Raw genomic sequence first — 55,200 nt, forward strand, 5'->3', positions numbered from 1 at the left:
ATTAGGAGACCAACGGATAAACGGAATACATTTTGTGTTGTAAATTGTGAAAAAGGACATGAACTTTAGACTGTTGGAGAAAACACAAAAGATAACATATAACAACAGTGTGCTGCGTAAACAAAAATAAGGCGCGTCGTGTGCATATGCAAATCAATTAGAGTGTGCGATCGCTTAGCGTCGTTTCGAGTTGGGTAAAAAAGAGTACGCCGACCCAAGTGGTAATGTGTGTGCGAAAGATGGCGTCGAGTCGGTCAGCAACCTTAGTGAACCATCGCGCGTAGATAATTTGGGCGCGTAAGATTGGCGTCTCTTGTTGATTACCGGATTAGTGGACAATTGGAATAGTCAGTGCGTTGAGCGAACAAATCAAAAGAGCGTGAGTTAACAAACGTCCAAAACAAGTACGATCACGTTCAAGCGATCCTTCACTTCCGCCGTCCTAAACAAATAATTATTCATATTCCGAGATAAAACCGTTATCGCCGTCGACCCTCGGACCATCAACGATCCTTCGCTTACCTGTTCTTGTTGTTTTTCGTTCCTTCCACATCCTTCCTTCCCGACCCAAAAATATTTTGTAAAATCTTAGAAAATAAACCACTCTACGTCTAACCGCAAACTGAAACGGTCATAGTTTTCTGCTCCGCAAGATCACGTCCGAACGTCGTAACCCGATAGAAAATCTTTCCAAAAAAGTTAACTGGCGCCCGAAATGGGACCTTCAAGTCTAAAAGTGAGGTGATATAAAGTTATAAGAAACCTGCACGACGACAACGAGGAAGACGTCATCGTGACCAGCAATTCGTGGACAAGTCTCCGAACAGACGCCGAAGGGTCCTCAGTAGGCAGTGCCAAACCGGATCAACCCAGAACATCGAGCATCGGTCATCGGACGCAGCATGAGTTTCAACATTGGCGCAGCATTGTTGATCGTATCGTGAGTCACAAATTATTATTCATAAGTGGGGAAAATTAAAATGAAAGTTAAATTTGATAGAAATCAGTTAAATCAGTGTTTAGATCAGTGAAAAAAGTGAAAAGGGAACAAAAATTAATATTATTGTCATATGGTGGACGATAGGAAAGATAGAAGGTTTAATTGTTTCGAAAAAATAGAATGACTACTTCTGCACCTTCTAGTACTATGAGCTATGACGAGTTTGTTAGCATGTGGAAAATTCTCGACTATGTACGAGATCTCCCAACCTTTGAAAGAAGGCGAATGAATTAATGGCGTGGGTCATGGAAGTAGAAAAGGTTCTACATATGTACGCTAGAGTCCCACGAGATTGCACCTTTTTTCATATAATCGAAGGAACAATAAGGAAAAAAATTAAAGGCGAAGCAGCCGAAGTTATTAATAACAATGGAATAGCTGGTGATTGGTCATCCATTAAAAGCACTCTTTTGCTCTACTATAAAGACAAAAGAGAACTGAAACACATTGATCACGAACTTACTGGGATCAGTAAAAAAGCAACAGAGCCATTAAGCAGCTACTTCAGTCGTGTTAACGATTTGCAAAGTGCAATTATAACCCAAATACACCGACCCGAAGTACTCTATCAATGCTGAAGCACACGCTTCTTACTTTAGAGAGAAAGCGTTAGATTGCTTCATTAGAGGTCTAGAAGTCCTCTTTGCTTTTTATTAAAAAATAATAGTCCACCCAACTTAAATGCTGCTTTCAATTATTGCCTAGAATACTGCAATATGAACATGAGATCGGCACCATTTAAGGGTGAGACTCGTTCGAATCAAATACCTAGACCAAGAGATCTACACGTACCATCTCCCCAGCGGCACAGTTACCATAACAATAATGTGCATCAAACACCACCACTACCCCTAAGATATCGAAACTTCCAAGGAAACCATTATCAACAGAGGAATCATTTTCCTACAACTACCTATAATCAACCTGGTCCAAGTCAACCTCGATACAATCTTCCAGAACAGAATCTTAAACCGCAACAGAAAATTAACTATCCTCAACCGATGGAAGTCGATCCATCCCTACGATCGAATGCTATTAATTATGCCAATCGACCGGTATATGACCAAAAAGGAGCTCAATCTTCTCCTTGGCAGCAAAAGCAAACCTATTCAGTGGATGCTCCGCTTGAATATGTCCAAACGGCACCACCATTAAATGAAACAAATCTAACAAGTGTAACCCCTGCTGTCAGGAACGAACCAGAAACTAATTTTTTAGATTGGTCCGTACTGTGGTGAAACCATTTCTCTCCTACATCACATTGCGGACAACACAAGGAGAATTTCCCTTTTTAATAGACTGTGGATCAATATCAATATCAATTTAATTTCACCCAAATAAGCTTAGCCTACAAAAAATCTAAACCGTATGATTATTCTAGTGGTACCATTAAAGTGCTAATGGAAATTTTAAAGTAACCTCAGCAATTGACATAGCATTTTTTGAACCAAAATCAAGCCTGAAGTTTCAATTTGTTATGTATGATTTTCATCCATTCTTTCTTGGCATCATAGCACCAGTATGCTTAAACACTCGAGCTAACCTTTATTTCAAACAGATGTCTTACAAATAATAACGGATGAAGGTTATCCTTTCAAATACTTTGCGTTACCTATGAAATAAAAGGAAATCATTTACTTGATTTTCGTACCAATCATTTAATATGAACTAAACAGGAAAATGCTGACGGATGTGCTGTGTAGGAATAAGCACGTTTTTCATGACCAATTTAGCATTAACCTGCACTACAAATGTCGATATGTCAATAAACACACCGACAGTATTCCCGTCCATCAAAAGTGTATCCTTATCCTGCGGCAACACAAGCGAGGTACAAAACAAATAAAAACTCTTTTAGAAACGGTATAATTAGACATCCCGATCAGCTTGGACATCCCCAGTCTGGATAGTACCAAAAAAGGAGGATGCGTCAGGTCAGAAAAATTTAGAATGGTAATTGATTATATATATATATATATATAAATATATATATATATTTAGAATCTATTCGTCTACAGGGCCAGACCATTTGCACGTATATTATTTAAAATTACACAAGAGTATTATGCGCTGGTAAGCGAAGTAAGGTAACTTAGATATCTATACTGATGTTCATAATATCGGTTTTCTTATATTGGTACGGCTACGTTTGCTCCTTCTTCTGTATGTGTAAATCAATTCTTACTGGTTGCGTTGCGACGTACAAGCGAAAGCTCTCCACCGGACTATGGGGTCGCGTTTAACTAAAAGATTTAAAAATGCACATTCGTTTCGTAAATTCGTACTATGCGAGCAAAAAGGGGATGGAGGAGGAGGGGGGGGCGAACTAGAATATATCGCTATAAGTATGATTATTTTATAATTCATTTCTATCCCTAACTCTATCAAGGTTTTGCAGGTTGTGTGTGTCTGCTTGTTTCGGGCTAGTTTGGTAATAGGTAACATGCGACGTAACAGAGACCGAAAAGAAAGGAATCGAACACCCTCCGGGGCCCCGACTACCCGGCCAATGGATAAATCATCTGACCGATCCCGACCAGCAGCAAACGGTATCGCCTTCTATTAAGCAGCCGGGCACGGTTTGTAAGATAGTAAAGTATTTGTTTCAATTGCTACCATCCATGAGATAAGCTAGCTAAGATTACGCGAAGAGAGCGACAGGAACAGGAAGCTAGCTATGCGCCGTTACTTCTTAAGGGGCACCATCTGGAGACGTTTTCAATGCACCGAGCTTGGATGACTGCTTTCCCGCCTGGAGTGTGGTCCGCTTCATCGTGGAATACGACTCGGTGGTGTGTTAGTTTTCTCACCCTTCCGTAGTGGGATTTTCGACATCGGTTACCATCCGGCGGCTGCCACTCGGCACCGCTGGTGGTTGAGCTTCTGCTTGCTGCCGGGTGGCGTCACGTTGAAGCTTTTTCGTCGCCGAACGTTGAGCGTACGGTTTGTGGCGAGTGGTTTCGCAACGGACGATGGATGGACTGCCGATGGAAGGTTTTGCCGGTGTTCTGCTGGTAATAATGGAGCCACCCTTTGGCACTACTGGTTGCCGAACGCGGGAAACCTTCGTAACGGTTTCCACTACCGGTTTGGCGATTTTGGTCTGTTGCTCTTTCTTCACACTTTTCACATCTTGGCTTTTTATGGATTTAACCTAAAAATAAAAAAATAATAAATTAATTAATAAATACAACCAGATAAATACTTCCGCGTGCGTGTGTGTGGGTGTAGTTTCTATAGAGTGAGTCTTGATTATTAGAAGATTTTCCTGGTCTTCAACAATCTTTTTTGCCAAAAAAGCTGTGTCCTTACGATTCGAAAGAAATTATAGTATCGAAAAAAGCTAAAAGTAAGTATTACAGTAACATTAAGGAAAATAGGTTTAAAACACATGTAAGTCAAAGGTTTCTAAATTGAAAACAAACCAATTATAAGTGTGTAAAAATTACACAAATCCTGACTTTTAATCAGTTAGATAACCCTTCTAATTTCGCATAAGTTCCTGAAATCTTTCTAACCTATCTTTCAACTATAGACGAGCAGAGACAGCCTCAATTTAGAAGGATTTACGAAAGGAAAGCAAAAGATTTCAATCTGCAACTAAAGGTGAGACTGTTCTGTTTCTACCGGATAGCTAAAAACTAGATGGAAACTACCAGAGAGGATTTCCAAACGGAAAAGTCACCACTTACAGGGTAAACCTCTCGACGCAATGAGCACTTTTGGAATGCCGGCAAAGCTTACCAGGCTTGTAAGTATGACAATGGCCAACTTCACATTGCCAGGTGAAGGTGGATGGAAAACTCTCAGGGCTCTTTGCTACCACCAGGAGAGATTTGCTTGCGCCAGGGAGATGGGCTTGCCTGCCTTCACTCTATCTGGCGCTAGAGAGAGCAATCGGAGGTGGAAGCTTCGGGAACCATCTTGTATAAGTCAGTCCAGATCCACCGACAACCACATTGATATTGAGTTACGCGCAAGGGTACTGGGCTGCCAACCGGTCATACTACAGCCTGAAGAAACTTCTCCACTCTAAATACCTGTTGCGACGGATGAAGCTGGGACCGAGCATTTATAGTCCCAGTACTCACATACGACTCTGAGATATGGACTCTGTCCAAAACTGACGAAACCCTCTGAGCCGCGTTCGAGAGGAAGATGCTATACGAGCTGTACGATGATCTCACCATCGGGGAGCGGATCAGACTCGCCAGGCTGCGGTGGGCTGGTCATGCCATGAGAATGACATCTTGACGACCCAACCCGTAAAGTGCTTTTAGGATTTTTGCCCCAAGCCGAGTAAGTAAGTAAGTAGTAAATAACAAGCTAAAACTAGCATTTATACAATCGAAATTGATGGCAGAACCTGTGTAGGGATACTAGAACCTGGAAATTCTCCTTTTGCAGATATTCGAACAACATAATAAATCGAATCGTACTAGTAAAGCTCCATAGACTGATATACAGATATTACAGGGTGTTAGCGTTTATATAAAGTGTAACAATTCAGCCGGCGTTGGTAGCACTAGCATGCCATTTACCTTGGACTCATCCGCCTCTTTGTTGATGGAAGATTCACGCTGTAACTTTCGCGTCCTCGGTGAGCCGGGATTGGATACGACGCGCACAGGCTTGATTACCCGACTCGTCGCCACCGTCGTCCGTCGTCGTTGCCGTCGCCGTTGCCGTCACAACCGCGGTCATTGTCGTGGTTGTCGTATAGGCGCAAGCGAGATGCAATCGATTGAATTAAGCACTACCGGATGTGCTGCACAAATCAATCCCACCCGCGGATCACCGTGCAGACGATCGTTCAGCGCCAAGGCAACCGTTCCACCCGGCCCCGTTGTTACCTTTTCGCCTATCTTGAACTGTACGCCGGTAACGATCGAACTGCATTCCTCCGGGTTAGTACGCACGTGCCGTTCTTCCAACTGGGACACCAGCTCCTGCGTAAGCCGTTCGACCGACTGAAGCATTCGTTCGGGGTTTTTGTGTTTCGCGTACGTACCCCCATCGATAGTCTCGCTCACGGCCGGTTGCTCCATCATCAGCTCGTCAGACCTGATCAGTATCAGCCTAACGTCGTCATCTGTTGCCATCCGGTGTTGCTGGTAAACGCTTCCACGAAGTCTTCATCCGGTGTCGAGAGTCAACTTCCATTTCTGAAAATCAAACCCACGCACTATCGTCCGGTGCCGCCTATTCGTCGCATTTGTCAGATTCCACAGGTGAAACATGACTGCCTTGTCTACGCCACTTCCGTGCGTGAACCATGAGTTGATGCCTACGTGCGTCCAACGTCCGTTCAGTTTTCCATATATATTCGCACATGGCCGTAGTGTTCGCGTAATGTGATGCTACTCTTTGCTGAACAGCTCCAAATCAACCAAGCAGAAAGCGTCAGCTTGTAGTAATGTACCCAAGAAGAACACGTAACAACGCGCAACAATGTTCATATGCTGCAGATCAACATCTACAAACAATGATTGATGTATTTTTGTTAATTAACGAAACGCGAACAAATAAGAACTGATAGTTCGTTCGGAATCTTAGATTTAACTTCGAGCCCCGTTGGCATCCTTTGCGGGTGTTGGTGGGCGCCGTTTCTGCAGCCCCGATGGCCACGGCTCGGGAGATTTCGGCGACTTCTGTCTGCGACGGAAGCACGACCAGAAAGAACTATTGTCATCATCGGACGAATCCGAAGATTGGCCCGGTGGGGGAGGATGTTTTACCGGTCCATCATCGAACGATACTTGACGCCTTTGCTTGGATGTATTTGGCGGCCATTTGTCGGCCGGGGTGGTCCTCATCACTAACGCGTATCATCGATTTCGAGATCATGCCCAGAGTGCTACCTGAAATAGCAGGGCGTCTTGATTTCCATGATTGGTTGAGCATTCAAGACAGCTCATCATCAAGTGAATCGTTCACCAGCGTATCGTCTGCCGGAGCGTCGTCCATTTCCATGCCGTCATCCACTAAAGCAGGCACAACACCTTTCAAGAAAAAGCAGAAGAAGACGAGCGAGCTAGCATCGGTATTACCGGACCGCGCACACATTTCGCCATTCTAGCTACCAGCAGCCTGGTCCGGTTGAGCCGGTGCATTTCCCTCAGGCACGACGATTGCCCTGCAGCGTGGAGTTGTCCTCTAGCGGGGCGCACCGTGAAATAAAGGAACGAAAAAACCGAACGACATTATTGCATCCTTCATCACTTCACGTTCCACTTACCAGCAACCTCCAGTTTTTCGTCCGTTTCCACGGGCACCACGGGCACCACGACCGTTGCCTGCAGCGGGGGTGTATCCTCCCCCGTTGAACTGTCCTACAGGACGGCCGTGCGTTCCATTTGGGCCGGATTTTCTATGGATTTTATCGGCGTGGAGGTCCGTGCGTTCAGCTTCTCGAAAGGCTCGATTACGTAATATAGTTTTCAGTTCGGCGGGGCTCACCGTCTACGGCATACAATTTCCATGCCTACTAAGATTTTTCGAAATGTGACACTTCAAAAATCCGCACGGCAAACGGTTCCATTTGACAGCTCCCGTTGACATACCTTCAAACCGGTTCCGTTACAATGTAACTGCGCGACCAGGCAAAAAATATTCCGGCGCAAACGGAGTACACCTTGCCGCCATGAGTTCTTCTTTTACGTCGCCATTTTGTTTTCTTTTTCTTCCAGGGATAAATCCTTTTCCTTTGCAAAACGTTTCAAACATTTCAACACGGACTCCACTGGTTGTGTTACATGCACATTGTTGTCAAATGCTTGTGGGAAAACAATCCGTCCGGTGGGGGGTGTTGATTCCAAGCTTTCACGGTGCTTACTAGTGAATTTTTCGTAATTAGTGGAAGGAAATTAATATCCGGAAAAAAATGTTCCGGTAAATGTTAAACAGATAATTAGTAAGAGGGAGAAAATGCTGTAAATTTTCTGGACGCTTACCATCTCCAGGAGTCGAACCGTACCACCATACCCTACCACACACAAGATCCAATTGAGTAGGCTGATTCACAAGAAAGATTTTAACCCAGTTTTGGGGGGAAATAGGGCACGTATGCATATTTGTTGCATAGATTTGAAGCTATAGGGTTTAATATTTTTCTTAAACCGTACGACAAGGTCCATTAATAGATGTATATATATTGTATATATATACATCTATATATATATATATATATATATATATATATATATATATATATATATATATATATATATATATATATATATATATATATATAATGGGAATTGGAGTTGATTAAAATTTTGCGAACTAGCTACAGAACCGAATCTGGCATCTTAATGGTAGCGTATTTTGATGCTCTCTCACTCGCACACGTTCATTGTAATGTGTTTCGTAATGGTTGGTTAAAATCTTTCTTGTGTGTGGTAGGGTATGATGGTACGGTTCGACTCCTGGAGATGGTAAGCGTTCAGAAAATTTACAGCATTTTCTCCATCTTACAGGCCTACCAAACCACTTTTACGGACGTAGATTGATGGATCCTGCTCAACAAAACGCAGGCAGCTAGTTTAGCGCCAACGATTCTTTACAAATGCAGGCGACTATTAGCCCCAGTGTTTAAGGCGGCCTGTATGCAGCAGCATAGATACCATGTGAATCTAGCTGGTACAACTGTGAGGAACCACTGTTAACCGTCTGCAGTACTGGTGGTAAGCACGGACCCTTGCCCCCTTGCCCTAGACAAATCCCAACTTTTCCCTATTCAACATCGCTTCCGGGAAAATTGCCATGCTACTTGTGTGCTGTCGACAGTCAAAAGCTTCGTCATTGTTTGCGTACATTGTATGCGAGTCTCACACCTACGACCCACAGCTGTTAGGATTTAAATTGAGGTTGAATGCGTTGAATACCGGGCCGTTGTAATGACCAGTAATAGAGACCGTTCTCTGGAAGCAGTTTATCTGTTAGAAGTGTTAATCTCACGGAGTTCTGCCGAGGACTTGCCCTAGCCCGTGTTTACGTGCAGAATGTGGTGGAACATGGGAAGGAATCACCTACCGGAGAACCGTTACAACCGGTGATGCTGCGTGCGAAGAAATGTGGGCCTAAAAGAAGAAAAAGAAGAAGAAACTAATTATCTGTTTGACATTTACCGGAACATTTTTTTCCGGATATTAATTTCCTTCCACTAATTACGAAAAATTCACTAGTAAGCACCGTGAAAGCTTGAAATCAACACCCACCGGACGGATTGTTTTTCCCACAAGCATTTGACAACAATGTGCATGTAACACAACCAGTGGAGTCCGTGTTGAAATGTTTGAAACGTTTCGCAAAGGAAAAGGATTTATCCCTGGCAGAAAAAAGAAAACAAAATGGCGACGTAAAAGAAGAACTCATGGCGGCAAGGTGTACTCCGTTTGCGCCGGAATATTTTTTTACTGGTCGCGCTTTACATTGTAACGGAACCGGTTTGAAGGTATGTCAACGCGAGCTGTCAAATGGAACCGTTTGCCGTGCGGATTTTTGAAGTGTCACATTTCGAAAAATCTTAGTAGGCATGGAAATTGTATGCCGTAGACGGTGAGCCCCGCCGAACTGAAACTATATTACGTAATCGAGCCTTTCGAGAAGCTGAACGCACGGACCTCCACGCCGATAAAATCCATAGAAAATCCGGCCCAAATGGAACGCACGGCCGTCCTGTAGGACAGTTCAACGGGGGAGGATACACCCCCGCTGCAGGCAACGGTCGTGGTGCCCGTGGTGCCCGCGGAAACGGTTCGTTTCTTTCGTTCTTTTCGTTTACGGCACGCTCCGCTAGAGGACAACTCCACGCTGCAGGCAATCGTCGTGCCTGAGGGAAATGCACCGGCTCAACCGGACCAGGCTGCTGGTAGGTAGAATGGCGAAATGTGTGCGCGGTCCGGTAATACCGATGCTAGCTCGCTCGTCTTCTTCTGCTTTTTCTTGAAAGGTGCTGTGCCTGCTTTAGTGGATGACGGCATGGAAATGGACGACGCTCCGGCAGACGATACGCTGGTGAACGATTCACTTGATGATGAGCTGTCTTGGATGCTCAACCAATCATGGAAATCCAGGCTCCCTGTTATTTCGGGTAGCACTCTGGGCATGATCTCGAAATCGATGATAAGCGCTAGTGATGAGTGTAGGGAATAGGATAGACAGGGCAAAGACAAAGAGATAGAGAGAGAGAAAGTGTGTGTGTGAGAGAGAGAGAGCGATTATGAGATTGAAAGCTGGGGTAGAAAAATACAGCAGTCGAGTTGGATTACTCTACGGAAGAACATATCATTCTGTGCCCTTTATTTTGTTTTAGTAAATAAAAAAAGTGGTTTGAAAGAAAGCGGGCTACCCCGGTCACTACAATGGCGCAGATGGACGAATCTACGTAAGTTGGGTATAAGGGTTTAGTTGATTACATTGGATTTTTCCGAAATAAGAACCGACGTGCGTGCTTTTGGCAGAACAGACTGTGAATGTGTTGGTGATCTATGTTACATTGACGACGGAGTTACGCACACCTTATAAGGTTTGATACAAAGGATAATTTTTCTGACGTTCCTTTAGGGGGTCGATGAAAAGAAGACTTTTCTTTAAGCACATTCTTTCAGAGGATCGATGCAAGAAAAAAAAAAGAAACAAACGCACATTTCAGTTGGAATCGATGCAAACAGATATAAAAAAAAGGAAAAACAAGAAAGAGTCAACGCACGTGCCGTAGGGCGCCGATGCAAAGTCAAATTAAATTAAAGCACATCCCTGCATGGGATCGATGTGAAGTAGCAGTACGTAAAAGCACATTACGACAGGAATCGATGCAACAACAACAACAAAAAAACTATTAAAGCACATCCCACTAGCGGATCGATGCAAAACTTAAGATTAACGCATATTCCGACAGGAATCGATGTACGAAATGGAATTAAGGCACATCCTTTTAGAGGATCGATGCAAAGGTACTCATTTACGCACATTCCAGTAGGATTCGATGCATAAAAAAATTAATTAAAAAAAATTAAGTTAAAAAAAAATTAAAAGTTATAACACATAAATAATAAGCACATCCTAACAGAGGATCGATGCAATATAAAATATTACAGCACATGTACTGGAGTATCTACGGAAGCAACGATAAAATTGTATAAATGACATTAGCGAACACGTTTGATCGTTTCTGAAGGAAGTTCACGGTTGACAATGTGAGTGATGTCTTACGACGCTGTGAGCTAGTTTCACGCACACAATAATCTTCTGTATGACGTACGTGACATCGAGCAAACATGAATTAACGTGTTAACTGGCCAAACGGCTTCGATACTGTGAAAAAGCTTAGGTAGTTTCTTCGCCGCGGTACCTAAATTTTCACCATTAGTCGCTAAACCAATTGATACTCCATAAAAAAGCAATAAGAGGCTGCAGAGATGCCAAAAAAACGGTTGCGTTCGGAGTGGACCGAGGAGGATAACAACGATCAACGTGCGCCCAAACCTTGCATTGAGGGAGCTTCAGCATTTGCTTCGCTTCCATTTTCGGCTTTACAAGTTGGTGAATGCAAAGCCTTGCAAGGAGAGGAGGAAATCGATAAAAATTCCTTCAATAGATGGCGTGAAATACTAGAATCCTGTTTGGCATTGGCAGGAATAAAGGAAGAGTCGACGAAGGCAAACATTTTTAAAATGAAGGCGGGTCCGAAATTGCTGGACGTTTTGGACAACACATCCAAGAAAGGTGGCCCGGATGCGCTTTCCCAACCATATTCCAGTGCGATGCATCGCCTTGAGGAATATTTTGGGTCGAGGGACTATCTTATGTTCCAACGGCAGAAGCTTCGATCGTTACCGCAAAATAAGGATGAATCAGACCTAAAATATGTGCGGCGTGTCTCAACAATTGCCAAGATGTGGTCGAGACTGTTGCAGACATTTTACAAAACCATGCCAGGAATTACAAGACCCGCGAAATATGCAGAAAAGCTGCCCGTAAAGGTGACTCTTTACAAGAGCTAGTGGACAGTGTTCGTACAATCGAAATCGAGCAACCAGCCGAGGAAATATACAACAAGAAGCACAACGTCGAAGAAACTTCAATTGTATTGGCGGTGTTGCGAACGCGACAAAATAAAATTGAGCTAAAATGACTGGCATGCAAAAGTTAGAGGTACAATTTTAAATACCTAAATATCTTTCGTTTAGGATAAATTCTCACCGGAAAATATTATCTTAGGAAAACAACCTTAAGTCACAGAGAGGCCTCATACCGTGAGAAAGACGAAATTATGGTAACATATCAGGGTATGTCATAAAATATCTCGAAAAAGGGACAATATCCAGACATATGAAAACTATAAATAAACTCAAGCCATGTAATAAAAACGAAAGTGAAGAACATGGGCCGAAAAGGGTTGCATGCACACAACGCATAAATTGTCATTGCGCGATTAGTTTCACGAAAAAAGACCAACGCGAAGATCAAGGCACGGTCGTAGGGCAGTGAAGGAAGGACCAACTTGACGAATAGAGTAAACGACGCGCAGGCAATAGGCAATAGGAAATAAACATACGCACTTGAACCACAGATGCGCGATGCATTACCCGCGGTCATAAAACGATAGGGTAACAATTGCCAGATATTGTAACATTACAGACCTCCTACACTAGCCGACGTCAGGCAGGGATCAAACGCATCGGCATACCGAGTTAGGATAAAGGAGATCGATGTAATGCTGTTTCATGTTCTTTTTCCCATAGAATTTTAGTATATAAGACAGGATTTTTGAGAATAAAAAGCGACTTGTAATCCAAACCTCAACGAAGAAGCTTGTGTTTCATTGTTTGGGTATCCATACAGAATCGGGAAAGTTTCACCTTTGCCTTCCCTCCGGAAATTGGTTACGCACTTTGGTGTCTCCCCACTCCGTCGGAAGAATTAGGCGAAATCAAGCCAAGCAAGAACCACGGTTAGATACTTCTCCTAGTTATCCAGGAAAAAAGGCTAATCGTCTGATCGAGCTACGGCATTCCCGTTGTCCACGCCGAGTTAGTGTAGTGCGAGTCCGCCGCTAAAAACTTCTCCTGGTTTTCCAGGAAAAAAGGTTAGCCGCCTGATTCAAGCAACTCTGACAAGGCCAGGAATCTGCGCGGAGATCTCCGAATCGATCACTCCTTCGCGTGGTCGGTTCAACAACGGTTCGTTATCGAACTAACAAATGGTGGCTCCAGAAAGAAGTTGTTAATATCCGCGCGCGTTAACAACTCATTCGAGCGAACTTACGTTCGTGGTGTGCTGTCGCCAAAAGAACAGCCTCTAACTGAACCCGCACCAAGCAGTGCTTCAAAAAGGTTCAGATTCAAATTCTGCGCTCGTGAAAAATAAAGTGAATTGCAGCGAGTGAAACGGTTTACAATTAATACACGTAAGAACTACAGTGCTATAAGTGAACCGATCGAGTGCCGTTGCGATCATATCAATGTGCACAAGTGCAGAACAAAATCGGAGAGCATCAGTGAGTGCCAGTGCGTGATATAAGCTATATATAAGCAATAAACACGGCTCCGAATTAAGCCAAACCAAAGGGTAATAAAGTTCTTCCAAAAAGGTAGAACTAAACGAAGTACGTTATTTTACTATCCGAGAACAATAGTGTTACAATACGGCTCCGGAGTGAACGAAAAAAGTTCACATCCGAAACAAACTCGAAAGTAACTTTAAATGTTTAGCGAAGAAGTCTATGCTTACGAAAGAAATCGTGTTTAACAATCAGTACCCGCGGTCATAAAACGATAGGGTAACAATTGCCAGATATTGTAACATTACAGACCTCCTACACTAGCCGACGTCTGGCAGGGATCAAACGCATCGGCATACCGAGTTAGGATAAAGGAGATCGATGTAATGCTGTTTCATGTTCTTTTTCCCATAGAATTTTAGTATATAAGACAGGATTTTGAGAATAAAAAGCGACTTGTAATCCAAACCTCAACGAAGAAGCTTGTGTTTCATTGTTTGGGTATCCATACAGAATCGGGAAAGTTTCACCTTTGCCTTCCCTCCGGAAATTGGTTACGCACTTTGGTGTCTCCCCACTCCGTCGGAAGAATTAGGCGAAATCAAGCCAAGCAAGAACCACGGTTAGATACTTCTCCTAGTTATCCAGGAAAAAAGGCTAATCGTCTGATCGAGCTACGGCATTCCCGTTGTCCACGCCGAGTTAGTGTAGTGCGAGTCCGCCGCTAAAAACTTCTCCTGGTTTTCCAGGAAAAAAGGTTAGCCGCCTGATTCAAGCAACTCTGACAAGGCCAGGAATCTGCGTGGAGATCTCCGAATCGATCACTCCTTCGCGTGGTCGGTTCAACAACGGTTCGTTATCGAACTAACAAATGGTGGCTCCAGAAAGAAGTTGTTAATATCCGCGCGCGTTAACAACTCATTCGAGCGAACTTACGTTCGTGGTGTGCTGTCGCCAAAAGAACAGCCTCTAACTGAACCCGCACCAAGCAGTGCTTCAAAAAGGTTCAGATTCAAATTCTGCGCTCGTGAAAAATAAAGTGAATTGCAGCGAGTGAAACGGTTTACAATTAATACACGTAAGAACTACAGTGCTATAAGTGAACCGATCGAGTGCCGTTGCGATCATATCAATGTGCACAAGTGCAGAACAAAATCGGAGAGCATCAGTGAGTGCCAGTGCGTGATATAAGCTATATATAAGCAATAAACACGGCTCCGAATTAAGCCATACCAAAGGGTAATAAAGTTCTTCCAAAAAGGTAGAACTAAACGAAGTACGTTATTTTACTATCCGAGAACAATAGTGTTACAATACGGCTCCGGAGTGAACGAAAAAAGTTCACATCCGAAACAAACTCGAAAGTAACTTTAAATGTTTAGCGAAGAAGTCTATGCTTACGAAAGAAATCGTGTTTAACAATCAGTACGTGGACAACCGCGGAAAAATAAGTTAACCGAGTGAATGACGTTTCGATCGTTTTAAAGTGCTCGCGTTTAAATAATTGAGGACATAAACACCAGTGCATGAAAGAAACTTATCAGCAATACGCACGTGGGAAAAAGTTCTCGTAAGGCGTATCTTAACGGAGTAAGTCAGTTGACTATCGGTGCAGATGGTTTTTTAGTACGACTCCGGAGTGAATTATCAGCGAGATCGAGACCACATTGAACTACCGGGCACGTCAAGGAAAGGTAACACCGAAAACGGTAAGTCGAACTTTCTTATCTATAGCTCAGAGTAGGAGTTTTAAAGGTTCGCCGAGATGCCTTATAAATTTACCACGAACACTTCCGGCAGTTGCCGATTGTACGTGGCGGAAGACACTTCCGAAGAAAGCATGATTTCATGCTATGAATGTGAAAGGTGGTTTCATTTAACATGTGCCAAACTAACACGTAAACCAAAGCCGGAAGAATGCTGGCTTTGCGTAAAATGTCAAAAGATAGCATATGAACTTAATAGATTGCCCAAGGAATCCGCTAGTAAGGATACAGAGGCTATGTTCTCACGACTATTGCTTGGTCAACAAGAACAATCAAAGGAGCAATTACAAGAATTTTTAAAAGCAGTAACAACTATTGCGAGCGACAAACAAGGATCGCCGCACATAGAAACGCTATTGAAAAGACAATCGCTTATGCAGTTGCCGAGATTTGGAGGAGATCCTGTAGAATGGCCAAATTTTAAACAAACATATGATGATACTAATGAGGAGGGAAGATTTTCTAATTTAGAAAATTTAAACCGCCTTAAACAGGCTTTATATGGACCAGCCCTCAAAAGCGTTCAACAACTAATGTTGGATTCTACAAACGTGCCAGAAATATTGACACGCTTAAAGAACTCCTTCGGGAGAACAGATTTAGAGTATCTTGAACTACGTAATAATCTGTATAAAATCCGAGGAGATTCCAAAGCATTGTCGTGGAAATGGTAAACGCTTTAGAAAACCTCATTCAAACAGTAAACTTGATGAGGGAACCGGACTACCTGAAAAATCATACGCTGGTGTTGGAGTTGACTGCTAGGCTACCACACCATTCAGGAAAAAAGAGCCCGGTACATGGCTGAAGCGGAATCACCGTTAAGGGTTCAAACTCTAGATAACCTATGCGATTGGTTGAGATCTTTCGCTAAAACGGCAAACATGCTAAAAACGATATCCGCACATACCCAACGTGGAGGCGTTCATCTTCACGAACAAAAAATCCCATACAAAGGTTTTCAACAACCAATCAAAAGGGATAAGGATTTCGAACAGAATTCAAAAGAAGCAGGCAAATATGCAATAAGCTACATGAAACGATCAGATGTTATGCATTGGTCGATGAGGTGCCATCTGAGCGAATAAAAATTGCTCAAAATAAAGGTTTATGTTTAGGTTGCTTGAAATCTAACAATCATACAATACATGATTGTAGATCCGCGCAAATATGCGGGATAAATGGATGCACCGATAGGCATCATAAAATGCTAAATTTTGAAATCGCAGGAGTAAACAATCATCAAGAACTAGAAGCAACATCATCAACGCACTTCCAAGTGTTGCCAGTTGAATTGACAAACGGCAATCACAAAATAAAAACCTATGCGCTATTAGACCCAGGTTCATCCTCAACCCTATTAGAAGAAAAAGTTGCGCGTCAACTTAACCTAAATGGGGAAGTAAAACCGCTCAAATTACTATGGACACAAGGCAAACAAACTGAACACGTTACAAGCCAAAACGTGGAAATAAGAATCAAGGGTCCAACTAAAAAGGGTTTTCAACTGAAGAATGTGAGAACGGTTAAAGATTTGAAATTACCTGTTCAATCTTTAGATTATGATAATCTAAGCAAAAAATATCCTCACCTTGCTAATCTTCCTGTTTCAGGATTTCAAAACATTCGACCCACTATAATGATCGGCTTGAATAATAATCATTTATTGATGGGGTTTAAACATAAATATGGTAAACCCACAGAACCGATAGCAATGAGGACAAGATTGGGTTGGCTAATTTACGGAAAAACAACCGAATGCCAAGAAGAGGAATATTCCATGATAGTGCAAGAGAAAGAAAGTTTTCGTAAACCAATATCCAACAAATTTTCAGTAGAAAAGTCTGTATTGAAACCAGTTGTTCAAATTTCTTTACCTAGGGATATTGCTAATTCAAGCTTAAAACAACCAGCAAAACGACGGAAAATAAAATCTGAAAAAACGGCTCTCAGAGATATCAATAGCCATCAGTCAAAGAGAGACAAATCCGGAGATTCAAAAGGGCTACAAATTAACAAATGAAAATTCAGTTCTTCAGGCATCAACTACAAAAAAGAAAAGAAATAGGATTTCCACCTGTATCGAAAACTCCAATCATTTTATGGAAACACAAATGACAAAAGATCAAAAAGGATCTGCACCTGTAAAAACTTTACACGGGAAATATCGCCGTCCAGTCAGTGAACTGGCGGATTTGAATGTTTACGCCAAACAAAAGTTTGAATCACCATTAAACAAGAAACAAAGGCTACCCAATAAAGGACCAATTGAAAGTAGTTTCATAGGAATTCATGAAGAAAATATGATTGAAGAGATAATTGATAAAGAATTACCAACAATAAAGATGGAAAGTAAGAAAATAATTTCTGATGCATGGAACTACGAGGTTTTGACAGCCAGCGCAAGGAAAGCTACTGCAATCACACAAACGATTAAACCTATAGGAAAAGGCAATTTGGCTTAATCAAAGGCCTCATGGTATTGTTCAACAATTTATCGACCTTTATATTAATCATGTTATTTCTCTTTTCAGCTGAAGTTTTGGGTAATACAACAAGGGGATTGATTACATATTTGATTGCAACCAAAAAACTATTCGCAAAAGAAAATAGCCTCTTGCATGCCACAAATGATATAAGAAGACAAGAAAATCTATCAAATCAAATCGACTCAAATGAAGCGTTCAAGTATTTTAACTTTCAAAATTCAAAGTAGAAAACGATCGTCAAATAGACATTGCGAGAAAAAGTACACATTAGTTTTCTAAAAGAGTAGAAGTGAGGAGATTAGCTCAAACGTTAGAAATAATCGACTATGACTCTCTATATTAAAAGTCAGGTAATTGCAAGGCACCCGCACAAGAGCAACGCATTTCGTCAGTAACGTCTGAGTTCAACCAGAATCAGAGAAGTCTTCAGAGCGTCATTCTTCATCCGGCAGAAACAGTTGGTCTGCTATCAACAATTAGATGACAACGGTCAACGTCGAAGGGAACTACGAAGCGGTAATATGCGGTTGGCTAGTGCTTAGATACGAAATTAGCTATCTCAACAAAAAAAAAGAAACTACAAAGGGTGTGCGAAGTCACAACTTTAATCTACGAAGAAAGCTAGCTAATGTTCAACTATCAAACGTTCAAGGTCGAACAAATGCTGTATGTCTTGCTAACGCCATCGAGAGACTACTTTTAGGTCATATGGGCCGAGTCTGATGGAAAGCAAGGTCAAGATGCTGAGATCTCCAGAAGATGAAAACCTGCTATACAAAGTGATGAGAGACTCACTTCTTCTCTGCAACTAAATCAGAGCTGAACAACACCCAAGTCTACAATAGTTTCTGCATAACGCCTTACTGCGGTCTAAACTATAATCTTGGTCGACCAGCCGATTACAATGCATCTTCAACTATCGATATCTAAATCTTAAAATCCAGCATCAATATGGCGACTATTTTTCACATCGTAGCCACTTGAGAAATCGCCCAACTGAAGTCATCGTGTTTAAGACGACGACGTGTGAAATCAACGAGCAACTGCAACATCTCTTATCCTGTAGAGATTTTTGAAAAGCGTGTCAATCAAAATCGTATCTGAGCTTCAACGCCTAACGCGCAGCCCTACGAGTAGTCCAATGTGCAACCAACAGTGAATTATGCCTCATTACTATCATCTCCTTCGTCCTTCGTCATCGCTGCGACAACCTACGAGCACCAACGCACTTTCACCGGCTAAACAACTGTAAATGGTTTCTTCAACCGACTGCAAGAATCGATGAACCGTCAACGGCAAAATGCGTGCAATTACAATCAGGTGTCGTATAATGAGAGTGCAAAACAATTCAATTGATTAAAATATTAGGAAAATTAACTCAACAGGAGAAGTTGAATTTTATCCGGGCAGTTCTACGTCGCGTTTATTTGTAAAAACTTGTAGTTTTACGAGGGCCGGAATGTTGCGAACGCGACAAAATAAAATTGAGCTAAAATGACTGGCATGCAAGAGTTAGAGGTACAATTTTAAATAACTAAATATCTTTCGTTTAGGATAAATTCTCACCGGAAAATATTATCTTAGGAAAACAACCTTAAGCCACAGAGAGGCCTCATACGTGAGAAAGACGAAATTATGGTAACATGTCAGGGTATGTCATAAAATATCTCGAAAAAGGGACAATATCCAGACATATGAAAACTATAAATAAACTCAAGCCATGTAATAAAAACGAAAGTGAAGAACATGGGCCGAAAAGGGTTGCATGCACACAACGCATACATTGTCATTGCGCGATTAGTTTCACGAAAAAAGACCAACGCGAAGATCAAGGCACGGTCGTAGGGCAGTGAAGGAAGGACCAACTTGACGAATAGAGTAAACGACGCGCAGGCAATAGGCAATAGGAAAATAAACATACGCACTTGAACCACAGATGCGCGATGCATTACCCGCGGTCATAAAACGATAGGGTAACAATTGCCAGATATTGTAACATTACAGACCTCCTACACTAACCGACGTCAGGCAGGGATCAAACGCATCGGCATACCGAGTTAGGATAAAGGAGATCGATGTAATGCTGTTTCATGTTCTTTTTCCCATAGAATTTTAGTATATAAGACAGGATTTTTGAGAATAAAAAGCGACTTGTAATCCAAACCTCAACGAAGAAGCTTGTGTTTCATTGTTTGGGTATCCATACAGAATCGGGAAAGTTTCACCTTTGCCTTCCCTCCGGAAATTGGTTACGCACTTTGGTGTCTCCCCACTCCGTCGGAAGAATTAGGCGAAATCAAGCCAAGCAAGAACCACGGTTAGATACTTCTCCTAGTTATCCAGGAAAAAAGGCTAATCGTCTGATCGAGCTACGGCATTCCCGTTGTCCACGCCGAGTTAGTGTAGTGCGAGTCCGCCGCTAAAAACTTCTCCTGGTTTTCCAGGAAAAAAGGTTAGCCGCCTGATTCAAGCAACTCTGACAAGGCCAGGAATCTGCGCGGAGATCTCCGAATCGATCACTCCTTCGCGTGGTCGGTTCAACAACGGTTCGTTATCGAACTAACAAATGGTGGCTCCAGAAAGAAGTTGTTAATATCCGCGCGCGTTAACAACTCATTCGAGCGAACTTACGTTCGTGGTGTGCTGTCGCCAAAAGAACAGCCTCTAACTGAACCCGCACCAAGCAGTGCTTCAAAAAGGTTCAGATTCAAATTCTGCGCTCGTGAAAAATAAAGTGAATTGCAGCGAGTGAAACGGTTTACAATTAATACACGTAAGAACTACAGTGCTATAAGTGAACCGATCGAGTGCCGTTGCGATCATATCAATGTGCACAAGTGCAGAACAAAATCGGAGAGCATCAGTGAGTGCCAGTGCGTGATATAAGCTATATATAAGCAATAAACACGGCTCCGAATTAAGCCAAACCAAAGGGTAATAAAGTTCTTCCAAAAAGGTAGAACTAAACGAAGTACGTTATTTTACTATCCGAGAACAATAGTGTTACAATACGGCTCCGGAGTGAACGAAAAAAGTTCACATCCGAAACAAACTCGAAAGTAACTTTAAATGTTTAGCGAAGAAGTCTATGCTTACGAAAGAAATCGTGTTTAACAATCAGTACCCGCGGTCATAAAACGATAGGGTAACAATTGCCAGATATTGTAACATTACAGACCTCCTACACTAGCCGACGTCTGGCAGGGATCAAACGCATCGGCATACCGAGTTAGGATAAAGGAGATCGATGTAATGCTGTTTCATGTTCTTTTTCCCATAGAATTTTAGTATATAAGACAGGATTTTTGAGAATAAAAAGCGACTTGTAATCCAAACCTCAACGAAGAAGCTTGTGTTTCATTGTTTGGGTATCCATACAGAATCGGGAAAGTTTCACCTTTGCCTTCCCTCCGGAAATTGGTTACGCACTTTGGTGTCTCCCCACTCCGTCGGAAGAATTAGGCGAAATCAAGCCAAGCAAGAACCACGGTTAGATACTTCTCCTAGTTATCCAGGAAAAAAGGCTAATCGTCTGATCGAGCTACGGCATTCCCGTTGTCCACGCCGAGTTAGTGTAGTGCGAGTCCGCCGCTAAAAACTTCTCCTGGTTTTCCAGGAAAAAAGGTTAGCCGCCTGATTCAAGCAACTCTGACAAGGCCAGGAATCTGCGCGGAGATCTCCGAATCGATCACTCCTTCGCGTGGTCGGTTCAACAACGGTTCGTTATCGAACTAACAAATGGTGGCTCCAGAAAGAAGTTGTTAATATCCGCGCGCGTTAACAACTCATTCGAGCGAACTTACGTTCGTGGTGTGCTGTCGCCAAAAGAACAGCCTCTAACTGAACCCGCACCAAGCAGTGCTTCAAAAAGGTTCAGATTCAAATTCTGCGCTCGTGAAAAATAAGGTGAATTGCAGCGAGTGAAACGGTTTACAATTAATACACGTAAGAACTACAGTGCTATAAGTGTAGAATATTATCACTGGTTGGGAGTGAATTTTGTGATATCAGACGGACGTTAAAGAGTTGTGGTGTTGCGCGCTCGACTTACAATTTCATACTGTTTATTCACTGGTCCGGTTACAAGTTCATCCTATTGGTCAAGTCACTTTCCCCTTAATTCACTTCTAAGTTCGTTCGTGTGCGTCAATTTATACTATCTGCTTATAGTGTTGTTCCTTTACCATATTTCGTGTAATAATTAATATTTCATGCATTTTCTACATTCCGGCCACCAAAAGAGAATTCTTTTCAATTTCTGCAAATTCGTTGTTTTTCTTCATGTAACATGCTAACCAATATCCTATTCGCTAATATATACGTAATTGACGTTTCGCTTGGGTCGGTATCAGTGTTTGGTTACATTATTAGTGCACCATGTGGTTACACAAATCCCTCGTTTGTATCGATTGGTCGTGGTAACAAAGCTAAACGATTAGCTGCTCTAACAATTTGTTTCCCCCCTGCCGTACGTAGCGTAACTACACGCACGACACCATCCTTGCCCGGGTGCAGCGCCGTAATGCGCCCCATTGGCCAAACAGTCGGGTGAAGATTATCTTCCTTGATTATAACCAGCTGATTGATCTCCAGCTTAACCGGTGCGTTGTTAATGTGTTTGGCTCGGGCTTGGAGTTGTTGGATGTATTCCGGATACCATCGGGACCAGATCGTTTGCACGTGCCTCTGCACGAGTTGGTACTCCTTGAGTCGGTTGGTCGGAAGGTGTCGTATGTCAACATCCGGGATTGCTTGCATGTTGCTGCCGATTAGAAAATGACTTGGGGTTAATGGTTCTAAATCGCAAGGATCATCGGATAAAGGGGTCAAAGGACGGGAATTTAAACATTGCTCCACCTGAGCAATAAGTGTAAGCATACTTTCTTGGGCGATACTTGTTATACTTATCGTGCGTAAAATGTGTTTTTTAGCCGACTTGACTGCCGCTTCCCATAATCCGCCGAAGTGAGGGGCCCTTGGGGGAATGAACTTCCATTCCATTTCGTTGGACGAACACCAATTGATGATAGACCGGCGATCGTCATCGTTCTTCTTCAGCATTTCGTACACGCGATGCAGCTCGTGGGCAGCTCCCTTAAACGTTGTCGCGTTGTCGGAGTGTAACTCGCACACCTTGCCTCGGCGTGCCACAAAACGACGTAGTGCTGCCAGAAATGCCGTAGTAGTTAAATCACTCACTAGCTCGATGTGTACGGCTCTAGTCGCGAAGCAAACAAAGATTGCGATGTACGCCTTCGTCGGACTCCGATTGCGGACGGGTGATTTCAGCATAAACGGCCCGCAGTAGTCCACTCCACTGATCGAGAAAGGTCTGGTCGGTGATACTCTCGACGTTGGTAGGTCAGCAACACTTTGTTTCACGAGAGTCGGCTTGTTTTTGAAACAAACGTGACACCGGTGGTAAACAGCCTTAACGAGATTCCTCCCACCAATCAACCAGAATCTTTGACGAAGTGTTGCTAATAACAGTTGCGGTCCAGCATGCAACAGTTGAAGATGATACGCCACTGCCAATAACACCGATAGTGGGTGCTTCGCCGAGAGAATCGCTGGATGTCGTCCTTCTTCTGGAAGATCAGCATTTCCGAGCCGGCCACCGACGCGTAACACACCAGTATGGTCGATGTACGGTGACAACCACTTCAGCTTCGATTTGTCGGAAACATGCTTCTCTTGAGCTAAAACCTTTAGCTCCTCCGCGAACGAATCCCTTTGGGCTAACTGGCATAACTTCAGTTCGGCCCGACGTAGTTCCGTGGCTGTAAGCGGTGGAACACTCTTCTCCTCGATGTGTGGCGCATCCTTGCAGCTTGCTCTCGATGATTTGTTGGCTCCCTTGATGCACTCCATGAAGCGTAAACAATAAGCTACAACTCGTCTCAGCCTGTAGTATGATGAGTATCGCTCGAACAGTTTGTCACGGAACTCACACCTCGTAGAAACTGTGACAATCCGTGACGCCGTCGCCCGTTCTTCGATGACACCGTCATTCTCCTTCACTGCTGGTGGATGATTTGGCCATGCATCATGACTGTAAGCCAACCAACGAGGCCCATGCCACCAACGTTCACAATTAAGCAGCTCCTCCGGCTTCAGACCCCGTGATATGTCGTCTGCTGGATTATCACAACCAGGAACGTGACGCCACTCAGCTATCCGCGTTTCTTCCTGTATCTGCGCCACTCGGTTGGCGACAAATGGTTTCCATCGACGTGGTGGAGAATCCAGCCAATACATTACCGTCATTGAATCGGTCCAACAAAAGGCCATCGTAGATGCCGGTAACGTTCGACTCACCTTCTGGAACAGTTGGGTTGCTAATCGTGCGGCGCACAATTCCAACCTGGCGATCGAGTGCGTATTCGCCAATGAAACCACTTTCGACTTCGCTGCTAACAATTGCACCGTCACAATGTTGTCCGTCGATTCTGCGCGTACATAACAGCAAGCACCATATGCACTTTGTGACGCATCAGCGAAGACGTGCAATTGCAAGCTGACCGTTGTAGGTTGGGAGATAAAACGTGGCACTCTTAATTCGCGTAGCGAATATAACGTTGAATGAAAGCTTCTCCACTCTTGTTGAAGCTCACCGGGCAGTGCACGTTCCCAATCCCAAGCCTTTCCATTCTCCTTCAAACTCCACAAACGTTGTAGAAAGACTTTCGCGATGATGATTGTCGGACCCAACAAACCAAGTGGGTCGAATATGCTTGCCGTGTACGACAAGATCAAGCTTCTCGTTAATACTTCAGCTGGTTGTGGAAGGCCAACCTTGAAGGAAAACGAATCGTTGGCGGGTTCCCAAACCAGCCCCAGCGTCGAAACAGCTTGACCATCCTTCCACTCGTGCATTGATTGAATCGCAAGATCTTCACATGGGACATCTAGAAGCGATTCTGGAACGTTAGATGCCCACTTTTTCAATGCGAAACCAGCTGAATCGAGCATTGCGGTGATTTGCTTTCGCACTTCTACTGCTTCGTTAAGGTCAGTCGCTCCTGTTAGTAGATCGTCGACGTAAAAATCACGTAACACGGGATCAACTGCCTTCGGGAATTGATCTTTGTGGTCATGCGCAACCTGCTGGAGCGTTCTAGTGGCGAGGAATGGAGCTGACGCCGTGCCGTAAGTAACGGTATTCAGCTCGTAGGTCGATATCGGATCCAGGGGGCTCTTTCGGTACCTGATACGTAGCAGATTCCGATCGATGATGTTGTGGAGAATTTGCCGGTACATTTTCTCCACATCGGCCACTAATGCGATTGCGTAGGACCTGAATCGCAATATAATCGTTAGTAGATCTTCCTGGACAATTGGGCCAACTAGTAACGTATCGTTTAAGGAGTATCCCGAGCTCGTTTTACAGGACGCGTCAAACACGACCCGTACTTTTGTGGATGTACTCGATTCCTTCACCACCGCATGGTGCGGAATATAACAATGCGGAACACTATCATCCACTGGTTCGGTAAGTTTTCGCATGTGACCAAGTTCCTCGTACTCTTGCATGAAACGCTTATATTCCATCTCCATTTCAGGGTTGATCTTCAATCGCCGCTCCACAGCCATCAGTCGTCGATCCGCAATCTCCTTTGATGAACCCAATACTATATCTGCTCTGGGATTACGAGGCAGACAAACGATGTAACGACCATGGTGATCACGCGTTGTAGTGGCAGCATAATGCTTCTCACAAGCATCTTCCTCAAGCGAGAGAGCGGGTCCCTCTAGATTGGTCTCATTCTCCCAAAACCGTTGCAGCAATGTATCGAGAGACTCATGTCTCCTAATTGAGTGGCACGAAACAGGACTAGCGACTGAAATGTGGGAAGTATTCCCAGCAACTGTCCACCCAAACGGAGTCTCAACCAACCAAGGACCGCCTTTGACCAGTAACTGCTTCTTTCCGGTATGCCAATCCCAATATGCGTCACTCCCAATGATCACATCAACTCTTGAAGGAAGGTTAAAGGCAGGATCAGCCAACGGAACGTCAGGGAATTTCCAACCAGCAACATCGATTGGGGCAGTCGGTATCTCAGCACAAGGGGAGTTCACTATCAGGAACTCAAGTGGCGACGAAAATGGCGCTGACTTTGACTGCACCGTTGCGATGATCGAACCCTTGGCTTGCTGAACACCCTCACCGATACCTGTCAATGCAACGTTGATCTTTGTACGACGTGTCAGCAGCTTCCGCGCTAGGGATTCGGACACGATATTGCACATGGATCCTGAATCCAACAACGCTCGTGCTTCATGCCGAATGCCATGGTCATCGACTAACCAGAGAACCACCGTTTCGAGAACCACAATTTCATTGCTCGAACCTACGTTCATGGTTACCTGTGGCGGTGAATCGTCGTGCAACATGCTGTGATGACGTGCGTTGCACTTGTTGCAACGGAAGACGGAATTGCACGACCGTACCTGATGATTCGGGTTCAAACAGTTGAAGCATAGTTTATGCTTCGCAATCACTTCACGCCGGAACTTTACGTCTCCTTTGCAGAACTTCGGGCAGCTTCGTAGATGGTGTGGCTCTGCACACTCTAATGGACAGGATGCGTAGGATGTGCTGCTAGCTGGCTTCCGCGTTGACACTGAATTGCTCACGTATCTAACCTTTCCTCCCATTCTTCTTTCTCCACAGGCCACCGGCGTTTGTTTCGATTCAGATATCTTCGCTAACGTTTGGGACGAACGAAGGATTCGGATTCTATCCTGCAGGAAATCGATTAGATCTGAATACTTATCCTTGGAGCTGGCCGATGAATGCTTTTCCCAAGCTAGGATGGTTGATGAATCCAATTTGAAGAACAGCAATGTGGTGAGGGGAGTGTCCCAGTTGTCAACCGGTTCCTTCAGCTTTCTTAAACCGTTCACGTGCCGCGTGAACTCGTCCACAAGCTGCGCCAATTCATCCACAGATCCTTCATGCATCGCGGGAAGGTGATGCAATGTTCGATAATAATCACGGACTAACATGCGCGGGTTATCATACCGTTTCAGCAGCGCGGCCCAGGTGGTCGCATAGTTGTCCGCGGTCAATGTGGTATGCTCGAACAGCAGCGCCGCCTCACTCTTCAATGATGACAACAGATACTGAAGTTTCAGTATCGAAGGTATATCTGCTGACGAATCGATCATTGCCACGAAGCGATCACGAAACGTGAGCCACTTCGTCGTATCACCGTCGAACGTGGGGAGATCGATTTTCGGTAACCGCACATTAATTGATCCGAAATTACCCGTTGAGTTCAGGCTAGAATTGGCTTGCAAAATCGACGCGTTGAGAGGATTGGCTTCACACGGTTGCTTTTGCAACAAAAATCCTTTCACCTTTCGGTACACACTGTCCATTTCACATCGCTCTTGCAGCAAAGCTTCTAACGCTTCGGGAGATTCTTCCAATTCCTCCAGTTTTGCTACCGCGTTCAAATAATCTTGAACATGCCGTTCTAGCTGATCCAAGCACACTGGTATTTCACCCACATCACTTTCACTATAATCGTTTTTAAATTGTTCAATGTTCTTCACAAGCATTTGCGCTTGGCGCTTTTTTAATTGCGCGGCTTTGATTTTCTTCTCCATTTTCTACGTTGCTTCACTAACACACACGTAAAATGAACAAAGTTCAATGTTCTGCACTTCACTAACACTTAATACAGACGATGTAACGTTCACTTTGAATTTGATTCGAAATTGTTCACAACCTGCTGCGTTGCATGCAAGTTTCGTTAGAATACGATAGGAGTGATGGCCGTTAAAATGGAACCACGCTTCGCAATGGCGTAGATTTCCGATGACGCTAAGCTACGCGGGACGCTAAGCTTTGCCTGTTGCCTTAAGTTGATGCGTAACAACAACTTTCACTCCAGTAAGTCGATTTGAATAAATCGCAACACAACTCACGAGAAAACAAACGAACATACAAGGGTTCACGTGCACGTAATGACCTTTCACAGCAATTCGCGCCAATATGCGGAGCAAGACAGCGAACTGTTCGTTTCCTCACAAACACAGAGATGATTCACGTCACTGTGTACGGTAATTAACGTAGTGAATTTTTTCCGAAATCACTAAACCGACTTCACCAGATCCGGCTCGAAGGACCAAAAATGTAGAATATTATCACTGGTTGGGAGTGAATTTTGTGATATCAGACGGACGTTAAAGAGTTGTGGTGTTGCGCGCTCGACTTACAATTTCATACTGTTTATTCACTGGTCCGGTTACAAGTTCATCCTATTGGTCAAGTCACTTTCCCCTTAATTCACTTCTAAGTTCGTTCGTGTGCGTCAATTTATACTATCTGCTTATAGTGTTGTTCCTTTACCATATTTCGTGTAATAATTAATATTTCATGCATTTTCTACAATAAGTGAACCGATCGAGTGCCGTTGCGGTCATATCAATGTGCACAAGTGCAGAACAAAATCGGAGAGCATCAGTGAGTGCCAGTGCGTGATATAAGCTATATATATAAGCAATAAACACGGCTCCGAATTAAGCCATACCAAAGGGTAATAAAGTTCTTCCAAAAAGGTAGAACTAAACGAAGTACGTTATTTTACTATCCGAGAACAATAGTGTTACAATACGGCTCCGGAGTGAACGAAAAAAGTTCACATCCGAAACAAACTCGAAAGTAACTTTAAATGTTTAGCGAAGAAGTCTATGCTTACGAAAGAAATCGTGTTTAACAATCAGTACGTGGACAATCGCGGAAAATAAGTTAACCGAGTGAATGACGTTTCGATCGTTTTAAAGTGCTCGCGTTTAAATAATTGAGGACATAAACACCAGTGCATGAAAGAAACTTATCAGCAATACGCACGTGGGAAAAAGTTCTCGTAAGGCGTATCTTAACGGAGTAAGTCAGTTGACTATCGGTGCAGATGGTTTTTTAGTACGACTCCGGAGTGAATTATCAGCGAGATCGAGACCACATTGAACTACCGGGCACGTCAAGGAAAGGTAACACCGAAAACGGTAAGACGAACTTTCTTATCTATAGCTCAGAGTAGGAGTTTTAAAGGTCCGCCGAGATGCCTTATAAATTTACCACGAACACTTCCGGCAGTTGCCGATTGTACGTGGCGGAAGACACTTCCGAAGAAAGCATGCTGGCTTTGCGTAAAATGTCAAAAGATAGCATATGAACTTAATAGATTGCCCAAGGAATCCGCTAGTAAGGATACAGAGGCTATGTTCTCACGACTATTGCTTGGTCAACAAGAACAATCAAAGGAGCAATTACAAGAATTTTTAAAAGCAGTAACAACTATTGCGAGCGACAAACAAGGATCGCCGCACATAGAAACGCTATTGAAAAGACAATCGCTTATGCAGTTGCCGAGATTTGGAGGAGATCCTGTAGAATGGCCAAATTTTAAACAAACATATGATGATACTAATGAGGAGGGAAGATTTTCTAATTTAGAAAATTTAAACCGCCTTAAACAGGCTTTATATGGACCAGCCCTCAAAAGCGTTCAACAACTAATGTTGGATTCTACAAACGTGCCAGAAATATTGACACGCTTAAAGAACTCCTTCGGGAGAACAGATTTAGAGTATCTTGAACTACGTAATAATCTGTATAAAATCCGAGGAGATTCCAAAAGCATTGTCGTGGAAATGGTAAACGCTTTAGAAAACCTCATTCAAACAGTAAACTTGATGAGGGAACCGGACTACCTGAAAAATCATACGCTGGTGTTGGAGTTGACTGCTAGGCTACCACACCATTCAGGAAAAAGAGCCCGGTACATGGCTGAAGCGGAATCACCGTTAAGGGTTCAAACTCTAGATAACCTATGCGATTGGTTGAGATCTTTCGCTAAAACGGCAAACATGCTAAAAACGATATCCGCACATACCCAACGTGGAGGCGTTCATCTTCACGAACAAAAAATCCCATACAAAGGTTTTCAACAACCAATCAAAAGGGATAAGGATTTCGAACAGAATTCAAAAGAAGCAGGCAAATATGCAATAAGCTACATGAAACGATCAGATGTTATGCATTGGTCGATGAGGTGCCATCTGAGCGAATAAAAATTGCTCAAAATAAAGGTTTATGTTTAGGTTGCTTGAAATCTAACAATCATACAATACATGATTGTAGATCCGCGCAAATATGCGGGATAAATGGATGCACCGATAGGCATCATAAAATGCTAAATTTTGAAATCGCAGGAGTAAACAATCATCAAGAACTAGAAGCAACATCATCAACGCACTTCCAAGTGTTGCCAGTTGAATTGACAAACGGCAATCACAAAATAAAAACCTATGCGCTATTAGACCCAGGTTCATCCTCAACCCTATTAGAAGAAAAAGTTGCGCGTCAACTTAACCTAAATGGGGAAGTAAAACCGCTCAAATTACTATGGACACAAGGCAAACAAACTGAACACGTTACAAGCCAAAACGTGGAAATAAGAATCAAGGGTCCAACTAAAAAGGGTTTTCAACTGAAGAATGTGAGAACGGTTAAAGATTTGAAATTACCTGTTCAATCTTTAGATTATGATAATCTAAGCAAAAAATATCCTCACCTTGCTAATCTTCCTGTTTCAGGATTTCAAAACATTCGACCCACTATAATGATCGGCTTGAATAATAATCATTTATTGATGGGGTTTAAACATAAATATGGTAAACCCACAGAACCGATAGCAATGAGGACAAGATTGGGTTGGCTAATTTACGGAAAAACAACCGAAAGCCAAGAAGAGGAATATTCCATGATAGTGCAAGAGAAAGAAAATTTCGTAAACCAATATCCAACAAATTTTCAGTAGAAAAGTCTGTATTGAAACCAGTTGTTCAAATTTCTTTACCTAGGGATATTGCTAATTCAAGCTTAAAACAACCAGCAAAACGACGGAAAATAAAATCTGAAAAAACGGCTCTCAGAGATATCAATAGCCATCAGTCAAAGAGAGACAAATCCGGAGATTCAAAAGGGCTACAAATTAACAAATGAAAATTCAGTTCTTCAGGCATCAACTACAAAAAAGAAAAGAAATAGGATTTCCACCTGTATCGAAAACTCCAATCATTTTATGGAAACACAAATGACAAAAGATCAAAAAGGATCTGCACCTGTAAAAACTTTACACGGGAAATATCGCCGTCCAGTCAGTGAACTGGCGGATTTGAATGTTTACGCCAAACAAAAGTTTGAATCACCATTAAACAAGAAACAAAGGCTACCCAATAAAGGACCAATTGAAAGTAGTTTCATAGGAATTCATGAAGAAAATATGATTGAAGAGATAATTGATAAAGAATTACCAACAATAAAGATGGAAAGTAAGAAAATAATTTCTGATGCATGGAACTACGAGGTTTTGACAGCCAGCGCAAGGAAAGCTACTGCAATCACACAAACGATTAAACCTATAGGAAAAGGCAATTTGGCTTAATCAAAGGCCTCATGGTATTGTTCAACAATTTATCGACCTTTATATTAATCATGTTATTTCTCTTTTCAGCTGAAGTTTTGGGTAATACAACAAGGGGATGATTACATATTTGATTGCAACCAAAAAACTATTCGCAAAAGAAAATAGCCTCTTGCATGCCACAAATGATATAAGAAGACAAGAAAATCTATCAAATCAAATCGACTCAAATGAAGCGTTCAAGTATTTTTAACTTTCAAAAATTCAAAGTAGAAAACGATCGTCAAATAGACATTGCGAGAAAAAGTACACATTAGTTTTCTAAAAGAGTAGAAGTGAGGAGATTAGCTCAAACGTTAGAAATAATCGACTATGACTCTCTATATTAAAAGTCAGGTAATTGCAAGGCACCCGCACAAGAGCAACGCATTTCGTCAGTAACGTCTGAGTTCAACCAGAATCAGAGAAGTCTTCAGAGCGTCATTCTTCATCCGGCAGAAACAGTTGGTCTGCTATCAACAATTAGATGACAACGGTCAACGTCGAAGGGAACTACGAAGCGGTAATATGCGGTTGGCTAGTGCTTAGATACGAAATTAGCTATCTCAACAAAAAAAAGAAACTACAAAGGGTGTGCGAAGTCACAACTTTAATCTACGAAGAAAGCTAGCTAATGTTCAACTATCAAACGTTCAAGGTCGAACAAATGCTGTATGTCTTGCTAACGCCATCGAGAGACTACTTTTAGGTCATATGGGCCGAGTCTGATGGAAAGCAAGGTCAAGATGCTGAGATCTCCAGAAGATGAAAACCTGCTATACAAAGTGATGAGAGACTCACTTCTTCTCTGCAACTAAATCAGAGCTGAACAACACCCAAGTCTACAATAGTTTCTGCATAACGCCTTACTGCGGTCTAAACTATAATCTTGGTCGACCAGCCGATTACAATGCATCTTCAACTATCGATATCTAAATCTTAAAATCCAGCATCAATATGGCGACTATTTTTCACATCGTAGCCACTTGAGAAATCGCCCAACTGAAGTCATCGTGTTTAAGACGACGACGTGTGAAATCAACGAGCAACTGCAACATCTCTTATCCTGTAGAGATTTTTGAAAAGCGTGTCAATCAAAATCGTATCTGAGCTTCAACGCCTAACGCGCAGCCCTACGAGTAGTCCAATGTGCAACCAACAGTGAATTATGCCTCATTACTATCATCTCCTTCGTCCTTCGTCATCGCTGCGACAACCTACGAGCACCAACGCACTTTCACCGGCTAAACAACTGTAAATGGTTTCTTCAACCGACTGCAAGAATCGATGAACCGTCAACGGCAAAATGCGTGCAATTACAATCAGGTGTCGTATAATGAGAGTGCAAAACAATTCAATTGATTAAAATATTAGGAAAATTAACTCAACAGGAGAAGTTGAATTTTATCCGGGCAGTTCTACGTCGCGTTTATTTGTAAAAACTTGTAGTTTTACGAGGGCCGGAATGTTGCGAACGCGACAAAATAAAATTGAGCTAAAATGACTGGCATGCAAGAGTTAGAGGTACAATTTTAAATAACTAAATATCTTTCGTTTAGGATAAATTCTCACCGGAAAATATTATCTTAGGAAAACAACCTTAAGCCACAGAGAGGCCTCATACCGTGAGAAAGACGAAATTATGGTAACATGTCAGGGTATGTCATAAAATATCTCGAAAAAGGGACAATATCCAGACATATGAAAACTATAAATAAACTCAAGCCATGTAATAAAAACGAAAGTGAAGAACATGGGCCGAAAAGGGTTGCATGCACACAACGCATACATTGTCATTGCGCGATTAGTTTCACGAAAAAGACCAACGCGAAGATCAAGGCACGGTCGTAGGGCAGTGAAGGAAGGACCAACTTGACGAATAGAGTAAACGACGCGCAGGCAATAGGCAATAGGAAAATAAACATACGCACTTGAACCACAGATGCGCGATGCATTACCCGCGGTCATAAAACGATAGGGTAACAATTGCCAGATATTGTAACATTACAGACCTCCTACACTAGCCGACGTCAGGCAGGGATCAAACGCATCGGCATACCGAGTTAGGATAAAGGAGATCGATGTAATGCTGTTTCATGTTCTTTTTCCCATAGAATTTTAGTATATAAGACAGGATTTTTGAGAATAAAAAGCGACTTGTAATCCAAACCTCAACGAAGAAGCTTGTGTTTCATTGTTTGGGTATCCATACAGAATCGGGAAAGTTTCACCTTTGCCTTCCCTCCGGAAATTGGTTACGCACTTTGGTGTCTCCCCACTCCGTCGGAAGAATTAGGCGAAATCAAGCCAAGCAAGAACCACGGTTAGATACTTCTCCTAGTTATCCAGGAAAAAAGGCTAATCGTCTGATCGAGCTACGGCATTCCCGTTGTCCACGCCGAGTTAGTGTAGTGCGAGTCCGCCGCTAAAAACTTCTCCTGGTTTTCCAGGAAAAAAGGTTAGCCGCCTGATTCAAGCAACTCTGACAAGGCCAGGAATCTGCGCGGAGATCTCCGAATCGATCACTCCTTCGCGTGGTCGGTTCAACAACGGTTCGTTATCGAACTAACAAATGGTGGCTCCAGAAAGAAGTTGTTAATATCCGCGCGCGTTAACAACTCATTCGAGCGAACTTACGTTCGTGGTGTGCTGTCGCCAAAAGAACAGCCTCTAACTGAACCCGCACCAAGCAGTGCTTCAAAAAGGTTCAGATTCAAATTCTGCGCTCGTGAAAAATAAAGTGAATTGCAGCGAGTGAAACGGTTTACAATTAATACACGTAAGAACTACAGTGCTATAAGTGAACCGATCGAGTGCCGTTGCGATCATATCAATGTGCACAAGTGCAGAACAAAATCGGAGAGCATCAGTGAGTGCCAGTGCGTGATATAAGCTATATATAAGCAATAAACACGGCTCCGAATTAAGCCAAACCAAAGGGTAATAAAGTTCTTCCAAAAAGGTAGAACTAAACGAAGTACGTTATTTTACTATCCGAGAACAATAGTGTTACAATACGGCTCCGGAGTGAACGAAAAAAGTTCACATCCGAAACAAACTCGAAAGTAACTTTAAATGTTTAGCGAAGAAGTCTATGCTTACTAAAGAAATCGTGTTTAACAATCAGTACGTGGACAACCGTGGAAAAATAAGTTAACCGAGTGAATGACGTTTCGATCGTTTTAAAGTGCTCGCGTTTAAATAATTGAGGACATAAACACCAGTGCATGAAAGAAACTTAGCAGCCGTTACTTTATATATATATATATATATATATATATATATATATATATATATATATATATATATATATATATATATATATATATATATATATATATATATATATCTATATATATATATATATATATATATATATATATATATATATATATATATAGGTTTGTGTGTTCGCATGTTTCGGGCTAGTTGGTAATAGGTAACATGCGACGTAACAGAGACGAAAAGAAAGGAATCGAACACCCTCCGGGGCCCCAACTAACCGGTCAATGGATAAATCATCTGACCGATCCCGACCAGCAGCAAACGGTATCGCCTTCTATTAAGCAAGCCGGGCACGTGTGTATGATAGTAAAGTATTTGTTTCAATTGCTACCATCCATGAGATAAGCTAGCTAAGATTACGCGAAAAAGAGCGACAGAGAAAAGGAAGCTAGCTATGCGCCGTTACTTCTTAAGGGCACCATCTGGAGACGTTTTCAATGCACCGAGCTTGGATGACTGCTTTCCCGCCTGGAGTGTGGTCCGCTTCGGCGGTGGAATACGACTCGGTGGTGTGTTAGTTTTCTCACCCTTCGGTAGTGGGATTTTCGACACCGGTTTACCATCCGGCTGGTGGTTTGAGCTTCTGCTTGCTGCCGGGTGGCTCCACGTTGAAGCTTTTTCGTCGCCGAACGTTGAGCGTACGGTTTTGTGGCGAGTGGTTTCGCAACCGGACGATGAATGGGACTGCCGATGGAAGGTTTTGCCGGTGTCCTGCCGGTAGTAATGGCGCCACACTTTGGCACTACTGGTTGCCGAACGCGGGAAACCTTCGTAACGCTTTCCACTACCGGTTTGGCGATTTTGGTCTGTTGCTCTTTCTTCACACTTTTCACATCTTGGCTTTTTATGGGTTTAACCTAAAAATAAAAAAAATAATAAATTAATTAATAAATACAACCAGATAAATACTTCCGCGTGCGTGTGTGTGGGTGTAGTTTCTATAGAGTGAGTCTTGATTTTTAGAAGATTTCCCTGGTCTTCAACAATCTTTTTAGCCAAAAAAGCTGTGTCCTTACGATTCGAAAGAAATTATAGTATCGAAAAAAAGCTAAAAGTAAGTATTACAGTAACATTAAGGAAAATAGGTTTAAAACACATCTAAGTCAAAGGTTTCTAAATTGAAAACAAACCAATTATAAGTGTGCAAAAATTACACAAAAGCCTGACTTTTAATGAGGTAGATAACCCTTCTAATTTCGCATAAGTTCCTGAAATCTTTCTAACCTATCTTTCAACTATAGACGAGCAGAGACAGCCTCAATTTAGAAGGATTTACGAAAGGAAAGCAAAAGATTTCAATCTGCAACTAAAGGTGAGACTGTTCTGTTTCTACCGGATAGCTAAAAACTAGATGGAAACTACCAGAGAGGATTTCCAAACGGAAAATCAACCACTTACAGGGTAAACCTCTCGACGCAATGAGCACTTTTGGAATGCCGGCCAAGCTTACCAGGCTTGTAAGTATGACAATGGCCAACATCACATGCCAGGTGAAGGTGGATGGAAAACTCTCAGGGCTCTTTGCTACCACCAGGAGAGATTTGCTTGCGCCAGGGAGATGGGCTTGCCTGTATCCTCTTCAATCTGGCGCTAGAGAGAGCCATCGGAGGTGGAAACTTCGGGAACCATCTTATATAAGTCAGTCCAGATCCACCGACAACAACATCGAAATTGAGTTACGCGAGTTAACAACCTGCGTTGTCAACACAGCATTTTCTAGTGTTGTCAACCGCCACCGGCCCGATTGCACACGATCAGCAAACAGCGTCGATCAGCAAACCGTGTTGATCGTCTGACCCAGTTACCCAGTTAGTGATCGCCGAAACAGCAAAATAGTCATCAAGAATCGTCAATACCTTTCCCTTCCCCATCCAATTCCCAATAACCAACTTATATGTAAATCAAACTTAATAAACTCACTCCGATTTTGACCGCAGAACAATCAAGTCTCGAGTCTCGAACAAGCAAGTCTGTGTCCGAACCCTATAGATTTAACTGGCGCCCGCCCGAATAGGGACCTCTACGTCTAAAGTAAGGTGATAAGTATTTTGAAAGAAAACTGTACAACGACGAATAGAGGCACTAGCTAATTCGTTTCTACACCGACCGAAACATAAGTGAGAAACAGTACAAAAACTCTACACAAAGTTTAAAAGTGTCGTGTGAAACTAGCTATAAACCCAACCGATATACATTCGTGATACAAAAGTTCAGGTGAAGTAATATTAAAATAAACCTGCACAAGCTACATGAAGAGTGAAAGTTCCTGCACATCGTGACATCTCTCTCGATTGACGCCGAGGACCCGTAGTAGATCAATCATCCAAAAGGACCATCCGGAGCATCCCGCAAGCTTTCATTCCAATACCGGAACGTTACATCAACCTTCCAACTCGAGACACTACGTGGACATCGCTACGTGGACATCGCTACGTGGACATCGCTACGTGAACAACGATGAGCTGCATTTGTTTCAAAGTCTGCATATTGTTACTGTGAGTCATTACGAGTCAATTTAATTTACTATAATATAATTTAAATTTTATAACTGTGAATACGTGGTGCGAAAACAGTGAGCAGTGAATGTTAGGTACAATAGAGAAAAGCTTAGATTGAATGAACTTCTCTTAATTAAAATTTGATTTGAAGGTGACAAGATTTCTCCATCATTTTTCGTAAAATTAGACGTTTTGAAATCCACTCAAAAAATAGAATAATGAATCCGCAGGAACAGTCTAGTTCTATACCAGTCGTACCATCCACCATGACTCATCATGAATACATTCAGTTAGGTAAAGTGCCAGATTTTGTAAATAACCTTCCTGAATTCCATGGACACGGATCAAGCCTTTCAAGATGGATTTTAGAAGTAGAAAATATTTTCAAAATTTATGAACGTCTTCCTCGTGATTCAATTGAATACCGCATTATCGTGGCAACAATCAGAAGGAAAATTAAAGGCGAAGCAGCTGATGTTTTGGATTCGAATTGTGCTTCATCGGGTTGGAACCACAATTTTAATCGTTTTTCTATGAGAAGTGTAAATCCACAATAAAAAATGTTCAGGCATTATCATCCAGGTTACAATGTAATGCAACAAAATGCAAATAACAGGCCAGTTCCTATGGAAGTTGACCCTTTGTTTCAAGCAAATAACAAACCACATTTTAACGCTAAACGCCCCCGAGCATCGTTTTCAATTAATAGACAAGCTTATGGTGTTGATGGAGATTCAAGAAGTTTCAGCACCGCTGCTCCTCTTGAATATGTAGTGGATTCAAAACCGCTTGATGAGACATATTGCCGAACAGACAATCACGATTATTTGTCGTATAAAGCTTCGGAAAACAATCAATCTACAGAGCTCATTTTTTTAGAATGGAACGCAAATTGGTGAACCGATTCCTTCCATATATCAATTTGCCCACCGTAACGGGAGATTACCCTTTTTTGATTCATAGTGGATCGAATATCAGTTTTATTTCAAATAAACTTGCCTCGAGTTATAAATTATCTAAACCATACTAAGTGTCAAACTATAATATAAAATCTGTTAGTGGAAGTTTTAACACTATGTATGCAATAGATATTGCATTTTTGCCCCAAAATGTGAGGAAGCTTATCAGTTTTAAATTCATGATTTTGGTCCTTTCTTTGAAGGAATAATTGGCACAGGCGTTCTAGAAAAAATAAAGGCTGATATGTCTTTTGAAAATTGTTAAATGAAAATAACTACAGATGATGGAGAAAGATTTTCTATACCATATTTAAAATACCTTTTAAAGACAACAATAGTATGGTTGATTTTCGTGTGAATGATCATTGGATTTCTTCCACTAAACAAAAAATTATGAAAATATTGCACGATAATTCATCAGTCTTTTACGAACCTAATTTAAAATTATCATGTGCTACAAATGTTGAATGTACTACTACTGATGATATACCAGTACATCAACGCGTGTATCCTTATCCTGCCGCTTGCACAGAAGAGGTGAATATACAAATAAAAAAGCTTTTAGAAGATGGAATAATTAGACCGTAGAGATCCGGCTGGACATCCCCAGTTACAGGACATCCCAGGAAAAAAGAAATTCCGTAGGGTCGTAGATTACATGAAATTAAATTAAAAGACAATAAGCGAAAGGTATCCCATGCGTGAGAAAGCGTATGTTCTGGAACAATTAAGAGGACACCAATATTTCTCTACTCTTGATTTAGCTTCTGGCTTTCATCAAAACAAGATGAAACCGTCCGACATAGAAAAAACAGCATTTTCTATTAATAACGGAAAATATGAATTTACGCGAATGCCTTTTGAATTAAAGAACGCCCCGGCGATCTTTCAAAGAGCCATTGATGACGTTTTAAGAAATTATATTGGCAAAATGTGCTACATTTACATGGATGATGTGATAGTATTTGGAAAATCCTTGGAAGAACATTTGGGAAATTTGGACACGATTCTTAAAGCACTAAATGCAGCTAATTTAAAGGTTTAACTGGATGTGTCAGAATTCTTACACAAAGAAGTTGAATTTCTAGGACACATTATAACGAGTAGTGGAATTAAATCCAACCCCCAGAAAGTTGGAGCGATAAAAAAGTTTGTTGCTCCAACAACAATAAAAATGCTACGATAATTTTTAGGTCTAATGAATTATTATAGAAAGTTTGTGAAAGACTTTGCAAAAATAGCAAAGCCACTTACTAGTATATTAAGAGGAGAAAAAAATCCTAAGTCTAACAAAAAATCACATTGACGACCGAACAAGTTGAATGCTTTGAAAAACTGAAATTTATCCTGATTATAGTAAACCCTTTGTGCTAACAACCGATGCTTTGAACTATGCTATAGGAGCAGTATTGGCATAGGGTGAAATTGGTACTGACAATCCCATACATTTCGCTTCTCGATCGTTAACAAAAACCGAAGAAGCATATTCCGCTTTCGAAAAGGAAATGTTGGCTAAAATTTGGTCATTGAAAACCCTTAGGAACTATTTGTATGGAACTAAATTTAAGATAGTAACGGATCATCAGCCACTTACTTTTACACTTTCACAGAAAAATACTAATGCAAAATTAAAGAGATGGAAATCTTATCTCGAAGAGCACGATTATGAAACAATCTACAAGCCAGGAAAAGCAAATGTCGTGGCCGACGCCTTAAGTAGGATTTGCTGCTCTATGACAGCAACCCAGCATTCGGCACCCGACTGTGGTTCGATATATATCCCATCTACTGAAGGACCTCTGAATGCTTTTCGGCATCAAGTCATAATAAAAGAAGGTAATCAAAACGTAGAAATTAAGAACCTCTTTTCGAATTTTAACAGAATAACAAAACATACAAATGATATGTCTGAAAGGAATTTATTAAATATTTTACATAAGCATTTCGATGCCTCAAAACTGAACGGATTATACACATCAGAAAATATAATGGGAAAAGTTCAAGAAACGCACAAAAAATATTATGGACGAAATATGTTAAAAATTCAATTCACTCAAAAAATGTTAGAGGAAATTGAATCACCTTCACATCAATTGGATATAGTTAGTAAAGAACATAATAGAGCCCACAGAGGATTAGAGGAAAATAAACAACAGATTTGGCGGAGGTATTATTTCCCCAAAATGACTGGTTTGATAAAAGGATTCATAAAAAAATTCTGTATCTGTAACGAATGAAAATTTGACAGGAAACCGAACATCCAACCGTTGCAAATCACACCTTTACCAGAAAGACCTTTTGAAATTTTACACATCGATATACTTTTCCTGGAAAAGCATTACTTTCTTACGTGTGTCGATAAGTTTTCAAAATTTGTACAAGTAGCACGAATTAATTCTAGAGCTACCGTAGATGTGTTTCCTGTACTTAAGGAATTCACTCTAAAATACAGGCCCCCAGAAATTATAGTGATGGACGGAGAAAAGTCTGTGTACAATTTTTAAACACCTTCAATATCAAACATTTTGTAACTGCCACTGGCAGAAGTGAAATGAATGGCACAGTCGAAAGATTTCACTCTACGCTATTGGAATTATTATATTATTTCTTAAACCGAGAATCCGCTTATGACTCCTATAGATTTGATACAACTTTCCTTGTTCAAGTATAACAATTCAGTACACTCTTGTACTAAATTTACCCCTCTGGAAATAATTACTCCTTCAAGAAACAATTCATCGATAATTGAAAAAGGAGCTGAAAATTTGAAACAAAAGCAAGGAATTGATTTAAACCACTATAATAGAAATAAAAAAGTAATAGAAATTTATGATTCAGCACAAGCATTTATGAAAACAAAACGTAGATTGAAACAAGTTAATCCCTATAAAAAATTTAAAATAAAGAAAATTAATAGAAGTACGGTTACTACAGAAAATGGACAGAGAATCCATAAAAAGATGGATGGATCCCCATAGCGATCGGTCAGCACGTAAAGCTGACAAAAATGGACTACGTGCCCATTGTAGCGTTCGACAGAGGTACAGCTAGAATAATTAAAGGAACTTATTAATTATTATATACACCATTTTTAAGTGTCAGAAATGCAAAACGAAATTAATTCACTGTTTACGTATTTTAAGAACGTTGAAGAGACTCAATTCCCGCCAATAATTACAGCACAATTTGAACACGTTACGGAAATGTTAAAATCCTTGATTCCAAGACGAAAGAAGTGCTGGGATACAGTAGGAACCGTCTGGAAATTTATAGCTGGTAGTCCAGACGCAAACGATTTAAGATTAATCAATTCTACTATTAATTAACTAATTCAGAATAATAACGCCCAAGTTGTAATCAATAGGGATTGAACATCGCACTTGGAGGATAGCTTGCAGAAAGTAAAAACAGCAGTAGATATTTTTTATAGTTTTTCAACGGAATTATATTCCATTATCATTCTAATGAACTTAAAATTCTTATCTGAAAAGGCGAACATACTAATTGATAGCATAACCCTAGCGAAATTAGGAATTACGAACTCAAGAGTACTTAGTAAAAATGAAACAAACGCAATAATAGCAGACATACAGCATAATAACATTGACGCGAATACTGCCATAGAGAGTCTATCGTATACCACCACAAAAGTTGCTGTAAGTCATGACGAATTAGTACTTATTATTAGCGTCCCGCAACTTAAGCGTAGAGTATTCAACAAGATACAAATTTATCCGACAATTAACAATGGTAAAAGAATGTATATCCCTCATCCCTACTTCCTAACTATCACTTCCCAAACCTACATCGTCTCGACGCTTAACAAAAATATGTATTAACCAGAAGAACTACGGCAAGATGACACCACATGCATAACGATGCTGTTACAACAGAGAAATGCTAGCTGTGACTTCATCACCAATCCAACAGAAAAAGAGATATTCAACTTAGACCAGTCCCACATACTTATCAATTCGGTAAAACTATTCACATTGGATACAAACTGCCTAGTAGAAAGAAGGAATCTCACTGGCTCTCTGCTAATCGAATATAACACATGCAATATTTACGTCAATGTAAAACTGATTTCAGCCAACATGACAGAACTGTCTGGTTTTCCTACTAGTCTACCAATACATGGAATACATGTTGCAGCCGTGAACAACGTGACAAACCTAAGCCTTGAACATCTACACATCCTACACAAAGACCTTCGGAAGGAAATGCAGAATATTCAGTTGGAAAGTAATAGTATCACATGGACTTGGCAATGGTTATTGGGCAGTTCTTTCATCACTCCAATAATGGTCATCATAATTGGCGTCGTATTTCTGTGCATAAAACGCCGCAACACCATCAACGTAGAAGTAATCACAACACCTGATGACAAACCGCAATGTATTCCAGAACCTAAAGGTTATCAACCAACTGACCCAAATCTAGAACCGAAGAGTTACCAACCACCAACATACCTTCACGTTTTTCGTACGGAGTCTCAAATTTAAAGAGGGAGAAGTTAACAACCTGCGTTGTCAACACAGCATTTTCTAGTGTTGACAACCGCCACCGGCCCGAATGCACACGATCAGCAAACAGCGTCGGTCAGCAAACCGTGTTGATCGTCTGACCCAGTTACCCAGTTAGTGATCGCCGAAACAGCAAAATAGTCATCAAGAATCGTCAATACCTTTCCCTGCCCCATCCAATTCCCAATAACCAACTTATATGTAAATCAAACTTAATAAACTCACTCCGATTTTGACCGCAGAACAATCAAGTCTCGAGTCTCGAACAAGCAAGTCTGTGTCCGAACCCTATAGATTTAACTGGCGCCCGCCCGAATAGGGACCTCTACGTCTAAAGTAAGGTGATAAGTATTTTGAAAAGAAAACTGTACAACGACGAATAGAGGCACTAGCGAATTCGTTTCTACACCGACCGAAACATAGGTGAGAAGCAGTACAAAAACTCTACACAAAGTTTAAAAGTGTCGTGTGAAACTAGCTATAAAACCAACCGATATACATTCGTGATACAAAAGTTTAGGTGAAGTAATATTAAAATAAACCTGCACAAGCTACATGAAGAGTGAAAGTTCCTGCACATCGTGACATCTCTCTCGATTGACGCCGAGGACCCGTAGTAGATCAATCATCCAAAAGGACCATCCGGAGCATCCCGCAAGCTTTCATTCCAATACCGGAACGTTACATCAACCTTCCAACTCGAGACACTACGTGGACATCGCTTCGTGGACATCGCTACGTGAACAACGATGAGCTGCAATTGTTTCAAAGTTTGCATATTGTTACTGTGAGTCATTACGAGTCAATTTTATTTACTATAATATAATTTAAATTTTATAACTGTGAATACGTGGTGCGAAAACAGTGAGCAGTGAATGTTAGGTACAATAGAGAAAATTTTAGATTGAATGAACTTCTCTGACAAGATTTCTCCATCATTTTTCGTAAAATTAGACGTTTTGAAATCCACTCAAAAAATAGAATAATGAATCCGCAGGAACAGTCTAGTTCTATACCAGTCGTACCATCCACCATGACTCATCATGAATACATTCAGTTAGGTAAAGTGCCAGATTTTGTAAATAACCTTCCTGAATTCCATGGACACGGATCAAGCCTTTCAAGATGGATTTTAGAAGTAGAAAATATTTTCAAAATTTATGAACGTCTTCCTCGTGATTCAATTGAATACCGCATTATCGTGGCAACAATCAGAAGGAAAATTAAAGGCGAAGCAGCTGATGTTTTGGATTCGAATTGTGCTTCATCGGGTTGGAACCACAATTTTAATCGTTTTTCTATGAGAAGTGTAAATCCACAATAAAAAATGTTCAGGCATTATCATCCAGGTTACAATGTAATGCAACAAAATGCAAATAACAGGCCAGTTCCTATGGAAGTTGACCCTTTGTTTCAAGCAAATAACAAACCACATTTTAACGCTAAACGCCCCCGAGCATCGTTTTCAATTAATAGACAAGCTTATGGTGTTGATGGAGATTCAAGAAGTTTCAGCACCGCTGCTCCTCTTGAATATGTAGTGGATTCAAAACCGCTTGATGAGACATATTGCCGAACAGACAATCACGATTATTTGTCGTATAAAGCTTCGGAAAACAATCAATCTACAGAGCTCATTTTTTTAGAATGGAACGCAAATTGGTGAACCGATTCCTTCCATATATCAATTTGCCCACCGTAACGGGAGATTACCCTTTTTTGATTCATAGTGGATCGAATATCAGTTTTATTTCAAATAAACTTGCCTCGAGTTATAAATTATCTAAACCATACTAAGTGTCAAACTATAATATAAAATCTGTTAGTGGAAGTTTTAACACTATGTATGCAATAGATATTGCATTTTTGCCCCAAAATGTGAGGAAGCTTATCAGTTTTAAATTCATGATTTTGGTCCTTTCTTTGAAGGAATAATTGGCACAGGCGTTCTAGAAAAAATAAAGGCTGATATGTCTTTTGAAAATTGTTAAATGAAAATAACTACAGATGATGGAGAAAGATTTTCTATACCATATTTAAAATACCTTTTAAAGACAACAATAGTATGGTTGATTTTCGTGTGAATGATCATTGGATTTCTTCCACTAAACAAAAAATTATGAAAATATTGCACGATAATTCATCAGTCTTTTACGAACCTAATTTAAAATTATCATGTGCTACAAATGTTGAATGTACTACTACTGATGATATACCAGTACATCAACGCGTGTATCCTTATCCTGCCGCTTGCACAGAAGAGGTGAATATACAAATAAAAAAGCTTTTAGAAGATGGAATAATTAGACCGTAGAGATCCGGCTGGACATCCCCAGTTACAGGACATCCCAGGAAAAAAGAAATTCCGTAGGGTCGTAGATTACATGAAATTAAATTAAAAGACAATAAGCGAAAGGTATCCCATGCGTGAGAAAGCGTATGTTCTGGAACAATTAAGAGGACACCAATATTTCTCTACTCTTGATTTAGCTTCTGGCTTTCATCAAAACAAGATGAAACCGTCCGACATAGAAAAAACAGCATTTTCTATTAATAACGGAAAATATGAATTTACGCGAATGCCTTTTGAATTAAAGAACGCCCCGGCGATCTTTCAAAGAGCCATTGATGACGTTTTAAGAAATTATATTGGCAAAATGTGCTACATTTACATGGATGATGTGATAGTATTTGGAAAATCCTTGGAAGAACATTTGGGAAATTTGGACACGATTCTTAAAGCACTAAATGCAGCTAATTTAAAGGTTTAACTGGATGTGTCAGAATTCTTACACAAAGAAGTTGAATTTCTAGGACACATTATAACGAGTAGTGGAATTAAATCCAACCCCCAGAAAGTTGGAGCGATAAAAAAGTTTGTTGCTCCAACAACAATAAAAATGCTACGATAATTTTTAGGTCTAATGAATTATTATAGAAAGTTTGTGAAAGACTTTGCAAAAATAGCAAAGCCACTTACTAGTATATTAAGAGGAGAAAAAAATCCTAAGTCTAACAAAAAATCACATTGACGACCGAACAAGTTGAATGCTTTGAAAACCTGAAAATAGTTTTATCTTTTTCGGATATTTTGATTTATCCTGATTATAGTAAACCCTTTGTGCTAACAACCGATGCTTTGAACTATGCTATAGGAGCAGTATTGGCATAGGGTGAAATTGGTACTGACAATCCCATACATTTCGCTTCTCGATCGTTAACAAAAACCGAAGAGGCATATTCCGCTTTCGAAAAGGAAATGTTGGCTTTAATTTGGTCATTGAAAACCCTTAGGAACTATTTGTATGGAACTAAATTTAAGTAGTAACGGATCATCAGCCACTTACTTTTACACTTTCACAGAAAAATACTAATGCAAAATTAAAAAGATGGAAATCTTATCTCGAAGAGCACGATTATGAAACAATCTACAAGCCAGGAAAAGCAAATGTCGTGGCCGACGCCTTAAGTAGGATTTGCTGCTCTATGACAGCAACCCAGCATTCGGCACCCGACTGTGGTTCGATATATATCCCATCTACTGAAGGACCTCTGAATGCTTTTCGGCATCAAGTCATAATAAAAGAAGGTAATCAAAACGTAGAAATTAAGAACCTCTTTTCGAATTTTAACAGAATAACAAAACATACAAATGATATGTCTGAAAGGAATTTATTAAATATTTTACATAAGCATTTCGATGCCTCAAAACTGAACGGATTATACACATCAGAAAATATAATGGGAAAAGTTCAAGAAACGCACAAAAAATATTATGGACGAAATATGTTAAAAATTCAATTCACTCAAAAAATGTTAGAGGAAATTGAATCACCTTCACATCAATTGGATATAGTTAGTAAAGAACATAATAGAGCCCACAGAGGATTAGAGGAAAATAAACAACAGATTTGGCGGAGGTATTATTTCCCCAAAATGACTGGTATGATAAAAGGATTCATAAAAAAATTCTGTATCTGTAACGAATGAAAATTTGACAGGAAACCGAACATCCAACCGTTGCAAATCACACCTTTACCAGAAAGACCTTTTGAAATTTTACACATCGATATACTTTTCCTGGAAAAGCATTACTTTCTTACGTGTGTCGATAAGTTTTCAAAATTTGTACAAGTAGCACGAATTAATTCTAGAGCTACCGTAGATGTGTTTCCTGTACTTAAGGAATTCACTCTAAAATACAGGCCCCCAGAAATTATAGTGATGGACGGAGAAAAGTCTGTGTACAATTTTTAAACACCTTCAATATCAAACATTTTGTAACTGCCACTGGCAGAAGTGAAATGAATGGCACAGTCGAAAGATTTCACTCTACGCTATTGGAATTATTATATTATTTCTTAAACCGAGAATCCGCTTATGACTCCTATAGATTTGATACAACTTTCCTTGTTCAAGTATAACAATTCAGTACACTCTTGTACTAAATTTACCCCTCTGGAAATAATTACTCCTTCAAGAAACAATTCATCGATAATTGAAAAAGGAGCTGAAAATTTGAAACAAAAGCAAGGAATTGATTTAAACCACTATAATAGAAATAAAAAAGTAATAGAAATTTATGATTCAGCACAAGCATTTATGAAAACAAAACGTAGATTGAAACAAGTTAATCCCTATAAAAAATTTAAAATAAAGAAAATTAATAGAAGTACGGTTACTACAGAAAATGGACAGAGAATCCATAAAAAGATGGATGGATCCCCATAGCGATCGGTCAGCACGTAAAGCTGACAAAAATGGACTACGTGCCCATTATAGCGTTCGACAGAGGTACAGCTAGAATAATTAAAGGAACTTATTAATTATTATATACACCATTTTTAAGTGTCAGAAATGCAAAACGAAATTAATTCACTGTTTACGTATTTTAAGAACGTTGAAGAGACTCAATTCCCGCCAATAATTACAGCACAATTTGAACACGTTACGGAAATGTTAAAATCCTTGATTCCAAGACGAAAGAAGTGCTGGGATACAGTAGGAACCGTCTGGAAATTTATAGCTGGTAGTCCAGACGCAAACGATTTAAGATTAATCAATTCTACTATTAATTAACTAATTCAGAATAATAACGCCCAAGTTGTAATCAATAGGGATTGAACATCGCACTTGGAGGATAGCTTGCAGAAAGTAAAAACAGCAGTAGATATTTTTTATAGTTTTTCAACGGAATTATATTCCATTATCATTCTAATGAACTTAAAATTCTTATCTGAAAAGGCGAACATACTAATTGATAGCATAACCCTAGCGAAATTAGGAATTACGAACTCAAGAGTACTTAGTAAAAATGAAACAAACGCAATAATAGCAGACATACAGCATAATAACATTGACGCGAATACTGCCATAGAGAGTCTATCGTATACCACCACAAAAGTTGCTGTAAGTCATGACGAATTAGTACTTGTTATTAGCGTCCCGCAACTTAAGCGTAGAGTATTCAACAAGATACAAATTTATCCGACAATTAACAATGGTAAAAGAATGTATATCCCTCATCCCTACTTCCTAACTATCACTTCCCAAACCTACATCGTCTCGACGCTTAACAAAAATATGTATTAACCAGAAGAACTACGGCAAGATGACACCACATGCATAACGATGCTGTTACAACAGAGAAATGCTAGCTGTGACTTCATCACCAATCCAACAGAAAAAGAGATATTCAACTTAGACCAGTCCCACATACTTATCAATTCGGTAAAACTATTCACATTGGATACAAACTGCCTAGTAGAAAGAAGGAATCTCACTGGCTCTCTGCTAATCGAATATAACATTTGCAATATTTACGTCAATGTAAAACTGATTTCAGCCAACATGACAGAACTGTCTGGTTTTCCTACTAGTCTACCAATACATGGAATACATGTTGCAGCCGTGAACAACGTGACAAACCTAAGCCTTGAACATCTACACATCCTACACAAAGACCTTCGGAAGGAAATGCAGAATATTCAGTTGGAAAGTAATAGTATCACATGGACTTGGCAATGGTTATTGGGCAGTTCTTTCATCACTCCAATAATGGTCATCATAATTGGCGTCGTATTTCTGTGCATAAAACGCCGCAACACCATCAACGTAGAAGTAATCACAACACCTGATGACAAACCGCAATGTATTCCAGAACCTAAAGGTTATCAACCAACTGACCCAAATCTAGAACCGAAGAGTTACCAACCACCAACATACCTTCACGTTTTTCGTACGGAGTCTCAAATTTAAAGAGGGAGAAGTTAACAACCTGCGTTGTCAACACAGCATTTTCTAGTGTTGACAACCGCCACCGGCCCGAATGCACACGATCAGCAAACAGCGTCGGTCAGCAAACCGTGTTGATCGTCTGACCCAGTTACCCAGTTAGTGATCGCCGAAACAGCAAAATAGTCATCAAGAATCGTCAATACCTTTCCCTTCCCCATCCAATTCCCAATAACCAACTTATATGTAAATCAAACTTAATAAACTCACTCCGATTTTGACCGCAGAACAATCAAGTCTCGAGTCTCGAACAAGCAAGTCTGTGTCCGAACCCTATAGATTTAACTGGCGCCCGCCCGAATAGGGACCTCTACGTCTAAAGTAAGGTGATAAGTATTTTGAAAAGAAAACTGTACAACGACGAATAGAGGCACTAGCTAATTCGTTTCTACACCGACCGAAACATAGGTGAGAAGCAGTACAAAAACTCTACACAAAGTTTAAAAGTGTCGTGTGAAACTAGCTATGAAACCAACCGATATACATTCGTGATACAAAAGTTTAGGTGAAGTAATATTAAAATAAACCTGCACAAGCTACATGAAGAGTGAAAGTTCCTGCACATCGTGACATCTCTCTCGATTGACGCCGAGGACCCGTAGTAGATCAATCATCCAAAAGGACCATCCGGAGCATCCCGCAAGCTTTCATTCCAATACCGGAACGTTACATCAACCTTCCAACTCGAGACACTACGTGGACATCGCTTCGTGGACATCGCTACGTGAACAACGATGAGCTGCAATTGTTTCAAAGTTTGCATATTGTTACTGTGAGTCATTACGAGTCAATTTAATTTACTATAATATAATTTAAATTTTATAACTGTGAATACGTGGTGCGAAAACAGTGAGCAGTGAATGTTAGGTACAATAGAGAAAAGTTTAGATTGAATGAACTTCTCTTAATTAAAATTTGATTTGAAGGTGACAAGATTTCTCCATCATTTTTCGTAAAATTAGACGTTTTGAAATCCACTCAAAAAATAGAATAATGAATCCGCAGGAACAGTCTAGTTCTATACCAGTCGTACCATCCACCATGACTCATCATGAATACATTCAGTTAGGTAAAGTGCCAGATTTTGTAAATAACCTTCCTGAATTCCATGGACACGGATCTAGCCTTTCAAGATGGATTTTAGAAGTGGAAAATATTTTCAAAATTTATGAACGTCTTCCTCGTGATTCAATTGAATACCGCATTATCGTGGCAACAATCAGAAGGAAAATTAAAGGCGAAGCAGCTGATGTTTTGAATTCGAATTGTGCTTCATCGGGTTGGAACCACAATTTTAATCGTTTTTCTATGAGAAGTGTAAATCCGCAAGAAAAAATGTTCAGGCATTATCATCCAGGTTACAATGTAATGCAACAAAATGCAAATAACAAGCCAGTTCCTATGGAAGTTGACCAATCGTTTCAAGCAAATAAAAAACCACATTTTAACGCTAAACGCCCCCGAGCATCGTCTTCAATTAATAGACATGCTTATGGTGTTGATGGTGAAATTCAAGAAGTTTCAGCACCGCTGCTCCTCTTGAATATGTAGTGGATTCAAAAACCGCTTGATGAGACATATTGCCGAACAGACAATCACGATTATTTGTCGTATAAAGCTTCGGAAAACAATCAATCTACAGAGCTTATTTTTTTAGAATGGAACGCAAATTGGTGAACCGATTCCTTCCATATATCAATTTGCCCACCGTAACGGGAGATTACCCTTTTTTGATTCATAGTGGATCGAATATCAGTTTTATTTCAAATAAACTTGCCTCGAGTTATAAATTATCTAAACCATACGAAGTGTCAAACTATAATATAAAATCTGTTAGTGGAAGTTTTTAACACTATGTATGCAATAGATATTGCATTTTTTGCCCCAGAATGTGAGGAAGCTTATCAGTTTTTAATTCATGATTTTGGTCCTTTCTTTGAAGGAATAATTGGCACAGACGTTCTAGAAAAAATAAAGGCTGATATTTCTTTTGAAAATTGTGCAATGAAAATAACTACAGATGATGGAGAAAGATTTTCTATACCATATTTAAAATACCTTTTAAAGAGAACAATAGTATGGTTGATTTTCGTGTGAATGATCATAGGATTTCTTCCACTAAACAAAAAATTATGAAAATATTGCTCGATAATTCATCAGTCTTTTACGAACCTAATTTAAAATTATCATGTGCTACAAATGTTGAATGTACCGTCAATACTACTGATGATATACCAGTACATCAACGCGTGTATCCTTATCCTGCCGCTTGCACAGAAGAGGTGAATATTCAAATAAAAAAGATTTTGGAAGATTGAATAATTAGACCGTCAAGATCCTCCTCATCCCCAGTTTGGATTGTACCAAAAAAGAACGACGCTTTAGGAAAAAAGAAATTCGTATGGTCGTAGATTACATGAAATTAAATGAAAAGACAATAAGCGAAAGGTATCCCATGCGTGAGATAGCGTATGTTCTGGAACAATTAAGAGGACAACAATATTTCTCTACTCTTGATTTAGCTTCTGGCTTTCATCAAAACAAGATGAAACCGTCCGACATAGAAAAAACAGCATTTTCTATTAATAACGGAAAATATGAATTTACGCGAATGCCTTTTGAATTAAAGAACGCCCCGGCGATCTTTCAAAGAGCCATTGATGACGTTATAAGAAATTATATTGGCAAAATGTGCTACATTTACATGGATGATGTGATAGTATTTGGAAAATCCTTGGAAGAACATTTGGGAAATTTGGACACGATTCTTAAAGCACTAAATGCAGCTAATTTAAAGGTTTAACTGGATGAGTCAGAATTCTTACACAAAGAAGTTGAATTTCTAGGACACATTATAACGAGTAGTGGAATTAAATCCAACCCCCAGAAAGTTGGAGCGATAAAAAAGTTTGTTGCTCCAACAACAATAAAAATGCTACGATAATTTTTAGGTCTAATGAATTATTATAGAAAGTTTGTGAAAGACTTTGCAAAAATAGCAAAGCCACTTACTAGTATATTAAGAGGAGAAAAAATCCTAAGTCTAACAAAAAAATCACATTGACGACCGAACAAGTTGAATGCTTTGAAAAACTGAAATTGGTTTTATCTTCTTCGGATATTTTGATTTATCCTGATTAAAGTAAACCCTTTGTGCTAACAACCGATGCTTCAAACTATGCTATAGGAGCAGTATTGTCATAGGATGAAATTGGTACTGACAATCCCATACATTTCGCTTCTCGATCGTTAACAAAAATCGAAGAAGCATATTCCGCTTTCGAAAAGGAAATGTTGGCTTTATTTGGTCATTGAAAACCCTTAGGAACTATTTGTATGGAACTAAATTTAAGATAGTAACCGGATCATCAGCCACTTACTTTTACACTTTCACAGAAAAATACTAATGCAAAATTAAAGAGATGGAAATCTTATCTCAAAGAGCACGATTATGAAACAATCTACAAGTCAGGAAAAGCAAATGTCGTGGTCGACGCCTTAAGTAGGATTTGCTGCTCTATGACAGCAACCCAGCATTCGGCACCCGACTGTGGTTCGATATATATCCCATCTACTGAAGGACCTCTGAATGCTTTTCGGCATCAAATCATAATAAAAGAAGGTAATCAAAACGTAGAAATTAAGAACCTCTTTTCGAATTTTTAAGATAATAACAGTACATACAAATGATATGACTGAAAGGAATTTATTAAATATTTACAAACGCAAAGATACAAATAAGATTAATCAATTCTACTATTAATTAACTAATTCAGAATAATAACGCCCAAGTTGTAATCAATAGGGGTTAACATCGCACTTGGAGGATAGCTTGCAGAAAGTAAAAACAGCAGTAAGATATTTTTGATAGTTTTTCAACGAATTATATTCCAATAAATATTCTAATTAACTTAAAATTCTTATCTGAAAAGGCGAACATACTTAATTGATTAGCATAACCCTAGCGAAATTAGGAATTACGAACTCAAGAGTACTCAGTAAAAATGAAACAATTTCAATAATAGCAGACATACAGCATAATACCATTGACGCGAATACTGCCATAGAGAGTCTATCGTATACCACCACAAAAGTTGCTGTAAGTCATGACGAATTAGTACTTATTATTAGCGTCCCGCAACTTAAGCGTAGAGTATTCAACAAGATACAAATTTATCCGACAATTAACAATGGTAAAAGAATGTATATCCCTCATCCCTACTTCCTTACTTTCACTTACCAAACCTACATCGTCTCGACGCTTAACAAAAAGATGTATAAACCAGAAGAACTACGGCAAGATGACACCACATGCATAACGATGCTGATACAACAGAGAAATGCTAGCTGTGACTTCATCACCAATCCAACAGAAAAAGAGATATACAACTTAGACCAGTCCCACATACTTATCAATTCGGTAAAACTATTCACATTGGATACAAACTGCCTAGTAGAAAGAAGGAATCTCACTGGCTCTCTGCTAATCGATAACACATGCAATATTTACGTCAATGGAAAACTGATTTCAGCCAACATGACAGAACTGTCTGGTTTTCCTACTAGTCTACCAATACATGGAATACATGTACATGTATTCAATACATGAGCCGTGAACAACGTGACAAACCTAAGCCTTGAACATCTACACATCCTACACAAAGACCTTCGGAAGGAAATGCAGAATATTCAGTTGAAAGTAATAGTATCACATGGACTTGGCAATGGTTATTGGGCAGTTCATTCATCACTCCAATAATGGTCATCATAATTGGCGTCGTATTTCTGTGCATAAAACGCCGCAACACCATCAACGTAGAAGTCATCACAACACCTGATGACAAACCGCAATGTATTCCAGAACCTAAAGGTTTATCAACCAACTGACCCAAATCCAGAACCGAAGAGTTACCAACCACTAACATACCTTCACGTTTTTCGTACGGAGTCTCAAATTTAAAGAGGGAGAAGTTAACAACTGCGTTGTCAACACAGCATTTTCTAGTGTTGACAACCGCCACCGGCCCGAATGCACACGATCAGCAAACAGCGTCGGTCAGCAAACCGTGTTGATCGTCTGACCCAGTTACCCAGTTAGTGATCGCCGAAACAGCAAAATAGTCATCAAGAATCGTCAATACCTTTCCCTTCCCCATCCAATTCCCAATAACCAACTTATATGTAAATCAAACTTAATAAACTCACTCCGATTTTGACCGCAGAACAATCAAGTCTCGAGTCTCGAACAAGCAAGTCTGTGTCCGAAACCCTATAGATTTAACTGGCGCCCGCCCGAATAGGGACCTCTACGTCTAAAGTAAGGTGATAAGTATTTTGAAAAGAAAACTGTACAACGACGAATAGAGGCACTAGCTAATTCGTTTCTACACCGACGAAACATAAGTGAGAAGCAGTACAAAAACTCTACACAAAGTTTAAAAGTGTCGTGTGAAACTAGCTATAAAACCAACCGATATACATTCGTGATACAAAAGTTTAGGTGAAGTAATATTAAAATAAACCTGCACAAGCTACATGAAGAGTGAAAGTTCCTGCACATCGTGACATCTCTCTCGATTGACGCCGGGGACCCGTAGTAGATCAATCATCCAAAAGGACCATCCGGAGCATCCCGCAAGATTTCATTCCAATACCGGAACGTTACATCAACCTTCCAACTCGAGACACTACGTGGACATCGCTTCGTGGACATCGCTACGTGAACAACGATGAGCTGCAATTGTTTCAAAGTCTGCATATTGTTACTGTGAGTCATTACGAGTCAATTTAATTTACTATAATATAATTTAAATTTATAACTGTGAATACGTGGTGCGAAAACAGTGAGCAGTGAATGTTAGGTACAATAGAGAAAGCTTAGATTGAATGAACTTCTCTTAATTAAAATTTGATTTGAAGGTGACAAGATTTCTCCATCATTTTTCGTAAAATTAGACGTTTTGAAATCCACTCAAAAAATAGAATAATGAATCCGCAGGAACAGTCTAGTTCTATACCAGTCGTACCATCCACCATGACTCATCATGAATACATTCAGTTAGGTAAAGTGCCAGATTTTGTAAATAACCTTCCTGAATTCCATGGACACGGATCTAGCCTTTCAAGATGGATTTTAGAAGTGGAAAATATTTTCAAAATTTATGAACGTCTTCCTCGTGATTCAATTGAATACCGCATTATCGTGGCAACAATCAGAAGGAAATTAAAGGCGAAGCAGCTGATGTTTTGGAATTCGAATTGTGCTTCATCGGGTTGGAACCCGAACGGGAGATTACCCTTTTTTGATTCATAGTGGATCGAATATCAGTTTTATTTCAAATAAACTTGCCTCGAGTTATAAATTATCTAAACCATACGAAGTGTCAAACTATAATAT

The 55,200-nt window shown here is 40.5% G+C and overlaps 1 protein-coding gene across 1 annotated transcript; it reads right to left on the reverse strand.

The window, feature by feature from the left end:
• Window positions 1-3,810: 3,810 nt before the first annotated feature.
• On the reverse strand, window positions 3,811-26,934 carry LOC118515178 (the record flags this gene model as incomplete). Its single annotated transcript, XM_036061881.1, has 5 exons — window positions 26,440-26,934; window positions 25,658-26,214; window positions 24,556-25,570; window positions 5,788-5,970; window positions 3,811-4,154 (listed from the first exon to the last, which is right to left on the reverse strand). Coding segments are annotated over exons 1-5 (2,594 nt in total), but the record flags the coding sequence as incomplete, so codon positions are not given.
• Window positions 26,935-55,200: the final 28,266 nt, after the last annotated feature.

This window comes from Anopheles stephensi, assembly GCF_013141755.1.
Source record: "Anopheles stephensi strain Indian chromosome Y unlocalized genomic scaffold, UCI_ANSTEP_V1.0 chrY25, whole genome shotgun sequence".
Lineage (NCBI taxonomy): Eukaryota > Metazoa > Arthropoda > Insecta > Diptera > Culicidae > Anopheles > Anopheles stephensi.